This window comes from Zingiber officinale, chromosome 10B (assembly GCF_018446385.1).
Source record: "Zingiber officinale cultivar Zhangliang chromosome 10B, Zo_v1.1, whole genome shotgun sequence".
Classification (NCBI taxonomy): Eukaryota; Viridiplantae; Streptophyta; class Magnoliopsida; order Zingiberales; family Zingiberaceae; genus Zingiber; species Zingiber officinale.
In genome coordinates, this window is record NC_056005.1 from 72,955,380 (window position 1) to 73,027,468 (window position 72,089).

General features: G+C 38.3%; 1 protein-coding gene across 1 annotated transcript; it reads right to left on the minus strand.

Moving 5' to 3' along the window:
- Positions 1–32,825: 32,825 nt before the first annotated feature.
- Positions 32,826–42,267, minus strand: LOC122030007 (uncharacterized protein At5g49945-like). Its single transcript, XM_042589162.1, has 3 exons — positions 41,205–42,267; positions 33,744–33,947; positions 32,826–33,664 (listed from the first exon to the last, which is right to left on the minus strand). The coding sequence occupies exons 1-3, from the start codon at positions 42,171–42,173 to the stop codon at positions 33,440–33,442; spliced, it is 1,398 nt and encodes a 465-aa protein (XP_042445096.1). The 5' UTR covers positions 42,174–42,267; the 3' UTR covers positions 32,826–33,439.
- Between the last annotated feature and the right edge of the window lie 29,822 nt (positions 42,268–72,089).

The window sequence follows — 72,089 nt, forward strand, 5'->3', positions numbered from 1 at the left end:
TATGACCTGATCCTAAACAACGAAAACATTTGATGTCACGATTTCTTTGAGGTTGGGAAGATGAGTTACCCCTATCTTTGTTGCTAGGTTGTGTCTTGGCGACATTCGTGTCTCCCTTTGATTTTGAAACTGCTTTCTCAGTTGGTTTTGATGATCCCCACTTCTGCTTCCAAGGGGATGAACTCGCAGTCTCATACTTGGAAGATGATCGCACTCCTTTCTTGAGTTGTCTTTCAACTTTCATTGCCATGTGTACCACATCGTCAAGCTCCATGTAGTGATGCAGCTCAACAATATTGGCAATCTCACGGTTCAGGCCACAAATGAACCGAGCCATGGTCACCTCTTGGTCCTCCTCAATGTTAGCCCGAATCAAGGCTATCTCCATCTCCTTGTGGTAGTCTTCCATAGTCATGGACCCCTGCTTCAGACTTTGCAATTTCAAATGTAAGTCCCGATAATAGTGAGATGGAACAAACCTTCTTCTCATAACGGCTTTCATATCCTCCCAATTGTCGATGGGAAGCTCACGGTTTCGACGTCTACTCAAGGTCAGCTGATCCCACCATATAATGGCATAGTCGGTAAAAGCCACCGCAGCAAGCTTCACTTTCTTCTCCTCCGAGTAATTGTGACAATCGAACACCAGCTCAACTTGCCTCTCGCATTCAATATAAACATCAGGGTCATTTTTACCTTGAAATGGAGGAATGGACAGCTTGATGTGTCCCATGTTACAATCTACGGCTTCCCTTTCTTGGTGTTGCCTTTGAACATGCCTTGGCCTTTCGGGTCTGATAGCCCTAGCCCTCCTCCAAGTAGCATTGGAGACCACTTCATTGCTCGCCCCATCATCATAGTCATCATCTGGGACATTTGGAGCAAAATGTGGTCGCTGGTCGGGTCTCCGATGCCTAGGTAATGGCTCTTGCTGAAGTTGTTCGAGCCGATCCTCATGCCTATCCAACCGATCTCGAATCTCATTGAACACAACATTCATGCGCTCAAATTGTTGCTGCATAGCCCGCATGATTGTAGTCTGATCAGCCCCTCCTCCATCACTTGGATCAACCCTGCCACCGAGCTCTCGAGACATAGAGAGTTGCAACTGAAATATTATGAACAAAGGAGGATCCTCACTCACTCCCTCACGTATTTGCACTCAGTTGGATGTCACAAAAACACTCATGTTTCGCTCAGAAAATTGAGTTCTCTCTGCTCACTTGTTTTCCTCCAAAAAGTTCTAGAGAAACTAAGCAAGTCAAAACAAGCAAACACTTATTCAACCCAACAAACTTAGAATACCGATTCTAGGCTCAGTTGGATCGAGGTTACGATATCAATCAAGGAATGATGGAAAGAAGATATGAAGCAAACAGAAATGATGATATGATAGAGAAAATCAAATCAAAGCAGTACAATGGAGATGGTAAACGGAGTTGAAAAGAAACGTGCAAATAGAAACAGAATCACGTCACGAGTTGCAATCAAAACAAATCAAACGATCTTTGTTCTTTCTTTTCTTTTCTGCTCTTTTCTTTCTTTTTTTTTTTGTCTTTCTTTTCTGTTCTTTTTTTTTCTTTTTTTTTTCTTTTCTTTTTTGCAACAATACTAGAAAGTAGATGAAGATAACAAGATTGTGATGATAAAAACAAAATAAACACTAGGAAAGATAGATAAACCTGATTTGGAACTTGGCTCTGATATCAAAGATGATGCGAACCTCGACGAACAGTGTCGCGAGACCTAGCAACAATAAGATTGGAACTCAGTTCCGGGATCGTCCAAAGGAGGTTTCGGAGGGATGGAATATTGACCCATTGATTATAGAGAATCAAGAACCAATATTATGAGAACAATGGAGAATATCGACCCAATGATTATAACAAAACCAAGAACCAATATTATAAAAGTGCTGAGAATTACAAGTGCTCACCCGTAATCCCTGCAGAGTTACTGAAGAACAACAAGGAGGAAAACTCTCTCAAAATATAATGTTTCCTACCCTCTTTGATATCTACTCAAGACATTATATAGAACTGAAAATGGTAGTTTCCAAGGCATGGAAAGAGAAGATAATGAATGCAAGTAATGCAAGTCTTCATGCACACTCCCTTTCCAACAAATGGTAGTTTTCAATGCATGGAAAGAGAAGATGATGAATGCAAGTCTTTATGCACACTCCCTCTAGCTGTCCTCCAACTTGGGAATTCGTCCAAAATGTAGGTGGCATTAAATGACACACCAATTCCAACCAGAATGGTGAGTTTTCCCACCATTCTAGTATGGTATTTGGCTAGGAACATGTTGCATCATGATATTCCATTCTTCCGCAGCTAGTTGGCCCATCTTAGGGTCAACTTGTATGAAGTTGATCATTCGGCAAGACATCGACTGTAACTCCATAGCCTGCCCTTCCAAGATACGAGATGTCAATGCTTGTACAGCATGTTAAACTTGCTTGACCTCTGTTTTCATTATCAGCTTAACTGGCACGTGCAAGTTTTCTTCATGCTCATCATGGTTCGGGATGTACATCTCGACTTGCAGTCCTGTCTCATTGGCTTGGAGATGATCCGGAGTTACAGCCTCACAACCCCAAATCCTCATAAAAGACACCTGGGCATCTCTCCTAGTCCATATCTTATATGGTGTCTTTATCACAGCCTTGGATGGAACACGGTTAAGTATGAAGGCTGCTGTGTCTAGAGCATAGCCCCAAAGAGATGTAGAAAGATCTGTATAACTCATCATAGATCACATCATATCTAATAGGGTACGATTCCTCCTTTCGGATACATCATTCCACTGTGGTGTTCTAGGAGGAGTGAGTTGGGATAGAATCCCACACTCTGCTAGATAGTCACGAAACTCATGGTTAAGGTATTCACCACCTCGATCTGATCGAAGTATCTTAATACTCTTACCAAGCTGGTTTTGTACCTCATTCTTGAATGCTTTGAACTTTTTAAAGGATTCTGACTTATGTGTCATCAAATACACATAACCATATCTACTGAATTTATCAATAAAGGTAATAAAGTACCTATAACCACCTCTAGCAGCGATATTGAAAGAGCCACAAACATCACTATGTATAAGTCCTAGCAAGTCAGTCGCTCTCTCACTGTGTCCACTAAAGGGAGTCTTGGTCATCTTGCCTAATAGGCATGACTCGCATGTCTCATATGATTCAAAATCAAATGAGCCCAGTAAACCATCTTTATGGAGCTGGGATAAGCGTTTGTCATTTATATGACCTAAGCGACAATGTCAGAGATAGGTTTGGTTTATTTCATTTGATTTGAACCTTTTGATATTTATTTATAGATGGGGTTCTCTAAGTCTAGAATATAGAGTTCATTCATCAGAGGTGCACTATAATAGAACATATCGTTTAAATAGACGGAACAACATTTGTTCTTTATGATAAACGAAATGCCTTTCTTTTCCAAACAAGAAACTGAAATTATGTTTTTAGTAAGAGCAGACACATAACAACATTCATCTAATTCTAGTACAAGCCCAGAGGGTAGAGGTCGAAAGTAAGTCCCTACAACAACAACAGCAACCGGTGCACCATTGCTTACTCGTAGGTCCACCTCGCCCTTCGTCAATGCCCTGCTATTTCTCAATGCCTGCACATTAGTACAAATGTGAGAAGCACATCCGGTATCTAATACCCATGATGAAGAAATAGAGAGATTAACTTCTATAACATATATACCTGAAGTAGAAGTCTCACTTCTCTTCTTCTTAAGATCTTCCAGGTAAACTTTCCAGTTCCTCTTCCAATGCTCGGTCTGACCGCAGTGGAAGCAGGTAGCATCCTTGGCGACCCCTCCTTTGGGTTTCAGTGCCTTGCCTTTGCCCTTGGCTTGGGACTTGCCTTTGCCTTTAGGCTTACCCTTGCCCTTATGTTTTTATACCATCAAAATGAAGTTGGGCTTAACCTTCTTAAGGTTGAGCTTAGCAGTTCTCAACATGCTAAGCAGCTCGGGTAATGGTTTATCAATTTCGTTCATTTTGTAGTTCATGACGAATTAACTATCTCTCTAGCAAGGATTGCAAGACCAAGTCAGTGGCCAGCTCTTGGCCAAGTGGGAATCCCAACCTCTGTAGGTTTTCTATGTACCCAATCATCTTGAGCACATAGGATCCTACGGGAGTCCCATCTTGCATCTTGCACTAAAACAGTGCCTTGGAGATCTCGAATCTCTCATGCCTCGCTTATCCTTGATATAGTTGATGAAGATGTTCAACCATATCATAAGCACCCATCAACTCGTGTTTCTTCTGAAGCTCAGAGTTCATGGTTACTGTTACGCTCCGCAAGTGTACGGAAATGTCGCAAGTAATATAAAAGATTATCGTATCCACAGGGACTGGAATAAGCACTAGAAATGTCTCAATGTGAATTAGCTAAACAACTATCCAATCATTTCAAATGCAAAGTAAGGGTAAACAAATCTAATATTAAAGATCAACATACAAGAGTTTAGTATTTTGGGTTATGATAAAGGGAGATTCTAGGAGTTTCGGTTTCTTTGTAAGATTTCTTGAGTGTAAATGGTTCACCAATTCTTTTCCCTCAATTGTCAAACACTTGTAGAAAGTTGTCGGTTCTCTCTTGCAATACATAACCGGCTAAGGACTGAGAAATGTATCTAAATATGATCAATTAGATGTGAACCTACGTTGTCCTTACACAGAAGCGCACCTATTACTATGCCTTCCTCGGATATCAACATAGAAGCCCACAACTTATTAATCTATCAAGATACAAGGAACTAATCACAAAATCCATCCTACTCTCTTGAATATTCCTATTTCCTCTTCAAGATTATCTCTCAAACGTCCTTACACGGGCTTGCACCTGTCACGTGGATCCCTCGGATGATCGAGTGAGAGTTTATCTCTACCAAGTCCACAAGAAATCCAAACAATCAATCAAGAATGAGAATTAAGCACAAATCACCATTAATCATTCAAGATCTAATTGATACAAGCAAGACAATGTCATTGAAACAAGAAAATGGCAAATCCATAAGAAATTACATCAATCCATCATACAAATACTCCCTTAATCCTAGAATACAAGATCTACTCCATGAATCGAGGAAGAAAACCCGAAGAAATAAAGATTACAAGCATTTCTTAAATCCCCAATCCAAGAAACCAAGAAAAGGGGGAAAGAGAAAACTTATCTATGAAGAAAGCCTCGTCTTCGGATCCAATCCTCGCTCCCGAGTCGAAATCGTCAAGAACTCCCTTAGAATCGCCCAGAAATCCTCCCAAGAATGGGAGGAAACCAACAAATCTTGCCTTCTCCCAAAGGGGGAGAGATTCCCTTTAAATTCATGAAGGAAGGTTTAAATAGAGGAGGAAATCGGGCGCCACACGGCCCACGACACGGCCGTGTGAGATTCACACGACCATGTCCAGTTCCTTCTCTGCCAAAGCTGCACGGCCGTGTGACTCCACATGGCCAGGACCCTTCTGCTCTCTGGAAATGCTACACGGCCGTGTGGTGCACACGGCCGCCACCTGCTTGGTCTCTGGAAACCTCACATGGCCGTGTAGATGCACACGGCCATGTAAGGCATCTGCTCTGATTTCTTCAAATCAAGACACGGCCGTGTGAGATTCACACGGCCATGTCCTCTTCCCTTCCTGTTAAGACTACACGGCCATGTGTGGTACACGGCCTGATGCTCTCTCCCTTCAATTACCTCCAAGCTTGCCCGAGGACACATAATCTTCACCAATTTCAACTCCTGTGTACAGAAAATGCACAAAAAGTAGATCTCCGAACCAAAAGAGTAAATATGCTAAAAGGAAAGCTGGAAGTATAAAAATGCATAGATCAAGCATGCTCAAAGTATGTAAATGTGCGTAAAAACATGCATAAAAGAGTATATAATCTACGCACATCAGTTGCGAGCATGAGGCATGACACATCTAATGCGTCATCTTGATGCTTCTTATAAGCATCTCGGTCAACTCACGTGGCAGTGGCAGGAGGTGCCTCGGGAATGGGCTGCTCCAGGACGTACAATTTTCATTCTTATGTGAGAACGATTCTCATATTCATGTACCAGTCCAGGAAATTAGCTCCATTGAGCTTGTCCTTATCAAGGACAGAACGCAGAGAGAAGGTGTTCGTGTTTGTCGACATGGCAATCTACAACAGAAAAATACAGAAAATAAATATCATATTCTAGTAATCATTTAATTAGGCCTTTAATTAAATGATTCCCACTGAATTATAGAATTTTTGTAGAATCAAGCCATGGATGTGGTCAAACCACACTTACTAGATTCTAACCAATTAGCTATAATTCTTGCGGGACAAGATCCACATCATACTACGCCTTGAGTTAGCTTTGGCTAAATCGTCCAAGACTTAGTATGATTGGTAGATAACTAATTATCAATTACATCTCTATGCAACTCTTGTTTATAGGATCAAAAATCTCATTTACATTAAAACTTGAATTAGCTTTGGCTAAATCGCCTAAGATTTATTATAAATATGATTTTTATCCTATCGTCCAACCGTTGGAAAATGCCTATAGTTATACCCGATCCAATTGAGTTAACTAGTTATACTCAATCTAATTGAGTTTGTACTCACCCAAGCCTTGATAGGCGGGATCAAGATTGTCCCTCCGCACCTTACCAAGATAATATGTGTTGCTATGCTTTGGTAGATTCAACAACAACATGTGATCGAGGTAGTGATGGGTATCAAAACTTGGTAGGCATTTCGAGTTGAGTTGATATAGATCTAATCTAATCGTGGATTCGTATCTTATACGCATCATGGCACTAATTAATTACTCTACATTATCATGCATCACATACACAAGCAATTAATTAAATTTTAATTAGGTCATGACCCTACTATGATCTTCTCAAGCCAATGAAAAGATCGGACGGTCAACCTAGGGTCAACAGCTTCTTCAAGCTCCTCCCTTTGACCGCCATGTGTTGCTCGCACCCTCCTCGTCGTTCCTTCTCGAGTGGACCTTCCACCGCTCCAATTTATACATTACAAATATGAAACTCGAGTTACATTCAAGTCTAAAACTATTTTACAACAGGAATATAAAAATGAGGGAGGTACGACACGCAGGTCGTATAATATATACAACACGCACATCACACAAAATGGCGTGCAGACCATATTGTGAATTACAACACAAAATTGTCAATCATATTGGGACTTTTGGGCCATGACCATCACAAAATTATACATAATTTTAAATTATGTATTATATATAAATTTCTGTAATTTTACTACTGTTTTTACAATTTTATGAGTTAAAATTTCCCAGTGGTCCCGTTTAGCGTTTTTCGGGCGTGATCACGGGACAATGCCCCTTGCGGGGTTAGGGGCAGCGCCCCTTCTCCCGAATAAGTCTCACGAGTGTCCTACTACGATCTAATAGCACCTTAAGCCGCTGTTCCAAAACAATTTGGGCGAGAACTTGCCGTTTTGAAAAAAATTTCTCGGTAGTCGAAGCCTACAAGTGTCCAAACACTTGTTGCTTCGCCTCTACGAGAAAAATACCCATAAAATACAAAAAATAGCAAATTTACAGAAACTTACAGATCTAATATTTTTCATAAAAATAAAAAATGAAACAAGTACATGCTTCGCACGTGGATCTGATACCACTGTTGGGACTTTCGGGCCGCAAAAATCACTTTTTGCGTTGCGGAAACACCGAAGTCTTGCCACGGATACGTGCGAAGACATATAAAATTTTTCATGTACATGTTTCCTATCCTAGATCTACACTAGATCTACAAGAAAGTGAGTATACCTTTGAAGCGAAGCCCTTCGCAAATCCCGCTCGTCCAAGGTCCATTGGATCTCAAGTGTGTTCAAGTGTACACACCTCTAGAAGTATCCACACGAACAAGAGATGGAGAAGAAACCTTAGAGTGTGCTAGCACCCCAAGGACTCTCAGCAATGGACGAAGAGAGGGAGAGAAGAAGAGAGGAGGAAGAAGATGACTTGAATGAGTTTTACTCTTGTAACTCACACCAATAAGTGGCCGGCCACAATAGAGAGGTTATAAACCTCCATGGGATACTAAGAGTCATGGATCTTGATCTCCCTCACGAGGTGGCATTTGGTCAATTCAATCTTGACCAAATGATGCGGCCTTGATGATGTGTAACACCATCATTGGCTGGCCCTATGCCAAGTCATAATGACATGGCATTTGGTCAAGTCAAAGTCAAGTCAAACTTGACTCTTCATCTTCCCTCTTAAGTCAAGTCAAACTTGACTTAAATTCTCCCATGGGTGATCAAATCCAACCTTTGATTCAAGTCAATTTAATTTAGTGAATCTATATCCATTAAATTAAATTGATTCAATGAGTTATGATCTAAATTAGACTCATTCAATACATGAATAAATTGAGTCCAACTCAATTAGTTTAATTTGGATTACTCTTAATCTAATTTGGTTCATCATATGAACCTAATCCTCTTGGTTCATCATATGAACCCATTCTCCATCTAATTTCCCTTTGTATGTGACCCTATAGGTTCTTGTAACTTTGGCAATGCTCCTAAATCCATTTAGAAGCATAAGTAATGAGCGGTATCTAGTAATACATCATTACTACCCAAGTTACAAGAATGTTGAGATCAAACATCACCTTGTGACTACTAATTGTGACCCTTCACAATATATGATAATGTCTTTCTATCCCTAACATCTAGATTGATTAAATTGAGGTATAGACTGTGTCATCCTCTAATCAATCTATATCTTGAACTCCAAGTAGACTCACTCTAAATAAATGAGCTCAATATCTCATATTGACTCACTTGGGCATGACCATGCACTTAGTGGTCTCAATCTATCAAGAATGATGATGTCACTCCCGTCATATAGGAGGGATAGATCCCATCTACATCACTCACATCCCTCCATATAATTTGTTACATACCCAGTAATCGCCTTTATAGTCCACCCAGTTACGGGTGACATTTGACGAAGCCAAAGTATGCAACTCCTTATGTAGTGAACCATGGAGACTTCAGGTCCAAGCACTAATAGTCATACTAATAGTCACGTGAGAAAGTATATGACACTCATATAACGATCCATGATACTTTCTCATGGCGGGTCATTCAGTATACATTCTCCAATGCATACCCATGTGTCAACTTGATATCTATATATCCATGACTTGTGAGATCAAGTCATCGAGTTGACCTACATGCTAGTCTCGTCGCATTAACATTGTCCCTGAATGTTAATACTTGACTAGGAATGATTAAGAGTAGTGTTCTCTATATCATCCCACTATCGATTCAACCAATCGATTGATATATATAAGAACCTTCTATTCAAGGACGCTATTATACTTAGTTATTTGGCACCAATACAAGTAAGTATAATAATCATAAAACAAATGCCTTTATAAACATATAGGAATATGATACATCAAGTCCATACAACAATCATCATATGATTAGCTCTAGGGCTCTAACTAACATATTGGAGGTCTCATGTTGATTATATCTATGTTATATGTGCATGCGTGTCAGATGTGGCTATCGAAAGTATCAGGTCGATTAAACCTATATTGGGTGCAGTGCATGCATGGGTTTGGTGTGTACTTTTGGAGGTATCAGGTTAATTGAACCTATGTTGTCATGTAACCACTTGTCTAGGGTGTATGATGATAGTTGTTATTATACCTTATGTGTTGATTAATAAACACCTGTTTGATCTATCTATACCTTTATATTTATGTGATAGATGGATCATGTACTAGAGGTACATATGTCGATTGGGTTGTTGCATTGATGATGACTATATCTGTATCATGATTATTTACATCATGTTCATCATTTCACTGCATGATGATGACCATTGTCTCCTTTGTGGTGTGAGAGAGTCATCAGTCATTTAACGCTGCCAGCTCGACTACTCAAAGGTAGTGGTAGTTGGAGTTGGGTGTAACTTATCCTATCGTGACACCCGACCACTCAAGGGTAGTGATATCTAGCATTGTGAGCAGTCAAGGACCTCATTGCTATGTATTGAGGTAGCTACTTAGTGAATTGTCTACCTCGATCATTCGAAGTAGTGGTAGTTGGAGGGTAGTATAGTTGTGCCTCTCGACAACACAAGATGGTGTCTTGAGGGGTGGGTAGGAGTAACCATGTTGCATGCATGTGTATATTGTATATGATGAGCGATGCATCTTTTGGAGATATATCTGTATTTGCTCTTGATTGTTGCATTTGTTTGAGATATGATTGTTGCATATGGTTATCATGTTTCATACATGTTCATTTATCATACATGTATATACTATCAATTATATTGCTCAGGTGGTACGAGAAGATCTATTGTTGATCCCTAGTGATTTACTAATCAATATATCATATTATATTAAAAATGGGTATGTGCATTCATTATATCAGTTATGCTATGTGCATTGATTATGTCATTTATGATCATGTTTTTAATTTCCTACTGAGACTATATACTTTGATCTTCATATTTTATATTGACCATGCATTATCATTTATACATGTTTGATCTCCATATTTTATATATATGTGTGTGTGTGTGTGTGTGTGTGTGTAGATCTTATGATCATTTATACATGTTTTGAGGCACATTCACTTACTTTATTCATGTATATTCTATGCATGTTCGCCTCTCTTTACATATATTCAGCAAAAGTACTCTTTTTTTCGGAGATCTGCTCTTTGTTTTGTTTTGTGTTGATAGGGACAACTTTCGGAGCAAAAACAGCAATTGTTGACGCAACAAAACGAGGCAGAGAACACGGTCGTGCAACCTCGCACGGTCGTGTGACCAAACAGAGGAAGAACATGACACGGTCGTGCAACTCTTTCACGGTCGTGCGGCCAAACAGAGGAGGATCCATGTATGGCTATGCAAGCTTGCATGGTCATGCCCCCCACGACCAAAGCCAAGCAAGGAACGGTCGTGCAACCTTGTACGACCGTGTCCCAGGAGCCGAGCCCAAAGTTCACATGGTCGTGCCAATTGGCACGACCATGCAGCGCGGCCAGAGTAGAAGAAAGATATAACCGTGCGGATCTCGCACAACCATTCCACTCAACCCGAAGGGAGGAAGCAATGGGTTGTGTGGATCTCGCACGGCCGTGGCACGGGCCGTGCGGCGCCCATACCCTAACCTATAAAAGGGTCAAGAACCCTATTCTTGGGGGCATCTTTGGTTCGGGACTTCGTCCCTCTTATTGGGAAAGAGTTCTCCCCTTCCGGGAAACCCTAGAGCTTCATCTACTACCATCCCTTGACATTCCATCCATCTCCAGAGCAAGGATGCATCCCCACGACATCGGAAACCTCGGCAAGCATCTCTTCTTCCCCTTCTACTCACATCAAGGGTTGTAAGTATGCTTTATTAATGTTTTTGGGGTTGTTCTTCCCTCACAATGGAGTAGATCTCCTTTTCGATTGATGTAGGGCGTAGTTTTGGATAGGGTTTGATGTAAGACTCATGTTTATGCCTTTCCTTATTGGATGATTTTGCTTACTATATATCTCTACCCTCTGGGCTTGTACTAGAATTAGATGAATGTTGTTATGTGCCTGCCTTGACAAAGAACATAATTTCAGTTTCTTGTTTGGACAAGAAAGGTTTTTCATTTATAATAAAGAACAAATGTTGTTCAGTTTATTTAAATGATATGTTCCATTGTAGTACACCTCTGATGAACGGAGTCTATATTCTAGACCTTGAGAACCCTATCTATAACATAAGTACCAAGAGTTTCAAGTTTAATGACATGAACCAAACCTATCTCTGGCACTGTCGCTTAGGTCATATAAATGACAAACGCTTATCCTAGCTCCATAAAGATGGTTTGCTGGACTCATTTGATTTTGAATCACCCATAACTTCTCTGCCCTTTTTGTTCTCCTACACTCGGTCCTCAGTACAAGCGGTACGAGGATGTCCTCTTCTTGACATCTAGTTATGTAGAAAGAAACTAAGCAGAATTCTTAACTTTATTAGCACTTCTAAACATCTCCCTATTCTGTACATATAATCTAATACTTCTAAGGATTTCTCTTTACTGTAAAGAATAAAGAAAGCATACTAAAAAAAAAAATTAAATACCTTCTTACTTGAAGACGACAAGGTTGGTGCTTATGTGTGATGCTAGAGAATAGGAAATACTCTGATACCAACTGTAACACCCCACCCTCCTCACTACTAGTCTGTGAGGACGGGGCGCTACTGGACTACTAACTTATCTTAACTAACATTGCACACATATTGATAGTAATTCCTAAAACTCTTGGAGAACTCAAAACTTACAATTAACTAGCAGCGGAAGACTAAATGACTCATCTAATACATTCTACTCAACTCTTTGTTAATAAATTCTTATGCTAAATCCCAAAGCTTTTATAGTCCAGGCATCACACATCCATTCGCACCTCCTTGTCGCCTTCCTTTGCTATAGCTTTTCCTTTGCTCTATCTACAGTAAGAAGAAAATGCAACTATAAGCAAAATTGCTTAGTAAGGGCTATCTAACACACAAAACTCGAATATGCATGTAACTGGAAGAAATCTAAAACTGAATGCTCAGAAAGAAACACTACTCATGCTCATCTAATAGCAAAAGAAACAAGGCATACTGGAATGCTAAACATGTAAAGCAAATCTAAACAAACACGCTAGCATAAAAGAAAACTAAACTTGCTGGATTTTAAACTTATGTGAAGCTTGTTTTACTTGTTTAAAAACTTATACTTTAATACTTCAAAATAATAATCAACTTTCTTCTTGGGCCTGACAACTGTACTTGCTATGCGTGTATCCCTAACTAGACCCGAGATAGTTGGTCCCGAATCTAGTAGGGTTTACTAGGTTATCTATATAGATATCTTCATCAAGATAACCATTAAGGAAATCCGTTTTTACATCCATTTGATGTAATTCCATGTCATATTGTGCTACTATAGCTAGGATGACACGTACTGACACAAACTTCACAACTGGGGAGAATGTCTCTTCAAAGTCAATACCCTCCATTTGGGTATATCCTTTTGCAACTAATCGAGCTTTATATCGATTAATCGATCCATCTGCTTTCCTCTTTACTTTGAGAATCCACTTATTCTCAATAGCCCTTCGGCTTGGAGGAAGATCGACTAAATCCCAAACTTGATTCTTTCTCATTGACTCCATTTCTTCATCCATTGCAATTTTCCATTCTTTTCTAACAAAGCTTCGTCAATTGTTCGAGGTTCCTCATCATCAACTGGGAGAACCATCAATGCCTCATTCTCAATATCAAACCTTCTCCGAGGAATAATCTGACGACTACTTCTTCGAAGGTTAGACTGTTGAGAAACTGACTCATTCAGTGGCAAATTACTCCAACTCGGTTGACTAGATTCAGGCATCTCCTGATTTGTTGATAAAGGAATATTATCCTCCTCCTCTATCTCATATAGAGGAATTGTCTTATCAACTTCACCTCGTGTTCGGAACTCAGTTTCTAGAAAAGTAGCATCTCTTGACTCTATTTCAGAGATAGTTCCATCTTTTCGCTCACCAATAAAAACATAACCCTTAGAAGTCTCAGAGTACCTTATAAAGATACACTTCTTACCTCTAGGTCCTAATTTTTCATATTCGTGAGTCTTATCATGAACTTAGGCAGCTGACCCCCATGGTCTCAGATTACTCAAATCCGGCTTTCTGCCTGTCCAACGTTCATGTGGTGTAGATGGAACTGACTTTGAAGGCACTTTGTTAAGTATATAGGTCACAACTAATAATGCATCTCCCCAATAGGAGATTGGCAAATTAGTCTACGCCATCATAGACCTAACCATTTCAAGAAGAATTCTATTTCTTCTTTTAGTAATCCCATTTTGCTGTGGAGTTCCAGGGACAGTTAGCTGTCTAATAATCCCTTTCTCATTACACATTGTCTTGAGCTGATCAGACAAATATTCTCCTCCAAGGTCAGTGCGCAAGGTTTTAACCTTACGTTCCAATTGATTCTCAACTTCATTCAAGTAACGAATAAAGCAATCCAATGCTTCAGATTTGTGAGAAATCAAATACACATGACCAAAACGTATGAAGTCATCGATAAATGTAATGAAATAAGAACTCCCATTTCTAGCCTTCATATTCATCGGACCACAAATATCCGAATGAATTAATTGCAATGGTGATTCAGCCCTAATAGCCTTACCAAATGGTTTCCTAGTCGTCTTTCCAGCAAGACAATGCTCACATATAGACAAGTTAATCTTAGCATGAGTGCCTAAAAGGCCCTCCTTAGCTAATCTATTCATTCGTTCTTGTCCTATATGTCCCAATCTAACATGCCAAATTTCATCTTTAACATCAGCATTACTAGTAAGAGCAATGTTTGAAAAACAACCATCATTATTATTTGGTTCTACATCAAGAATCATAAAACCATTTGTTACAAAACCATACCCAATTAACATAGAGTTAATTCGATGTTCCACACAACGGCTATAAAAATTTACATTGTAACCTAAATCAAGAAGACAAATAATGGAAACCAGATTCTGTCGAATCTCAGGAGCGTACAGGACATCATGTAGAAACAAGGTGCCTCCACCACGTAGGTTGAGCTTACAAGTGCCAATTCCTTTTATTTCAATTCTTGCATTGTTTCCTACATATATCCATTTATTGCCAGCTGGTACCCGACGATACTCCACATATGTAGCTCGATCACGAGCTACGTGGTTCGTTGCTCCTGAATCTACAATCCACAAAGGATACGAATCAGCTAACAACACTATACTTGCAACATATTGCTCGTGGAAAGAAGATAAAGATGGATCTACCTTTTTAGGCTCAGTACAATCCCGACCAAAATGGCCCTTCTTGCCACAGTTGAAGCAAGTCAACCTGCTCTTAGGTTTTTGTCCATGTTTCTTTCCTTTCTTCTTGATTTGGTTTTTCGCAGCAACAACATTAGCCTCCTTTCCTTTCCCCTTTCCTTTCTTAAACCACTTGTTCTTATTCTTGGAACCAGAACCTTCAGCTACAAAAGCTTGACTCGAAATCCTTGCGGATTCAATCCTCTCTGCCTCAAGTTCCACATGACGTGAGACATCAGTGAAAGTCTTGATACTCTCACTATGGGTCAGGTTCTGTTTCATCGTTTCCCAAGAATCAGGAAGGGAACGGATAACTGCCTGAACCTGTTGTTCATCGGTCAACGTATAACCAGCAGTCTTAAGCTCTCGAATCATGTTACCCATCTCCCTGAGATGTTGGGCCATGGTAACATTCGAGCGCTTCTTACAACTATCAAACTTGATAATTAGCTAACGGAGCTTACTCAGACTGACTCCACTGTACTTCTCTCTAAGGGCTACCTAGACTGCATGAGCCGATGGTAATGACTCATATTCAAACATCAGGTCATCCACCATTGAACTAATCAATATGTCCTTTGCAATGGAGTCCTTCCTTTTCCATGCCTTATAGGCATCAAGGTCACGTCTGTGTTGTGCTGAAGAACCATCAACCGGTTCCTCCATAATTTGGTTTACAACCTCCAGTGTAAAATACCGGAAATATGCGAATATTAATAAGGGAATTTTTCGGAATTTTTAGAAATTTTTCGGGAATTTTTCGGAGCTCGTATGGACGAGTTTACGAGGATAAACGGGGTTCCGGGAAAAACCTGTTTAGACTACCCTGTTTTAATGAGAAAATGTTTATTTCCTTTAAATCCTTTTCTTTTTCTTTTTATTTCTTTTCTTTTATTCCTTCTCGCGTGCCCTAAACTCCTTGCGCCGACGCCGTTTCTCCCCAAAAACCCGCACGAGCGGTTCCTTCCTCATACCTATTTTCTTCGACGCCACTTCATCCCTACCCCTTACCTTCTTGCGACCCCGGACCACCTTGCTACGCCGCCCCGCCGACCTCGTCGGCACTTAAGCGCTGGCCACCGCGAGCCCTAGCCATCTTCTCGGTCCCGCGTCTTCTCCACCCGACGGCGTCACCACCTGCAGTGCCGCTGGCAGAACCCTTCTTCCGATCATTGAGTAGAACCGCTCCTCAGCCCTAGCGCCAGCCAGCCGAGCCTTTGTTGTCCTCGACGCTGATCGCCACAGAGAGACCACCGGCGGCAACTTTTCTTTTTGCTCTAGCTCAGGTATCCTTTCTTTCTACCGTGCCCTAGTTGTGGATTTTGGGCATTTGAGTTCTGTGTGGTGTTGATTTGGGAGCTTTTGTGCCGAAGGTAGAAGATTAGCTAGATTACCGCCACCACGACATTGTGGGCTGGAGTTTTTTTTTCCTTCGCCAGATCGTTCATCATCTCCGCCCAGTGGAAAGAAAGAGGTAGGATGACTAGATGTTTATGGAATTAGGATGTTTTGTGGATTCTGGATTTACTTTCCTTGATGTTGGTCAGCGAAGTATCCAATAAGGAGGTTGGACTCTGTGGAGAGTTTTGTTTCTGGCAGCTATTTCACTTGGCAGCCATCTTATTATCAACAGCAGCACTCCCTACTGTGAATCAACAAACAGGGCTGTGATTTGAGGTAAGGTGTATAATTTGTTCTGGTTTTAGGAGCATACTTGGGAGAAATCAAGTTTATTTAAGTTCAGACCTAAAGCAAGTTGATTATGTGATGTCGATTAAGGTTCTTGATTTAATAGGAATTTGATTTAGTTACTGAATACATATAGTAATTAGTTAAATCTGGATATGTTTGATACCACAGGATTTTGACGCGAGACGAGTATCTCGGAGTCAGATTTGGACCATTTTAATCGGAGGCGGGTACTTTTGACTTATTGTCTTTGATATGCTTAGTAATTAAATTAACAAGATGCATTAATTGTGTTTTTTACTTGTTTCGGTTAATCACTGCCTAATACTTGCTACCTGTTGATTGATTGTTTGTTTACATCTTGTATGGATATGTACCTGATTCCACACGCTCATGGGTAGTGATATAACCATATTTTACCATGTCAGGACCTAGGTTTGATACCTTATAGGATCAGATACCTTGATATGATTCATTCGGTTTGGTGCACATTATGATATATCCAGAGATTGGTTTAGTATATTACCATGTTTAGTGACATGCACCATTCGCATGATTGCATGCTGAGTGATTGATTGCTCCTTTATTGTCGAGCACTTTGCCAGTTTCATCACTGTTCGGTGCTCCGTTGTGACGCTCATGGGTAGCGGGACACAGCGTGGTAGCACGTCAGTTTGGCTCTTCCGGTGCTCCGTTGGTCCGCTCATGGGTAGTGTGACGCAGCGTGTAGCACGTTAGAGATCCCTCCCCGTCACAGCGTACCGGGAGTTGAGAGCCCCCATTTATGATTTGGGGTAGGAGTACGTTTGTACTCCGACAGCATCCCGTCCACTCGATCACTCATCAGGAGTAGTGTTGCAGAGTGCACGGTTGTCACAGCCCTACCCACTCGGTCCCACTGTTGATGTGAGTCGGCTGACTGGCGTCAGGGGTGACCATGACATTGGCATCATATGCATGATGCATTTATTGTTTGTGTTTGTGTTTGTTGCACTTATATGCTGCACATTGCTTGGATACCTTGATTGACATGCATACAGGTCTTCTATACCTTTCGGACTGTTTGTCCTTTTACCGGGTCCTGGTTAGTACAGATTCTCTCCTATCTTCTTCAGTTTGTAGTTACCTTTATCTTTATCAGGAGACTGTACGCATGATTAGTGCTAGGTGTTATTTCTTTACTTTGCATATCAACTGTACCTGCTGAGTGTTGGACTCACCCCGCCTCCATTGTTGTTATTTTCAGGTTGATGCTGTCCGGAGGGGGTTCCAGTCGCTAGTCCTCACTGCACGTAGTGCTGGTCCTGCAGACCTCCAGGATATGTTGGGTTTTCTTTGGTTTCTTTCTGTTCTAGTCTGTTTGAACTCGTTATGTTCTGGATTTATTTGCTTATGGACATGATATAGATTTTATTATATCGATGGATTTGGATTTGGTTTTTATTCTACTACATGCCTGCCTGGTTGGCAGAAGAGGTGAGTTCGTCGGTTTGAGCTTTACGAGTGTAGTTGAGTCAGAGTATTATTACTGCGTGGTTGTGTCAGCCAGAGGCTGAATATATATATAAACTGCGTGGTGATTGATTTTTATTATTGTTATGATTCCAGCCGCCTGTGGCTGAGTATTTAGTGCTTGTAGAAAATTTTTGATTGTCCGCCGTACAGAGGAGATGCTGCCGAAATTTTCTCGGACAGGGACTCTTCTGGGGGCGTGACAATTTAGTGGTATCAGAGCACAGTTATACGATCTTTTGTTTTCGTATTTTGGATGTTTGGGATAACCTGATACCAATTTATTTACTTGGTATCAGAGCGCCAAGTTTGGCGATACTTGTTGGATTTTTTTTTTATTGTGGATTTTCGAGATTTATCTGATACCAATTTATTGGTATCAGAGCGGGTTATGATACCTGCTGTTGGTGTTCTGGAGATTTATCGGATACCTGTTGTTGGTATTCTGGATTATTTTTGGGTTAGCCAAGTTTGCGAGTCAAACTGGGCATTTTCGGATTTTCGTTATGGTTATGTTTCGGATTTCCGTTTCGGATTTATATGGATTTCCGCCGATGTTTCTCGTTCGAAATTTTGAGGTCAGAAGTTGGGGACTGGACAGCGATGGAACATCTCCAGACGGCATATAGGTATGATGTTTAATTTTATAGTTTATGACAGGTATTAGCATTCTTTATTTAGTACCTGTCTGGTTGCTGTAGCACATATTACTTGTGATGGGTTAGCCATTGAGGATGGTTGACCTTAATAGAGATAAAGGATTATAGTCTCTGGTGATTTTTCATATCATACCATCAGTAGTTTTAGCTTCTGTTACTATTATTAGGAGATGGAGGCACATACTAGCCTCTGCTATTGTTAGCTGGGTAGTGGATGATACCTACATATTCCTGTTGACTTAGCCAGGAGAGTTTTATACTCATATCTTTTGGATATTAGGGTACCAGGTACGATGGAAATTGGTCATTGGGGGTTACCATGTTTTGATCATTGTTGAGAATGGTTTGAGGTTGAGGGATATTGTGATATAAGATATTATGATATGTTGATTTCTAATGATTTATGAGAGTAAATGTTATGTGGTTGTCTGATGATCAATTACTAGATATTTGTTTTGATGATCTATTAGTGGATAACTATTTTGATGATTTATATTTGGGTTGTCATTAATGGTGACATAGTGAGTGTCATTTATGATATCCACAGGTTTGATGATTATGGTTGGTGATCAGATTATAAATTGGGTGCTGGAGAGTTTTACGGTTGAATGTGCCTATGAGATTTTAATAAACCTGGTTGGTTATGGATAGTTAACAGGATGATATAAAAAAAAAAATGATATATGCTTCCTCTGATATGGGACTATGTGGATAAATAATGATTGATGTTTTGAATGCTAACTTGCCCTCATGGGGAGTAGAGATTTATTCATCTGATATAGTGTGGGCTGATGTTTTTGAGGATGAAGATGAGAGTGTCTTGATGTTCTTAAATTCTGACTTTTTCTTTTGGGTCGTACACATTTATACATATGATATTATGTGGTTGAATATACCTGAGTTGCTTGTGGAGGATTAAGGTATTCTTGATTAGTTAGTAGATGAATGATTTAGTTTTGTTGGTTGATCAGTAGAGGAGTGCCATACTCTATTTTTAGAGGTTCGAACCTTTAGGTTATTTATGCTTAGTTATGTATCTAGAGCACCTTTGGGTACATGTTTTGTACTGACGTGGGAAGGACTGATTTAGTCATAAATCATTTTCAGCTTGGATAGGTTATAAAGGATCGATGTACCCTATTCCATGAAGACTTTGACCGTGGACTATATATATCTGGTGGGATAACTTAGAGGGTGCATTGGGATATGTGACCCCGCTGGTGTAAGGAAGTGTAGAGCTAATTGCTTAACACTTATGGGATACAATCGTTACTAGTGTATACTGGGAGAGTACATTTGGATTTATAATGATAAAATTTTTCCCATTAGATATAGTCTTGGTAGTGTATGACATTGACTGACAATGTTATACCATGGTGTGTATATCTTTCTTGTCCGATACTAGTTCCTTTGAACCTAGAGCAGGATTGTTACTGGATGATTAGGCTGCTCTATTTTGGGTTGCTTTTGATTAATGTATTCATGCTTGATCATATGCATGAATTTTGTTTAGATTTACCGTTAGCCCATGAGAGTTGGTAGAATAAGGTTGGTCTCTTTGATTGAGCTGGTGTGCTGATTTTGCATGTCTATGTTACATGTATATTATGATTGTTATGTGTTGTAGGAGTCATGTGGTAGACTGCCCATTGGCAAGTAGTATATGTATCCATGTTCTGATATGATTTGAAGGTTCCTTGTGGATCATAGATATGTAGTTCGGTGTATGTATCTGGATTTATTATTGAAGATATCTCGTCAAATTAAATCCGAGTTGTAGTATAAGTACATTGGTGGTGTTTTGATGGAGGCATTTTGTCGATTTAATCTGAGTTATGATATGTACATATGTGTTTGGTGTGGTATCTGAGGTATCTTTTTGATTACGATATGTTATGTGAGTGCTGTTTGAGGTGTATTGTTGATTTTACCTATGTTGATTTTGCACACATGTTCGGTATGTATTGTTGGATGTATCATACTGAATATACCTGAGTTGTGAGTATGTTTGGTGTATAATAATTGGAGGATTATGTCGATTATACATATGTTGTGTGTGCATGTGTACCAGATGTATGGTGGGTAGCATCATGATGATTCTACCTATGTTGAATGTAGAATGCTGAGTGTCTACATTATGTTATTGGTTGTATAACCCTGTCAACTAATTCTCCTATTAGTGGGTGACCAACCCACTAGGATGATAATAGAGTTGACTATGGATTTGATTTAGTTACTAGGTTGTTATAGCCTAGGCTAACCACAGTGAATTGTGGTAGAGAGATCTTGTACAGCCTCTAGCTGGATAGTTAGGTGCCTTGGGGTACTTATGTATTATTTTGTGGTGGAGCGTTGCTCCCACATATCACGGATTGCTGGTAGCGGAGCATTGCTCCTATATTTATTGCAGATACATATTTCAGATTATTTGTGGTGGAGTGTTGCTCCCACATATTGAGGATTTCTTGTGGTAGAGCGTTGCTCCCACATATGTGGTGTTTCCTGTGATGGAGCGTTGCTCTCACACTGGAGGATTTATTCTTTGGTGATTTATGTTTTTGATGATAAGATATTTCGATTTATTATCGGAGATCTTATGGATAGGAATGTCTATGATACGGACATTATGTGTCTTGGTTTTTGGCCATATAGACTTACAGTGCCTTAGATGTGTTTAATGACTTGATGGTTTTGGTATTCCCAGGATGTTTGGATCGGTTTCCGTTGTCTTTGGGGACGATGTTGGGATCTATTTCGGATCCACGGTGAGTCACGCACATCATCTTTGCATGGTTCTAGAGATGTTTCAATGGGAATGTCTAGGTGCGAAGATCAGTAGTGCTTATTTTGGTTGTTTTCTGTGAGATGTTTGAGACCCGGTCACCAGTAGGAGTATATCGTGGTTCCACAGGAGATCGAGGTGGTTATCGTTAGGAGTAGACGGAGTCTATAGAAGAGGCTTGTAACTTCCTTTGTTTAGCTTGATATTTCCGGAGATACGTTGAGGGTTTCTCACGGATTGCCATGCTACTTAGCCGCCTGACCATGAAAGGCGTGAAGTTTACTTGGACTGAGGATTTCAAGACTGGCTTGTAGGAGCTGAAGCGGAGACTAGTGTCGGCTTCGATTTTTGGTTTTTACCTTCTGGAGAGGACGGATTTGTCCTCTACACCGACGCGTCTCTACAAGGTATGAGTGTTGTTCTGAAGCAGCACGGTAGAGTATTCTTTTATGCTTATCGATAGTTGAAGGAGCATGAGAAGAAATACCCAGTTCATGATCTGAAGTTGGCCGCTATTATTTTTGCCCTAAGAATTTGGCAGCATTACCTGCATGATATTACATTGAGATTCTCACTGACCATCAGAGTCTCAAATAGTTGTTCACTCAGAAGGAACTTAATCTTCGACAGAGGAGATGGATGGAGTTCCTGAAGGATTATGATTGTACCATTAGCTATCACCTGGGAAAAGCTAATGTGGTTGCCGATGGACTTAGCTAGAGATCCAGAGGGACTTTAGCTTGCCACCGAGTTGTGGTCACAGACTTGATTCAGGGTTTATCCGAGTTAGACCTTGAGGAGCAGGGACAGACCGAGCAGGGAATTCTTGTTACCATAGTTGCCCAATTGTCAATCAGGATGAGAATCCGTGAGGCCCAGTTGTTGGGACCTCATAGAGCTCAGCATGAGGCAGAGTTGATCCGTATTATCAGACGGAGGATGTTAGAGGCATAGGACTGGCAGAAGAGAGTTATGCTGACCGATGTCGGAGACTCTTAGAGTTCTCCATTTGCGACCATGTATTTCTGCGAGTTTCACCCACGAAAGGGGTGAAGAGATTGGCCTCAGAGGTAAGCTAGCTCCGTGATACATTGGACCTTTCGAGATCTCGGAAAGGATTGGAGCAGTAGCTTATCGGTTGGCACTATTGTCGTCCTTGGCAGGCGTTCACGATGTATTCCACTTATCCATGCTGAGGAGATACGTACCTGATCCGACGCATGTGCTGACAGATATCCCAGTTTCCCCTTCAGCCTGATGCTACTTATGAGGAGGTTCCGGTATGGATTCTCGACCGGAAAAAGCGTCAGTTGCGGAACAAGACTATCCGGCTGGTTAAAGTCGGATGGCAGCATCATTCGGACGAGGAGGCTACTTGGGAGCTCGAGGATACTATCCGAGCTCGATATCCCCATCTTTTTACGTGAGGTATGTGATTCAGTTTACCGTTCAGCATTTATACTTTCTATATTGTTATTAGTACTTGCTGATGGTAGATAACGAAATTTGGGGACCAAATTTTTATTAGTGGGGGAGAATGTAAAATACCGGAAATATGCGAATATTAATAAGGGAATTTTCCAGAATTTTTAGAAATTTTTCGGGAATTTTTCGGAGCTCGTATGGACGAGTTTATGAGGATAAACGGGGTTCCGGGAAAAACCTGTTTAGACTACCCTGTTTTAATGAGAAAATGTTTATTTCCTTTAAATCCTTTTCTTTTTCTTTTTATTTCTTTTCTTTTATTCCTTCTCGCGTGCCCTAAACTCCTTGCGCCGACGCCATTTCTCCCCAAAAACCCGCACGAGCGGTTCCTTCCTCATACCTATTTTCTTCGACGCCACTTCATCCCTACCCCTTACCTTCTTGCGACGCCGGACCACCTTGCTACGCCGCCCCGCCGACCTCGTCGGCACTTAAGCGCTGGCCACTGCGAGCCCTAGCCATCTTCTCGGTCCCGCGTCTTCTCCACCCGACGGCGTCACCACCTGCAGTGCCGCTGGCAGAACCCTTCTTCCGATCATTGAGTAGAACCGCTCCTCAGCCCTAGCGCCAGCCAGCCGAGCCTTTGCTGTCCTCGACGCTGATCGCCACAGAGAGACCACCGGCGGCAACTTTTCTTTTTGCTCTAGCTCAGGTATCCTTTCTTTCTACCGTGCCCTAGTTGTGGATTTTGGGCATTTGAGTTCTGTGTGGTGTTGATTTGGGAGCTTTTGTGCCGAAGGTAGAAGATTAGCTAGATTACCGCCACCACGACATTGTGGGCTGGAGTTTTTTTTTTTCCTTCGCCAGATCGTTCATCATCTCCGACCAGTGGAAAGAAAGAGGTAGGATGAATAGATGTTTATGGAATTAGGATGTTTTGTGGATTCTGGATTTACTTTCCTTGATGTTGGTCAGCGAAGTATCCAATAAGGAGGTTGGACTCTGTGGAGAGTTTTGTTTCTGGCAGCTATTTCACCTGGCAGCCATCTTATTATCAACAGCAGCACTCCCTACTATGAATCAACAAACAGGGCTGTGATTTGAGGTAAGGTGTATAATTTGTTCTGGTTTTAGGAGCATACTTGGGAGAAATCAAGTTTATTTAAGTTCAGACCTAAAGCAAGTTGATTATGTGATGTCGATTAAGGTTCTTGATTTAATAGGAATTTGATTTAGTTACTGAATACATATAGTAATTAGTTAAATCTGGATATGTTTGATACCACAGGATTTTGACGCGAGACGAGTATCTCGGAGTCAGATTTGGACCATTTTAATCGGAGGCGGGTACTTTTGACTTATTGTCTTTGATATGCTTAGTAATTAAATTAACAAGATGCATTAATTGTGTTTCTTACTTGTTTCGGTTAATCACTGCCCAATACATGCTACCTGTTGATTGATTGTTTGTTTACATCTTGTATGGATATGTACCTGATTCCACATGCTCATGGGTAGTGATATAACCATATTTTACCATGTCAGGACCTAGGTTTGATACCTTATAGGATCAGATACCTTGATATGATTCATTCGGTTTGGTGCACATTATGATATATCCAGAGATTGGTTTAGTATATTACCATGTTTAGTGACATGCACCATTCGCATGATTGCATGCTGAGTGATTGATTGCTCCTTTATTGTCGAGCACTTTGCCAGTTTCATCACTGTTCGGTGCTCCGTTGTGACGCTCATGGGTAGCGGGACACAGCGTGGTAGCACGTCAGTTTGGCTCTTCCGGTGCTCCGTTGGTCCGCTCATGGGTAGTGTGACGCAGCGTGTAACACGTTAGAGATCCCTCCCCGTCACAGCGTACCGGGAGTTGAGAGCATTGCGCTCCCCCATTTATGATTTGGGGTAGGAGTACGTTTGTACTCCGACAGCATCCCGTCCACTCGATCACTCATCAGGAGTAGTGTTGCAGAGTGCACGGTTGTCACAGCCCTACCCACTCGGTCAGATGGCTGACTGGCGTCAGGGGTGACCATGACATTGGCATCATATGCATGATGCATTTATTGTTTGTGTTTGTGTTTGTTGCACTTATATGCTGCACATTGCTTGGATACCTTGATTGACATGCATACAGGTCTTCTATACCTTTCGGACTGTTTGTCCTTTTACCGGGTCCTGGTTAGTACAGATTCTCTCCTATCTTCTTCAGTTTGTAGTTACCTTTATCTTTATCAGGAGACTGTACGCATGATTAGTGCTAGGTGTTATTTCTTTACTTTGCATATCAACTGTACCTGTTGAGTGTTGGACTCACCCCGCCTCCATTGTTGTTATTTTCAGGTTGATGCTGTCCGGAGGGGGTTCCAGTCGCTAGTCCTCACTGCACGTAGTGCTGGTCCTGCAGACCTCCAGGATATGTTGGGTTTTCTTTGGTTTCTTTCTGTTCTAGTCTGTTTGAACTCGTTATGTTCTGGATTTATTTGCTTATGGACATGATATAGATTTTATTATATCGATGGATTTGGATTTGGTTTTTATTCTACTACATGCCTGCCTGGTTGGCAGAAGAGGTGAGTTCGTCGGTTTGAGCTTTACGAGTGTAGTTGAGTAGGGTGGTTTTTGAGTCAGAGTATTATTACTGCGTGGTTGTGTCAGCTAGAGGCTGAATATATATATAAACTGCGTGGTGATTGATTTTTATTATTGTTATGATTCCAGCCGCCTGTGGCTGAGTATTTAGTGCTTGTAGAAAATTTTTGATTGTCCGCCGTACAGAGGAGATGCTGCCGAAATTTTCTCGGACAGGGACTCTTCTGGGGGCGTGACATCCAGAACTTCTTGTTCCTCAAGGACATATTGTATCTTGAGGTGCCAGATTTTGTAGTTATCCCCATATAATTTCTCACCCTTATTGAGTTCAGCTATGATGTTTTTCGTTGCCATGATCTACATAAATAAATAAATTATTTATTATTTCAGTGTAATTCATATATATGCAATTAATCATTGACTCAGTGTAAATTAGAATTAGTTTACAAAATTAAGTAATAACATTGTTTCCACTCATCATTTGTATGTTCTAATCTAATCAACACTGATCAATCATATTACACACATCCCATCTAATGAACGAATCATATTTATATGAACTAATCATATCATGAAATGAACTAATCATTTCCAAGTTAGTTAACATATAACATAACTTTTATTATATAATTCTGTTCGTACAAAACAACAGAAATTATTACATGACTCAAAACTAAATGAGCTAACACTATTCGTACATAACGACAGTAAACAGAACACTAATAGACTAGATAAGCTAGCACTACTCCTACTAGGATAAATGCTAGAGCAGTGGGTAATTGCATCCCCGATTCTATGATGGGTGGATTAGCCTCAGATGCATCCGTTAGATCCATTTCTGGATCTTCTACACATTCTTGAGGATCCTCCTCTGATTCTTCTGGATCCATCTCTAGATCCTCCTCGGGATCCATCTCTGGATCCTCCTCTGAATCTTCAGGATCTATTTCTGGATCCTCTTCAAATTCTCCGAGGTTCATTTCCGGATCATCTTCAGATTCTTCAGGATTTGGATCCTCTTCAGAATCCATTTCTGGATCCTCCTTAGATTCTTCGAGGTCCATATTTTTGGGATTTGGATTCTCTTCAGATTCATCAGGACCCCATTCCAAATGAAGTAATTGTCTACACATCTCTGAGTATGAGATGTGCCCTTCAGACTCATCCCAAAGTTGGAATGCTATCTGCCTTAGATGTTCTGATAGTGAATAAACCAGATACCATCTTCTTTCTATTTCCTGAACTGGATACCCTTCTTGCTCGAGATTCCAGGCCAACCAATAAGCCTACCGACTCCGTGATCCAGGTCATATTCCAGCTTCTTGATCTCCTCCCATAGCTCATGTTGTCGTTCATAGCGACCAGTCATCGTGTATATCGTTCTTTGTATCTGGAATTGAAAAACATGATGTCAGTACAAAACCGACTGACCAGTACAAAACCGGTCAAATTCAATTCCCACATATAGAACAAAATATACAGTATACATAAGCATTGGATTGGTCGATCATGAATCCGAATCTTAAGCTTAATCTATTGTCCTCATTAAAACTAATCTAATTGGACCTATGTTCTGTTATTGTTTAAGCCCATTTGAGTCAATCTCAGACTTATTGATCAAACTTAGGTCTGTTTGATTCATCCAATGCCCATTGGATTAAGTCTGACCCATTAGAACAAATCTTGATCAAATCTGATACACCAGAACTAATTCGGTCAAATTTGATCAACCCAACTTCTGTAATCAAGATCACCCTAATTAATTCAATAATAAACCAAGCTGATTAAACCAACAAATAATTTAAACCAGCTTTAGGTATCATTGAATCAAATTGGTCTGCTTAAATCAACTAATAATTTAAACCAGACCTGGGTTTGATCGGCTAAGTTGGTCTGGTTCCATTTTCAATAAATTGAACCATAAATTAATTAAATATTTTTATTTATTAATTAATAATACATTTCTATATGCATTTAATTAATAAATAAATGTATTTAATTAACATCACTTGTTTTTTATGTGAAGGAAAAAAAATCATGCATGCCATTCTTCTTTACACTATTTATTTTTTTTATATTTAATCGATTCAAATTTGTAATTGAATCGATTCCAAATAAAAAAAACATGCATGCGACACTGTGCTTCGTCAAATTTGAGCACTGTTCATTTCTTTTTTTTTTTCAATCGATTGAAGAATCGATTATGTGAGCAAAAAATTTTTTTCAATCGATTCAATTCCTTTTCAATCAATTCAATTATTTGAATCGATTCAATTCATTTTCAATCAATTCAATTATTTGAATCGATTAAAACAACAAAATATGCATTGTTCGTTTTTTTTTAATTCCTCTTCAATCGATTCATGAATCGATCAAGCAATCTGTGCGATTTTTGAATCGATTCAATTGCACTGTTCATCTTCTTCTTCGCGACAGAAGAAGGAAAAAAAACGCGAACTTTTTCGTGTCGATTTCCATGCTTTCAAAAACATGCACGCTCTGATACCATTGTTGGAATTTGAGAGCATAAAATCGAAACTATACAAAGATAAAACAAAGCGATGCGGTAATTATAAACTCACAGTGATTTCCCGAAGTGTTGTTGAAGACGTCGACGGTCGACGAAGAAGTTGCCGCTGTCGGAAGCACGATCACGAAGCAACCGGAAAACGCTTCAAAGTTCACGAGCCAAATCCCAGCCGAATGCTCTCACACGATCTCTCTCTTTACGATCACCTCGGTGCTCCCTGATCACCTTCGCCAGAAGCTCTCTCTCTTGATCTGCACTTGGACGCCTCTTATAAGAAGGCTAAGGAAGACGAAGGGGAAAGGACGCCCCTTCGTCTCCTTGGCGTTTGCAGCAAAAGGAGAGTAACGAAGGGAAACCCTTCGTCTCCAGTAACACCCAAACGCCCAACACAATCGACCAGTAAAATATAATCAATCATCTTGTCGATTAACTTTGACATTGAAACACCTATTTCTTAGCTAATTAAGTCATTCATCGCCTAACTTTAGACTTTATCTTTACCCAATATCTGATCGTCCTCCACCTACTGAGACATATCATTGGCATTGTATCTAATTCATCTTGACTTACTAGAATTTTACCTACAAACACTTATTGGGTTTCATGTTCCTACTTGCAACTACGAAACTTGACTTGGCCAACTTTGATTTTTTTTTTTTTTTTAATTTCTACTAATTTTATTAGTCGCCTACAATGTTAATGTCCAAATAACTTGCACTTACACTAACACATAAAATATTAATCCAATATGACAGTGTAAATCTTTACCAACTACATCAAAACTCTACTTCAATTGGTTAGTGTCTGCTTGCATCAACCTAAAATTTCCAAAATTAAAAAAGAAAGGCATGTACCGATTCTATAAGGTAAACTAATAGACTACTTGTGAATTTAGAGCAATTTTGATCCATATAATAGTTATGTCCAAAACTGCTACATGAATTTAAAACACGTAAAGGAATGCAAATTTTTCATTTTTATTAAAAAAAAATCTATAAATCAACTAATGATTTTAAAAAAATTGTGTTAGTTTATTTCGTTTTATATATTTTTATAATTTTGATTTAATTTTTATAGCTTATGTAATAATTTTAGGTAAAAATACTATATAAATTTGCTTAGAGTGCATTTGGAGTGGTTAGATAGATAACTCTGTCTACGCTAGGTGAAATTATAACGTGTTTAGAATATAGATTATGTTGGCCTTGGGATGGATTGGCGGGGCCGCTGGAGGCGAGCATATTCACCTTTTACCATCGTGTTTAGGATATAGATGATATAAAAAACACCATATTGGTGGGTGCCTTTTATTGGCAATTTACAGAACTGCATACTTAATTTTTATTAATACTACAATCCCACACCACACTTTCATATTTATTAAACCTGTTTTAAAAATATCTCTTCCTCTATTTAAGGGTATCAAAAATAAATTTGATTCGACGGCCTGACTTGAGTCAACTTGAAAAAAAAATCAGATTAGGGTCGGATTCGAATTAGAGGGTTTTGGGTTAAAAACTTTTAGGTTAGATTCAGATTGATTCGAATTTAGGGTTAGTGGATTTTTTTATTAAATCAAATTTTATTGTAAAAATTAAGATTTATATATATATATATATATATATATATTAATATCAATGTTAGTATGATAATGATGGAATATTAAGATAAAAGTAAAGAATTTTAGGAAAATAATTTTAAAAAATCATTTTAAATAGGATTTTCTGGGTTATATGGACTGGGTATGGTTCAGGTTGGTTAGATTTGGGTTTGGGCAAAAGAGTTCCAAAAATATATCGATCCTAGTTAGTTTGGGTTGAATCTGACGAGCTTTAAGTCTATTAATAAATTTTGATCAAAATTTATTAATGGTTATATAAGGTCTAGATTCAGAAATTTTAACCTTAATGGTTTCCCTAGTATCGGCTCTACGGTTATGGAAGGAGGTAAATGTAGGTACACAGGTCATAGGCGAATAGTAGGATAAATCTCATATCATCAATTTCTAAGAATCGACTTTTAACTATTACATTAAAAATATCATACGTCCATCATCTACGCTACACCCTGAGGCCAAATTCACAAATCTTAAAAATACATAAGTGTTGGATATTTTTAAATATGATAAATCAAAGTAGCTTAACCTTTTATTGTTTAGTAAATATGATAACTCAAAGTGACTTTGTAATAAAATTATATAAGGTTGGATTTTTTTTTAAAAAAAAAAACAAATCACAGTAAACTAAATAGGGTGTAGAATAAAGGTTCAAGAGCAAGTTTATATTCAGGAGTCTCAACAATATTAGTCTTGATTTAGATCTAAACTGATAAATTTAAAGTCATTAGTAAGTTTAGGTAAAAACTCACTAATGATTAGGCACATTCAAATTAATCTAAAATAAAATTAATGTACTCCTAAAATCCTAAAAACCTCTTGAGTCTCACCATGCCATCAAATCTTAATTCCAAAGTCTAAATAACATATTGTGACTTTTTAAAATTTTAATCAATGTTTTAGAAATCGGACCGGCCATTGAACCGGTGCGATGATCGGATCGAGGTTTTTAAGGTTTGATCGGTCGAACTGGTGGTTCAACCGTTATATATATATATATATAATTAAAAATCATGCTTCAATCCTGATTAAATCTGCGATTTTGACCCATTTCAAACAGTTTTGACCAATTTTGATCGATTTTAAGCGGGTTTGACCAATTTTTTGTTTTTTCGGCTTTAATGGTGGATCGGACCGGATCAAGAGCCGGTTCGCGATTCAACCGGTCAGACCGGCCGGTCCGGTCCGATTTTCTCAACACTAATTTTAACAACATTATGTAATTTTAACACAAACTCACTATTGGACTTAGAATAACAATACGAATGTGCTCCTAATACTCTCTTGACTCTAATCATGTCTAAAATTTTAGATTTTGGACATTATACGACCATTAGTAAATTTTGATCAAAATTCACTATGACCTTAGGAACATTAGAATCAACAAAAATCTAGATTAACACACTTCTAGGAGCCTCTTGAATCTCATCATGCCTTGAAATCTTAATTCCATAGCCTAGATAGCATGTTGTGAATTTTTAAAATTTAAACAATTTTATGTAATTTTGACACAAATTCACTATTTGACTTAGACATATTATATTCACTCAACAATAACAAGAATATATCTCTAGGACTCCTCTGACTTTGGTCATGCCTAAAATTTTATATTTTGGACTATACAATTATCATTAAATTTTGATTAAAACTCATTGATGATCGTATAAATTTTAGATTTAAAATTTTTAAGAATGATAAGCTCAAGAGTCTCCTAGGAGTGGAGTAGTCCCAGTTTGGATTGATTCTAATATGGTTAATATAATCAATGAGTTTTGACCCAAAAACTAATGGTTATATATTGCCCATATTAATTTCAACATAGTGAGAGTCAAGATAATCATATGAACATATTAGTGTTTTGTTGAGTGAATATTATGCATGTCCAATAATGAATTTATATAAAATTTACTCAAAGATGTATAAATTTTAAAAACTCACAACAACGGTGTAAAACTAAAACTTAAGAGGCTCGTAAAAGTGCATTAGTCTTTATTGGATTAATTCAGATATGGTTAATCATCAATAAATTTTGGTCAAAACATACCAATGACCTTAAACTTATTAGATTCTATCTAAATCAAAACTAATATATTGTTAGGGTTTTTGAATGTAATCATGTCCTCAAATGTTTATTTCACACCCAATTAAGTTGCTGTAAGTTTTTTTTTTAAAAAAAAAACTCAATCTTATATATAATTTTATTATAAAGTCACTAATAAACATAGATTTATCATATTTACTAAACAACATTATTAATGTATTCCTAAGACTTGTAAATTTGAACTTGCTCAAAATTTTTGAATCTTAATTCCGTACAACCATTAATGAGTTGTTCAAAATTTATTAATAGACTTGGGTTGAGTGAGCAAAAGTTAAATTAAATTGAACAAACCAATTAAATTGATCAAATTTAAAAATCCAATTCGATTTATTCAGAAATTCAATTATTTTAAAAAAAAATTATTTAATTCGGTTAAGATTTGATTTTGAAATTTCTTATTCGGTTAAACTGAGTAGATCAGATTTTTTAACCGAATCAAATTTTTAAACCATAAATTTTAGATCGAGCCGAATTTTTATTAAAACAAATCAAATTTTTATTAAATCAAACTAATTTTTTAGAAAAAAAATTGATTTATTCAGTTTGTTCAATTTTATCAAAAATTTGATTCGATTTATTCAATTTTTTATCGAAAATTGATTCGGTAAAAAAAATCAATTCGATTCAATTAATTTAGTTCAATTCGATTTAATTTTAATCGAATACCCATCCCCTACACTTAGGCTTGTCCAAAACTCACTGACAAAAGTCAAATTCAACTCAAACCAGAATCATCTATTCTTGAACACTTTCAAATGTGACTATTCGCTCCAATCTCAATTTCACGCTATATTTAGCCCATTGTGAGGTTTTAATATTTTTTTTAACTTTTTCAAGGGAGAGAAATAGTACTTTCAAAATCCTATAAAACGTGATTCATTTTTCAAAATTTTAAATATGCATCGATGACTCAATGGATCAGAACATGTACAAAAGAGAGATATTTTAATAAAGAAATTTGTGATTTGAGTATTAATAAAAGTCAAATACACGATTCAGTATATATATCCGAATGGACAAAGCCATCCAAGTAATTGTGCATAAGAAATGAGTAGGATTTATTACATGAAACCCAAATGGACAATATTTAGACATTCAGGCTTAATGAAACTATATGAAAACCTGTTTTCTAAGGAAAAAAGATCACTAAATCCTAATTCTGCTATAATGCATGCAGATGCTCGACTGTTAAACAGAACACTAGAAAGTGCTTTACCCTCCCGCTTTTGACCATACAAAAGAGCTCAACTTTGGAAGATCGAACTGCAGAGAGTATAGCATTCGAGGGCTTCATCCTCATAGAACAACATTGCTGATGTGCCTCTAAATCTACATTTTCGTAAACAATGGTATTGATATAACCAACAAAATCAAAAACGTTTTGACAATAACAAGGCGGCAGCCTGCACAAATGAGTTCATAATATTTGCTAAAATCCTACGTCGCAAGCAGCAGCACCTCCACCAGGACCTAGAAAGATGGCATAATCGTGGCATCCATAACGCAGCGAAGCAAATAGGAATTTTTTACCATGAAAGGATCGTAGAAAGTGGCAGAGTGAACAAGAAGGCAGCCTAAGATGTCTAAGACTTAGCGTCGAAGCATCTTAACTTTCGGTCCCGACTTCAGTTGCCGAGCTTGTTCTCTCTCCTCTTTCTTACGAATTGCCACAGAATTAAGTCTAGACTCAACCTCTTCCATCAATTTTTTCTTTTCAGCCTTCTTCTTTTGCAAGGCTTCCTGTCTTATATTCTGTAGTTCCTTGTGTGCCTCTTGGGCCGCCTTTATTCTGGCTGCTTCTGTCTTTGAGCGTGCCTGAAATACGTGTACAAACATACATCAGGGAATTTAGAAAGTTATAAATTGCACACAGTGAACAAGCAAGGTAACTTACATGAGGACTTAGTTTGTATCGCCCGATCAGATCGATATAGTATGGCACAAGAGCAACCAGTCGTATCATGTCAGACATGTTCACAGCATCTGGTAGCACAAATTTGAAGATAAGATTCTTCTTGCGGGATCCTGGATTTTGATCAGAGAAATGTAGTGAGACAAACCACTTTCCAAATTTCTCAAACACATTATGGCCGAAAACCTGTAAAGCAAGGACAATAAATCAGCTTCTCAGAACACAACACATTAGTTCAACTGATTTTAGATTTTTTTTTTTTTTTGGAAAGGTCATTCAAGAAATTAACTTTGACATGTTCCAAAGACAGTACAGTTCTTTACAACATGCTGTGGATATCCTGAACATTAAGATAGCAATCAGCAGATACATGTACAGACCATTGTGCATGATAAATGCAAACTTAGCCACTCATTAAAGAATAATTAAAACTGATTAAAGATGCAAAGTTACATCTTTTCATAGCCAAATAATCACTAGCTGTCCATCCTCAAGGTCATGATAGCCGTGCAAAATAAGAAAAAAAAAATTATATTGTTATTTTTGAGGCATTAGGTGTGACACTAGTATCTGTTTAAGTATGGAGAGACGTCTGTGTATACTTTAAAACCATAAACAAGATATCCATCAAATCAGTTATAACTTTCATTAATATGTCCTTTTGTGGCAATTTATACTCTAAAGATTAACATCCAAGAAAGTTGATTTACTTATCTGCTACTTGTCATCACAATGACAATAGGATTTCTATTAGATTGATAGAAGAGAAAGAAACATAATTATATTATTATAAAAAATATAGTGATGCACAAAGTAGACTAAAAAAGCAAAATTTAGATGTATAGTCCAAGCAATCTTATAATTACTTTTCCAAGAGCATTAACTTCACCATTCCTTATCGGAAAGATTAATTTTAATGCATGTTTTCTTACTTACTAATTCATGTAAATATTAGTCAATTTTAAAATGAAAATATTAGTTCAATTTTTAAGTTAAGAGGATATGCAAATTATAGAAAAATATTGGAGATTCCACCCTTTGTATATTACGTTTGTCATAGTTGTTTTCTTTGATTTTAGTTCTAATGGATTTATCCTAAGACAGTTGTATAAAAAATTCAATAATTTCAAGGATCAATTTCCTAAGAATTAAAAAGAGAAACATAATAGATCAATTCCTCCTCATTGGAAGGGAGGACCAAGCAAAGATAGAAACATCTTCCAAAACAAAGAGTTATATAATTGTTCCTTATGCTAAAATACTCTAACCTAATGGAGATGTTAACAACTCGTGTTCAATCATGTCCTCTTTAGTGATAGAGAATAATGCAAATTAAAATTTAGATTTTAAAAGTTATCTGATATGTCCTCTTGTTTAGAAGGTTAAAGGTAATTTTAAAATTTGTAAGATGTAAATTAATTTTGGTTCAAGTTTAATTTAATTTAGATTTCGTTCCTAATATGTAATTTGCTTCATTTCCTTTTTTAATTGAACTTCTTTAGAAATAGGATTATTTCTCTAGAAAATTTTTAAGATAACACATAAATATAACACAACCTTTAATGTTTTTCTCATATCTTCATTTTTCTTTAATCTAGCATTAATATTTCATGCTAAAAAATAGAATACATCCAAATTTCATCCCATTGTCATAAATAGATAATGTGGCATACACCTAGCAATGTGCCAACTCAGATAAGTAGCAGATCAAGCATATCCACCATACATTTTGAATAGATCCTACTCGTTAAATCCCTTAACCCAATTTAGACTCAAACCCATTTATTAGACACGTCACCTTTAATCTTGCAAGCCTACACTCCCTCCTTCCTACAACTTCCTCACCACCTTTCACCACTCTAGCTATCCCCACCATTCAGTTCCTCACCGCCGTTACATCGTTCACGATCTTATTTGGCCACTATATTCGCCACCTAGGCTAGGACCTTCCCTTCCTATTGCTTTAAATTAGCATTAAGGAAAACCACAACCACACCACCTGGATGAAATAAATTACCAACAATATCTCAAATAATGGAGCTACTTTTCGTGCATGAGTCCCTCCACCAATTTCATCGCTATAAGAGCCTTCTGAGAGATCAAAGGCAAGTACATTATCCAATCTAAGTGGATAATTTAGAAGGTGATTCCAGTGGGCATGCTTGCGTCAAATGACGATGATTGATATAACACCATTCAATAATGAAAGAATAACAAAAGCACTCTTTTAATGACAAGGAAGCAAATTTGGTGGTGCTTACCACGTTTAGAAGTGAGTACTTTACGGGGGAGGACGAGATAAGGGAGATCAAGGGTGGAGTGGAGTTCAATGGGTTCAAATTCATATGGATGATTAGGTTCCCCATGAAAGCGGTGGAGTCAGAGGTGAAACTAATGGTGATGGTTACGGAAGGGAGGGGATTGGTGGTGGAATAGTGGGCCACACAAAGCATTCTGGTAAAGCATGGTGGCTGAAGCTTGGTGGTGGAGGCAATAAGGTGGGTGTGCCAATGATGTCATTGTTGAGGCAATTGGAGCAACTAAACGTGAAGTTGATTGAGGAGGTTAAGGTTGATATTCAATTAACGAGTTCAACAAGTGGGATCCATTAGAATTGGTGGCAAAAGGTCATACACTAACCCCAAGCGTCCCACACGACCGGTCCCATGGGTCCCATTAGAATGATATGCTGTGCAATTTATCTAAGAAAAAATTTGCTTTGCATTCACATATTTTGTCTAAAAGTTATTTGTATCACGACCCTTGAGCCATACATAGGGAGAGTCATACATAGAGATGAGGATGATTATTTTTCTTAATACAACCAAAGACACAAGGATAAGAAAGATGAAAGAATCATATCACCATACACATCAAAACAAACATCCCTAGCTAATGTTTAGTGGTAGGTTAAATCCAAGCACATTCCTCGAATGCGTACCCATGATTGAAGATTATAATGATTTGCAAAAAAGTTCATTGGAGCTACTAATTCAGATTAATTTCATTACAAAATGGAATTAAATGAGAGAAAGATTAACCCAAAAAATTCAAGTCAATATACTCTTGAAACCAATTGTATACTGAGTGGAATATTTTTTAAAAAAAAAATCCCCAAGTGCAATGGAGTGCTTAAGTAAATTTGATGAACTCCACATGCGCGGTGAGGCGAGAAAACACCCTAAACGAGTCCTTATTCACTTCAACGACAAATTTAGATAAAAAATCCAAAGAAAACTAATTTTCCCTTAATTCATTAAAAGAAGTCCACCACAAAGCCATAGAGCTTGGCCAATTTAACAAAGCCTCCACATTTTTGACAGTCCCTCCCTCTGAATCACACTGTTCTATAGGGACATCCTAAACATAAACCTTCATTAACTCAATTTGTAGCTAGAGAAGGATAGTGACACCTAACCTAACTCGAACCAAAACATGCAATATTATAACTGTCATTGTGGATCATGTAACATCAAAATGCCTACACATAGAGTCCTACCTATAAAACCCTAGTATGACTGTGAACATAAAGTTGCATACTCCCTGATCTAAAGTGATGGAGACATTGATCCCACAAACGAAATCTTAGAAGTTAGAAGAGGTGAAGGAGAAACTACACAACTAAAAATATAATTTTCTAAATTCCAACTCACACCAAATCCTCACCTAGATCATTACAAGGTAGCATGGGTAGATCAAACTTTCCTCTCAGTCACGCAAAGACATCTAGTCCCTATAAAACTTGGTGTGACATCCTCGCCATGAACATCACATATATCATCCTCAATAGGTTATGGCTCTCATTATGATAGAGAAAACACCTATGCTTTTAAACACAATAGACAAAATGTTACCTGCTAACCTAACCTACTTGAACCAAGATTCAAGTCCACCTAAGCTTCAAGGTAGTCTCTTTACCTTTTTAGACAGTCTCAATGTGAAAAAGAAGAGAAAGATTCAGAAGTGATAATATCCCTAGTAGCCTAGGGCCTTAGGGTTAGCCTCATACATCACTAGAACAACATCCCTTATGAATTTAGATGAGCATCAATATATAACTCTTAAAGAGTTATATTTAAAAGTCTCTTTACCTAAGCATCAAGGTAGTCTCTTTACCTTTTCAGACAGTCTCAATTTGAAAAAGAAGTGAAAGATTCAGAAGTGATAATATCCCTAGTAGCCTAGGGCCTTAAGGTTAGCCTCATACATCACTAGAACAACATCCCTTATGAATTTAGATGAGCATCAAAATATATCTCTTCAAGAGTTACTTAAGGAATTACCATCTTTGTGCATGATTTAGCATGCAATAAAGCTCATTCCCCTGTCACAATTGCCAAACCTCCCCCCACTACCATATAAACTAGGGAGCACACTTGGACTAAATAAGCAAAGCAAAGGACTTCTAGGGAAAAGCTTTATTATTGAAAGCATGAGTTCTTATGTTGGTGAGAATGTACGTTCATAGTTATACCCAGAGGTGCAAACAAGCCAAATTGAGTCGAATAATATGAAAATATTGATATTTGAGTTCGAGTTCGAAAAATATATATGATATTCGAATTTAAAGCTTGAAAATACCAATAATTTTGGCTCGAGTTTGATTTGAACTAGGATTCGAGCTCGAGTTCGGTTCGAATTATTCGAACCTTAATTCGAGTAGAATCGAACTAAAGTTTAAAATGCCTTAAATTCAAGTTCAATTCAAATTATTCAAACTGTAGTTTAAGCATATTGAAATTAAAATTGTATAAAAATAATCAAAATTCGATTCAAATTTGGCTCATGAGTGACTCATGAATAATCAAACAAAATATTATAAGTTCAAGTTTGACTCGAATTCGATAATTTCAAATACGAATCAAATATGTTTTGAGCAAGCTCGAAAAGCTCGCGAATATGTTCAATTCATTTGCACCCCTAGTTATACCATCAACAAAATTATTTTTTGTCAACATTCTCAACTTGATAGTTAGTGTTAAATGGTTTTACCAGATTAACCTATGCAATGAAATTAGGGTAGGGATGAGCGGAAAATTGGTTTTAAAACACAAGATGAATTTTAGTTAGTTATGCTCTTTAGACTTTTAAAGCCCCCAAGCACATTCATGAGGGTCATAGGACAATTTTTTAAAGTCTACATTGATAAATCCTAATATATAGCAAAAATCATGGCACTCACTTAGAACCCATCCACCTAGTCCTTGACCCTTCAGATCGAGAAGTTATTTTCAGCTTTAAAAAGTGCTCTTTGCAACCCCAAGTTCTCAAGATTCTTGAGTGTGCAGAGGTCATTTAAAAAAAAAGGTAACAAAGGATTGGCCTCAACTCGACACCCTTTAAGAGGCTCGAAACTTTTATGGCTTTATGAACTTCTACAGTTGTTTTATTAGAAACTTTAGTAGGCATTGTGGCTCCTATCATAAATTTTCTTGAAAAAGGGAGTTTCACATGACTAAGTTTTCGCCTCTAACTTTCAAGAAATCAAATGATGACTAAATCTCTATCCCTAAACATCCTACTCTTTCCAAACCATTTGAGGTAACCAATGAAGCATCCGAGTATAAATTAGAGGTGCTTTAAGCCAAGAAGGGCACCCCTTGCTTTCTTTAGCCAAAATCTCAATAAGACTCACAAGTTTTACTCCATATATAATGAGTTTTACACTATTATCCAAGTTCTATGGCAAAGGTGATACTACCTCTTTTGTTGAGTTGAGTTGCTCCTCATGCTACATCAATATGAGGTGGTTGCATAAAAGAGAAAAATGGGAGGTGGCACAAAGAGGAAAGAAAAAGATGAAGCATTGAGGTGGGAGTAAAGAAGAAGAATGGGAGGATGAGGTGGTGGTAGGGAGTGAGAAAAAAGAAGAGGAGAGGAATGGGGGGTTTGGGGAGGACAAGAGGAAGTTGTTTAGAAACCATGAAAGAAGAAGATAAGGGGGAGAGAAGAATAGAGAAGGTTATATAAGCAAAAAGGAGATGGATGTGCGAGAAAATAAGACTAAATAAAAATGGAACTTTTAATTGTAGGATGTTTGTTTCAACTTGTTAGACTGATATCTACCATATCAACTACTATGTGTATCAGTAATTGTTGGACTAGTACAAAATTTTTTTTAAGCATTTGGTTCTCACTAATTAAATGCGAAGATATATTTTAAAAATCTTAGAAAGTATAATCAACAAATAATCTTGTTCATGAACAATATTGATGGATTATCTATGAGAGTTTTTTTTCCCAAGTTTAAGCTAAGCTAAACTCCGCCCATGACGAACTAGTTATGACCGGTCGGTCTAATCCCAAGCCTGAATAAAGGAGAGTTGCATTAGATTGTCAGCTAGCGTTAAATTATAACAAATGTTTAATGAATAGATCTATTAAATTATTGTACTAATGCTAGGTTGTTCCCTAGAAGGACTGTAATGCCTCGGGCGGTTCTCGCTGTCCCAGCGGCAGTAGCCGCCGTTGGCGGCAATCGCCGCCCTTAGCAACATCCGTCGCCTCCAGCAGCCAGCGCTGCCTTCGGCAGCCACTGCCTTCGGCAGCCACTGCCTTCGGCAGCCACTGCCCTAGCCGCCTTCCGCATCGACGGCTGTACATTTGTTGTCTCCACTGCTTTTGGCGTAGATCCGTCCCTTCGTGGTGATATGGACATCCATTGGGTTTTATTCTGCATCTTTATTATGATTATGAGCTATCTGTGCTATCCCGTCTGCGTGCCGCGTATCGGCCTATGAGCCATTATGTCTCGGCTTACATGCCGCCTTGTGGATACATGGCACACCGGACTCCACGCCGCTGCTCCTACATCCAGCTCCGTTACTGATTCATATCCATCCTTCCGGCGGGACCGTGACGACTCGATCAGCATTCGATCAACTCCTCCATCCATCCGAGGGCGCCCCCCGGGCCAGGGTACGTTCTCATACTCGGTATCTGTTCATTTTATTGCTATATTATTATGCGGTTACTTATATATCTGTGGGATTCGCCTCGAGCACCGAGGTACCAGAGGCCGGGGCGACCCGGTCACTGGATGCAGGTATAGTTGACCGGAGGAGGACTTCTGACGATCTGGTCAACGTAGAGGACAGCTCACCACCAGGTCAAGAGGATACGGTCAACCCTCCAGACACGTCATACCGGCAGGTTCGTCTTCTCAGCTTCCAGACAGGATCAATAAACATATAAATCAAGAGCGTTTAACTTTCATCATCCATTGAAATGGCTAGTGTCTACTGCCTTGATGGTTTTTGCATACTTTTACAAGACATTTTTCATACCAAAATAGAATTTTTACAGTGATTCCAAATTTCCTTAAAACAAGAGTTTTCAAATGTGTCTTTAATGAAGTTAGCATATAATCTTCTGGAGTTTATAAGATTTTTTCCCTATTGAAAAACTAGCATAGCATTACTACCAGAAAGAAGGCCAAGTTACCTGCTCAAGCACAACATCAGTGACCATATCTCCTGCGACCTCCTTTGATTCCGCTACCACCATCAGTTCATCAGCAACCCAATGCCTTCCAGCTGGAGGTGCAACAATTGCGCTTGCAAATTTCTTCAGGTCCCTCTCCCCTTTATGCATTGCGTTGGCAGTCTTCTTCCTCGCGAGAGCAAACACCACGTGGTCCATGGAGTCCTCATTCATAACCACCTCGAACGTGATTGTGTCTCTCTTGGGGAACACCAGATAGAGAGCACGGGACAGCAAGTCGTGCCTGCTCAGCAACTCCATTTTGGCGAGAATCCCCTGGCAATAGCGCCGGCCGCCGGCATAGAACTTAAACACGTCGTGGCCCTCTCTGAGAAGAAGGGGAGCGTAGTTACCGTCGCCAACGCCGAGGAGGTTGAAGTTCTTCTCCAAGATGGAATCCTTGGAAGCGAAGTTGGTGGCCCAAGAGAAGGCAATGGCTTCGTTCAGGCGTCTCCCATGGAGGTAATTAAGGGAGAAAGAGATCAGAAAAACGACGAGTACGACCTCGAGGACGTAAGATCGGAGGAAGGTCAAGAACCGAAGGGAAGAGGAAGAGGAAGAGGAGGGTTCAAGGGCGGACGGGGAGGAGGTGGGGTGCGTTTCATTTTGGGAGAATGCGCCTGGTTCCTGGGGGTGAGCGGCAGAGGGGATTCCCTCAAACTCGTCCTCGTCCCAGATCACGGAGGGGGAGGGGAGAGGTGGATCGGAGGGAGGGCTATGGTGGTCGTCCGGTGAATAGGAGCTGGAAAGGGAGGTAGTAGTGAGAGGAGCGGGAGTGGCGGGGACAACGGTGTCTTCGGCGACGTCGAGATTAGGATCGTCGGGATCGAAGCCCTCGAGGTAGACGGAGGAGTGGGAGTGGGTAAGAAGGATAGAAAAGAGGAGGAGGAGGGCGTCGCCGACGGCAAACTTCCGCCGGATCCGGGCCATTGGGACGCTTCGATTTTGATCTGCCGGAGATGGATCAGAACTGTCGAGTCAAATTCCAGATCACCCTCCGAAAACAGCACGTATATTTCGGGTTTGTCCACAAAGTAAAGTAGTCGGCTATTTTAATGCAATTGATCGGAAAAATAAGAATGATTTAAATATTTAAATAAATTGATACTCATTAGTCTTTTATAAATAAATTGACATTATTGTCTGTGTACATATATAGATATTTGATATGCTGAACGACACTTTGTGCATGATCGTGAGTGAAATCTGATGTGGACTATCTGATGTGGTCAAAATTTAATTTTTTAATCTCTCTCTCATTTGCATGCAATAACTTTTCTCTCTCATCTGTATGCAACAACTTTTCTCTCTCATCGGCATGTAACAACTATAAAATTTTTTTATCTCTTTCTCATCTGCATGCAACAACTTTTCTCTTTTTTTTTAAATTAAAATGATATTTTATCTTTTCTCTCCTATTATTACATGCAAAAAATTATTGTGGTAGTGATGATACAACTTGTAGCAGTTTCTATGCAGTAGCTGCTACAACTTGTAGCAGTTATTATGTAGTAGCTGCTACAACGGTGCAGTAGCTGCTACAATGATGTAGTAACTGTTACAACGGTGCAGAAGATGCTACAAAGGTGCAGAAGCTGCTACAATGGTGGAGTAGCTGCTACAACGGTGTAGAAGCTGCTACAACGGTGGAGTAGCTGCTACAACTTGTAGCAGATACTATGCAGTAGCTATTACAATGGTGCAGTAACTGCTACAATGGTGCAGTAGCTGCTACAACGGTGTAGAAGCTGCTATAAAGGTGCAGAAGCTGCTACAATGGTGCAGTAGCTGCTACAACGATGTAGAAGCCACTACAACGATGCAGTAGCTACTACAACGATGCAGTAGCTGCTACAATAGTGCAAAAACTGCTACAATGGTGGAATAGCTGCTACAATGCAAAAGCTGCTACAACGGTGCAGAAGCTGCTACAACGGTGTAGTAGCTGCTACAACGATATAGTAGCTGCTACAACATAGTAGTTACACAATAACACTGCTACACATTATAGCAGCTACTATATAGAAGCTGCTACAACATGTAGCAGCTATTGTGTAGTAGCTGCTACAACGTTGTAGCAGCTACATCACCTTTAAAAATTAGGAACACAGTGATTGTTGCATGCAATCAGATTATGAGAGAGAGATTAAAAAATTTTATAGTTGCATGTAGATGAGAGAGAGATTAAAAAAATTAGGTTTTGGCCGCGTCAAATATCCCACGTCGGATTTCGCTCACGGTCGCGTATATATATATATATATATATATATATATATATATATATATATATATATATATATATATATATAATAGTTAATTTCATAATTTTATAAAAAAATAGACGGATATTAATTATCATAAAATTTTATTTCATATAAAAAATTAAATTAGTTTTTTTTAATAATTTAAATGTCCAAACCGGGGTAATTTTATAAATAGATCACAAATCCTCTCTCATGGATGATTTTTTTTTATTTTAGTTGACACTAGATATTCACACCTTTGGCCCGACTAATCTTAGAATAATCAATTCGATACCATGAAGATTTTCCATAAGGATAAATCGAGAAGTACTTATGGAGGTTCATTTTAAAGGCAAGTGTTCTTGCCCGCTATCCATTAGAGGAAAAAAAATCTCTTAAAATACATTACAACTAAGTCTAAAATTCTAAATATCTGGTCTCTCATTGGAGGGTCTGACTATGACATCATTGCCCAATGACTTTTTGTACTTCAATTTTAACAATAAAAGTTGATACAGTGAAGAGGGAAGATCCCTTAAGTGAGACCAAGAGTCAACAAGCCAGTACAAGGGTCAATTAAAGTCCAAGGTAGGTTAAAAGCTGAGTAGTTGGCCTAATAGGATCTCCTTCCGATCAACTACACTGATCACATAGGCTCTCTATGGGCCCCACTCTTTAGCTTTGTCGGACTTACATGGGGCTCTACTCCCCGTTCTCTCCTGATCGACTACTGTCGATCAGACAGACTCTCTACGAGCTATACTCCCTAGCTATATAGGACCTGCATGGGGCTCTGCTCCTCATTCTCTCCCGATCAACTATCACCGACAAACATGCTCTCTATGGGCCCCACTCCCCGACTCTATCAGACCTGCACGAGGCTCTGCTCCCCATTCTCTCTCGATCAGCTATCGCCGATCAGACAGGCTCTCTATAGGCCACACTCCCCGGCTCTACCAGACCCGCACGGAGCTCTACTCCCCGTTCTTTCCCAATCGACTTCCATCGATTTGACATGTGCTCTATGGGCCCCACTCTACCAGATCTACATGAGGCTCTACTCCTTGTTTTCTCCCAATCGGCTATCAGCGATAGAACATGCACTCTACAAGCTCCACTCCCCATCTCCGTCGGACCCACATGAGGCTCTGCTTCCTGTTCTTTCTCATTCATTTACTACCAATCAGACAGGTTCTCTATGGGTCCCACTCCCCGGTGATGCCGAACCTACACAAGGCTCTATTGAACCTGCATGGGGCTCTGCTCTCCGTATCTCCTTATCAACTACCACCGATCAGATAGGCTCTCCCTGGCTTTGTCGGACTTGCACGGAGCTCTACTCCTCATCCTCTTTCGATCAGCTACTGTTGATCGAAAATGCTCTCTACTGACCCCACTCCTTAGCTCTGTCGGACCCACATAGGGCTTTGCTCCCTGTTCTCTCCCGATTGGTCAGCACTGATCGGGCAAGCTCTCTACAGATCAGATAGGTTCTCTACGAGCTGTAACGCCCGCCCTCCCTACTACCCTAAGGGACGGGGCTACGATACTCTACGTATAAATTTTTCTTTTTAAAACAGCGGAAGACTTAAAATAATTTTCATAGTTTTAATAAAACTTTTCTTTTAAATTTCTTTTGAACTATACTATCACATGGCATCAAAAATCATGACATCAAATCCAGTGGAACCATAATGTCAAGCCACACATGTTTAGGTATCACAAGTCATAAAATACCAATGCATAGTTCTTTAAAGAAACTTTAAGCAGGTTCTTATTTATTTGGTTGCCTAGCCACCGCCACACACATCTTCGTTGCCCCTCCTGCTGCTCCTCTAACTCATCCAACTTTTTCCTTTATCTGTGGTACAAGGAAAGTAAGCTATGAGCACTCATGGCTCAGTAAGTTCCTTTCCTACTCACTAAAACCAACAATCAGCACATAATCAAGAATGCATCAACAAGTCATAATCTAAACTAATCATGGCATAACATAGCATTCTATTCAAGCATATCATGCATCATAATATAATCTCAACTAGTCATAGCATATCAAGCATCACCATGGCCGAAACATATACATAGTGCATTGCATAAAACATAGCTAGACATGGCATAACAACAAGTATCATGGTATATCAAAGCATGGCCGAAACATGTATATCAAAGCATCATACTATGGCCGAAACATGTACATCAAGGCATCATCATATCCTTGGCCGAAATCTATATATCAAGCATCAACAACTCAATGGCCGAAACATGTCTATAAGGTATAGCATGAACATAACGTAATCATACCTTATCATGGCATATCATAATCAAGAGCATAACATGAAACATAGCATAATCATAAGGTGTATGCAATATGATTTTGGAAAACATGTATCCGCAAAACATGTGTATGTCTCATGATCCTTTAAACCATTTTCTTTTACATATATACTTGAAAATAATATCAACATATTTAGGGCCCCGGCTTGTACCATACATACATAACATAGATGCGCGCGTCCTAAGTATATCCAAGGTAGCAAGTCTTGAATCATACTAGGAACTAGGTCAAGATCACAAAGCATGGCCTAGGGGCGTATTTAAAGAGTCCATCCCTTATTAGCCCAGATCACAAAGCAAGGCTTAGCCTAGATCACACAGCAAGGCTTAGGGGTGTACTAAGGAGCCCATCCCTTATTAGCCCAGATCACAAAGCAAGGCTTGGCCTAGATCACAAAGCAAGGCCTAGGGACTGATTAGGAGTCCACCCTTGGTACAAGCCACTCACATATAAAGTAAAATACATGTCATACATATCATGTATCATAAAAGCATGCATCACTTAGGCACACATCATATCATAAAAGTATGCATCACTTAGGCATACATCATGTCATAAAAGTATGCATCACTTAGGCATACATCATATCATAAAGGTATGCATCACTTAGGCATACATCATGTCATAAAGGTATGCATCACTTAGGCATACATCATATCATAAAGGTATGCATCACTTAGGCATACATCATGTCATATCAATATGCATCACTTAGGCATAGATCATAAAAACATGCATGTCTTAAGCATAAAGCATATCATCAAGCATGCATGATTTAACCACATATCATATCATGAAAGCATGCATATTTTAAGCACTAAACATAGCATCAAGCATGCATAATTTAACCACATATCATAACATAAGCATGCATAATTTAAGCACAAAGCATATCATATCATAAGTCATAAATCACAAGCATACATATTAAGCATAAGGGTGTATCTTGTGATTATCCTATCATAGGAAACATGGTATCATATTTATCTTGGTTTTAAGCTTCCTAAACCCTTGTGGCCGAAACCCTTTAAAGCTCAATTTAGGTTAAACACAACATCCAAGCATGTGGCACCTAAATTATCATCATAGCATTTTCATAGGAAGCATTATAAACATGATTAACTTAGTTTCTAAGTTCCTCAAGTCCCTAATTTCATATGGCCGAAACCTTGAGGTGTGCAACAAGGTTCCATATGACATAAAAGCATGGACAACTTTAAATCATATTTATAACATTTTTACCAAGGAACAAGGTAAACACATTTGACACATTTGAATTAGTTCCTAAGTTCTTTAAGCCCTTAACATATATCATGGCCGAAATTTAACAAGTTCTCATTAGGGCTACAAACAAGCATACAAGCATGTGAACTTGGACTAACATTATGTATAAATTCATACAAGGCATCATCCAATAGTTATGGCCGAAACAAACCCTAGCATCATTTTAGGTCATAAAACAACATATAGCATTTGAACCTTGGCTTTCTACTTATCATATTTCATGTAGAGTGACATGAGCATATTTAATTTAGGTCCTAGGGTTTCTAGGGCATCTAAACCTTCATGGCCGAGACTTACAATGGTCCATTTAGGTTATGGAAAAATCATACAAGCATGTGACACAATCAATAGGTTATCATATTTTCATAAGAAGCATTTTAACACCTTTGGTTTAAATTCTAGGGCCTCTAGGTCATTTAAATCCTTTTTGGCAGAAACTCATCAGTGTTTAAACTTGCTTCAAGTAACATAAAAACATATGAAGTCATACAAGTTTCATAGCATGTGTAACGACAAACATAATGAGCATACATATGAATTGTGTCTTAGGCTTTCTAGGTTTCTTTTTCTCTTTTTCTTTTATTTTTTTCTCATGGCTGAAACCTACCATTCTTTAGCTAGGTTTTTAAGTGGCCTAAAGCATGAAAAACCTAAGTAAATTTCATGGTAAAATTTACTAAGAAACATATATATATATTTGGTTCATGAACAAACTTGGACTCTTGTGATCATACATGTCATATGTCATATAACCAATTTTTCTACACCCTAATCAAGCATGAGGGCATTAGACAAATTTCATATCTAAACATCACAGAGGTATTGAGCATATTAAAGTTTTGTTTAAGCTTTTCTAAGCTATTCATCTCATCATGGCCGAAAACCCTAAGAAAGAGTTCATGAAGTTCTAGCAATATTCAAACATACAACTCTTTTAAGATATTTGTATTCTATCACATGAGCATGTTTATTTAAATTTAAGGGTCTTCCTAACCCTAAACCCTTTCTTGGCCGAAACATATGAGTGAGTTTTCTTTTAGTTCAAATATCTTCTAAGCAAGAAAACTAATACATGATCCTTAATATTTCATAGGAAGAACCTTGTACTAGTTGGGTAAAACAATAAATTTCCCTAGCCTCTTACAAATATTTTTGGCCGAAATTCTAGGGTTAAGTACTTCTCTGATCAAGCATCATATAGGTATAAAAACATGAAGAAGAACCCTTTTCCATGGCATAGAAAATCTGTCATGTAGTGAAGACTAGTTAAACATCACTAGATTTTTGAAAGCTCTTCTTAGCCGAATTTTCTCAAACTTGTTTCTAGGTTTTAAAATCTTCATAAAATCCGAAAAACACATAAAAGCCTTGTACCACAGGTGAGGGGAAGCTTACATCCTTTTTCGCTTGTGGATCTAAGGTATGGTGAAGAAGAAGTAGCCTCTTCTTCTAGTTCCTTTCCCTTGATTCCTTTGCTAAATCCTCCTTGTATCTTAGGTTTTCTTAGGAGAAAGCCTTGGCTTGGGGCCGAAAATGGAGGAGAGGGGAACTGAGGTTTCGGTGAGGGAGAGGAGAGAATGAGAAAAATGAGAGAAAATAGAATTTTCCCTTTACATATTCTCTTTTATGTTAAGGGGGAAGAGGTAGCAAACTTAGTTTTTGCTTTCCTTCTCCCTTAGCCCTTTTTTTTTCTATTTTATTTTTTTTTATTTATTTATCCCCATCATTCATGGTGAAATAAGGGGGAATGAATCCCCTTAATGGTCTCTTTTATTTTCGGCAAGAGAAGAGAGAAAGAGGGAGAGGAAGGGAGGAAGGCAAATTGCCTTTCTCTTGTTCTTTACTTGTTTTCTTTTGGCTATCTTTTATTCTCACCTTTATCATGAGTTTCCCTCCTTTGCTATCAATATCTTCTCTCTATCCCAACTGGTTATTTCCCATTAACTCTATGAAATATAATATAAGAGGTTCAAGGTTCAATCCTTGACCATTACTTCTTTTTATTTCATTTTATTTCTTTTTTTACTTCAACTCACTTCTTATTATTTTTCTAAGGCAAAATTCATCATTCTCATATTTATTCTTAAAAGCTTAGTGGGTGTTACACGAGCCCCACTCCCTGGCTCTGCCAAACCTGCACTCTGTTAGACCCGCACAGGGCTCTGCTCCCCGTTCTCTTCTGATTGGCTATCGCCGATCGGACAAGGATCAAAGGGCTAACACTATGTTTCCTAGACCACATGTAGAGTTCCACTTCCTCTTGGTATATTGTCACATACCATTTAAACCTCATAAGAAAGTGGGCCCCTCTATGCAGGACTCATCCCCTAACTAGCAGCCCAATGAGCCTCCCAGCCTAGGAGCTCATTTTGCCATTAATATAACACATGCGTTTGTTAGAAAATTAGAAGATTATATTTATGTATAAATACACAATACACCCTCCCCATACCCATGATGTAACTACTAGATATGGTGTAAGAATGGCGATGGGACAGGTTGTCTAACAACAAGATGATGTCTCATTAAATACGGGGATTGTGAGAGATATTATAAAGTTGGATCCTTCTTCACTAGTACAGGTATACACGTGCATACACACTCACACCTTCTCATACATTCTTCCATTTGCACTATTTTTCTCCTTCCATTTTCTAAATTGATCATTGGAGTAGTTGTGTCAAGGACTCTCCTAGCCCACTTGTTTACGATTTTCCCTTCTCCCTTTTGCTGTTGGTATTTATAGGCAATTCTCAAAGTTCTTCAGTCAAAGTCTTACTCCAAGTCAAATTTCACTTCAGTTCACCGGTGATCAATAGCTCACCGCTTTCAGACGGGATCAAATTTAGCACCATCTATGTAAACCTCTCTACTTGATCTAGAACATGAAGATGGATGGCATAGGTAAATTTACAACTATTACCTTATCACAATAAAATTTAGATCTACTGGTTATGGCCAAAGCATAAGCTTTGGCGTAAAGGCAACAGTCGACAGTCCCACCCCTCTCAAAGGCACCAACTACATCGTCAGAAGGGCCACAAGCTACCAATAGAAGACCCAAGCTAAGGCAGTAGATGGATTCCCAGAGTCTTGCTCCAAACGCCCGTAGAGGACTTGGCCAAAGCCGAACGGTCCTAGGCATCTTTTGCTATAAATTTGCATCCCTACAATCCTAAGCGGGGAAAGGCCCTTGCCATAAATAATTCTCCCAAGTAGCTAAATGTACCATTCAGTTAGGAGATTTTGGAAGATAAGCTACCTAAGTATTTCCGATCGCTATCAGTCAGAGAATATGGAGGTTCTATCTATCTTGAACACCATCTATGGTGATTCAAGAATGTCACTCTACTGCATTAGTACACAAATGGAGTCAAGTGATGAGCATTTTTAACCAGCCTATCTAGCTCGGCACAGAGATGGTTCGACCAACTTCCGGGAGGTTCTATCACATGCATCAAAGATTTTAAGAGGACCTTCTTCCATCATTTTCCTAAGAGCCGAAGGCGCCACAAAATAAACTTGAGTCTCTTCACCCTTAAGTAAGGAGCAAAGGAATTTTTGAAGGTTTACATAAAGCGCTTCAACCAGGAGGTCATGAATGCTCCCTTCGTCACCTCTGAAATACCAATGAGTGTCTTTTCTCATAGACTCGTTGATGGAGTTTTTTTCTATTCCTTGGTAAGGAAGCTTCCCAAGACTTTGGTAGTCTGTTGGGGTGAATCGTCAAATATATCAATATAAAAGAAGCTCAAGCCACCTTCTCTCTAAGCTTCTTAGAGAGAAAACAGTGAAGAGCTTATCTCTTGTTCTCCAGTCGCCGGAGCTCCACTTCTAGGAGAAAGTCACGGTGGGGAAGGGGGCTCCCCCCTCCCCTTCCCCCACTAGCTATGGCCAGACACCCTTATCGACAATAGAGGAGGGTCATAGGGGTTGTAGGAGCACAGTCCAGGTTATGGTCAGCTAGTTTTTTTTGCAACCAAATGAGAAGATGAAACTTCTGAGAATTGAGTTCTGTCGATTGTGCAAAGCTCTCAAGCCAACCGAGTAATCAATATGTGGCTCAATCATAAAGAACGGCTAAAGGAGGAGAGGTGAAGGCAAGGGAAAACTCCCGTTTTATCTCCTAGATTAGATCAACTTCGGTAGGAAGCTTGGGGTGTACAGAAGAAAGTGAGCAGAAGGGTGATGTCTCCTTACAGAGTCAAGGGCAGTTTGTGCCCCAATTAGAGTCAAGTTTCTGCAAACAAGAGGTGCATAAATCATATAGGGCATCCTCTGGCATTGTCTTGGTGTGTGCCGGATGAAAGGGCCAACCACAAGTGTATCGAGCGGCAGAGGCTAAGCTTGACGGCTAGAAGGAAGGTAGCGACTTCGTTGCTTTGTTGGTTTGGTCGGCGTCAACCATCTGGTGGATGCAAAATCTTGTAAAGCACTTATTGTCATGCTTATGGTGTGTGTCGAATGAAAGGATCAACCACAAGTATATTGAGCAGTAGAGATTAAGTTTGACGGTCGACAATTAGGCATGTCATTTTGCTGCTTTATATTTTCTGCCAGAAGGGAGAAGTTTGGTGGATGCTGGAACTCTAGCATATGGCAGGGTTAAGGGGATGCACCAGCAATGGAAGGGAAGGGAAAGATCATGGATGAGGAGAAAGGGCTAATTGAGCAATTACAGAAGCGAGAGTTTTCAAAAATTGAATGGGAAGTTTAAATTTTAAAATTCAAAATTCAAATTCAAAATTTTAATTCTCCCCCTTATTTCGGTGGTCTTGGGTGTTGGATCGAGAAGCGCTAGAGGGGGGGGGGGGGGTGAATAGCGCTCGCGACTATTTCGTTCGATTATCGGAATCGTAAAACGTTCGTCGAGTAATTAACGCAACGGAATAAAAGAAACAAACACACAAGAACACGGTTGTTTATTTCGTTCGGAGCCTAGATCGACTCCTACTCGAATGTCCGCGATCCTTGATCGCTTTCCGTGGGCAACAACTATAAGTTCGTGTAATTATTACAAACTAATTACAAATGTAACTGTAATTAAAGTTATACCGACAACAGTGGTAGAAAAATCTGAGCTCCGGGTCGTCGGAATGTTGCAGCAGCACTTCGGAAGCAATACTTGAGCAGAACACAACACGAGGAAGCTTTTTCTTTCGTTGTCTTTTGCTACTGCTCGAACCCCTCTTATAAAGGGTGTTCAAGGCGCCTTAAACCCCTCCAAGGCGCCTCCAGGCTGGCCGCGTCACCCGCGTGGATCAGAACTGACCTGGTCGAACTTTATCTTGTTCAAGGCGCCTTCAACCTCGCGATCATCAACTTGTTCAAGGCGCCTTCAGCCTCTCCAAGGCGCCTTGAAGCTTGCTTCGCAGCCAGCTCAGGTTTCGCACCCAAGGCGCCTCTAAGCTCCATGGAGGCGCCTCGGACACTGTTCATCCGAGGTTAATCTTTGCACTTTGGTCCCTGCAAGATACATTAATCTCAAATATACCCTGCAACACAAAGTTAGCACATAAAGCATAATAGATGTGATAATGACAATCTTCAGACTGTCCGAGTCTGACTTCAAATTTCCTACCGGAAACCCTAGGTCGACCCGACGCCTACTGTTCCCTCTGTGGGGAACGCGTCCTCACCTACTCCACTCAGGAGATTTACCTGATGCCAGTGCGATCCTCCAGATCGACTGGACTTTTGCTCGGCGCTTGATGCTCCCGGACTTTCTGCTGGACTTCCGCTTCCCGGCTGGTCTAGTCTTTCATCTGGTTTGCGACACCAGGACTTTCCACCTAGGGTTACCACCCCCTAGGAGTTTTGCCTGAAGCACTCAACCCACCAAGACTTTCCGCATAGGGTTACCACCCCCTATGACCTAGGGTTACAACCCCCTAGGGTTTTCACCTGCCTAACGCAGTTAGGACTTTCCTGAAACACTAAGTCAAGCATGTTAGATCAACAAACACCTTAACTTTGAATCTTTTGTCATTATCAAAACTCAGGTTCGATCGTCGGATGCTTCCCGCACCAACAATCTCCCCCTTTTTGATTATGACAACCCAAATTCAAAGTTAAGTAAAACAAATGCATAAATATATTAAAAGGTTTTAAGTGAGCAAGCTTAAGTATATAAATTCAAATAAAAGCATAACTTAAGCTAACACTTAAACTTTTGTGAAGCTCCCCCTTAATACAGGGCTTCCTTTTTGAATTTTTATTTTTATTTTTTTTACTTTTGAATTTCCTACTCTCCCCCTTTGCCATTAATAAAAAAATAAGCCAGTTGAAAATAATTTTTAATTTTCCTTTTTGAAAAATAAATTAGGCTATGAAAAAAAAACGGGATAAGTGCTAAGTTGAAAAATAAATTTTCACCTAGAATCTTGAAAGCACTGAGTTAACATTTTGTAAAACTATCTGAAAGGTAACTTAGGAAAATATCTTAGCAAGAATTTTTAAAGTTAGGTTTCAAGGTTGGCTAAGTTTGAAAAAGTTTGAAAGTTGCTCTATGAATCACTTAGCTAAGCCTTTTGCAAGCATTGAATTTTGAAAGTATACCTTAAGTGGAAAAAGGGTCTTATCTTAATTTTGAATAAAACAGGAGTAAGAACTTGTTAAATTTTAGGATGAAGAGGGAGTAACTATTTAATTTAGGTTATTTATTTTAAATTTAGTTGGTCCTTAAGTCCAAGCATGAGTCAGGTTAAATAGATGTGAAATTATCTAAATTATTTTGATCAGGCATCAGAGCCCTAAAGTACAAGCATGCTTAAACTTAATATTTCCTTCACCAACTGTCTAAAATTTTTCATCTCACCCATTCTAGGTTTTCAGGCATGTTTAACTTATGAGTGAGTGTTAGTTAAAGTTAACTTTGTCAATAAAACTATTGAAAATATAAGTTTTAATTTCAAATTAGTAAATATTAAACTTTGAGACTATAGTAAAAATTAATTGGAGTTGCAATCAAAATTTGATAATATGACTTGAGAATTAAAGATTTTTAAACCCTTTGAAATTAATTAGTAATATTCTGAAATTAATTGAAATAATTGAAGTTAACATTTGCCCTAAAGATTTTTAAATAATTTCTTAAAAGAATTTTCAAATAATTTTGAAATTAAGTTTTAAAAGATTTTTAAAAGATTTTTGAAAGACTTTTTCAAATAATTTTTGAAAAAAAAGTTTTAAAAGATTTTCAAAAGGATTTTTAAAAGATTTTTGAAAGAATTTTTAAAAGGATTTTGAAATAATTTTTAAAATGATTTTGAAAAGGTTTTTACATGAATTTTTAAGACGATATTGAAATAATTTTTAAAAGGATTTTTAAAAGTATTTTTTTAAAAGATTTTTAAAAGAATTTTGAAATAATTTTAAAATAATTTTGAAAAGGTTTTTAAATGAAATTTTTTTTAAAGGATTTTGAAATAATTTTTAAAAGGTTTTTTAAAAGATTTTTAAAAATATTTTTAAAAGATTTTTAAAAGACTTTTTAAAATAATTTTGAAATAATTTTTAAAATAATTTTGAAAAGGTCTTTAAATGAATTTTTTTTTAAAAGGATTTTGAAATAATTTTTAAAAGGATTTTAAAAGGTTTTTAAAAGTATTTTTAAAAGATTTTTAAAAGAATTTTTAAAAGAATTTTGAAATAATTTTTAAAAGAATTTTGAAATAATTTTTAAAATAATTTTGAAAAGGTTTTTAAATGATTTTTTTTAAAAGGATTTTGAAATAATTTTTAAAAGGTTTTTAAAAATATTTTTAAAAGTATTTTTAAAAGTTTTTTAAAAGAATTTTGAAATAATTTTGAAAAGGTTTTTAAATGAATTTTTTAAAAGGATTTTGAAATAAATTTTAAAAGGTTTTTAAAAAGCTTTTTAAAAATATTTTTAAAAGAATTTTTAAAATAATTTTGAAATAATTTTTAAAATAATTTTGAAAAGGTTTTTAAATGAATTTTTTAAAAGGATATTGAAATAATTTTTTAAATGGATTTTAAAAGGTTTTTAAAAGTATTTTTAAATGATTTTTAAAAGAATTTTAAAATAATTTTTAAAATAATTTTGAAAAGGTTTTTAAATGAATTTTTTAAAAGGATATTGAAATAATTTTTTAAAAGGATTTTAAAAGGTTTTTAAAAGATTTTTAAATGAATTTTTAATAGAATTTTGAAATAATTTTTAAAATAATTTTGAAAAGGTTTTTAAATGAATTTTTTTTAAATATTTTTCAAATAATTTTGAAATTATGTTTTAAAAGATTTTTAAAATAATTTTAAAAATAAGTTTTAAAAGATTTTTAAAAGATTTTTGAAAGAATTTTTAAAAGGATTTTAAAATAATTTTTTAAATGATTTTGAAAAGGTTTTTAAATGTTTTTTTTAAAAGGATTTTGAAATAATTTTTAAAAGGTTTTTTAAAAGATTTTAAAAAATATTTTTAAAAGATTTTTAAAAAAATTTTGAAATAATTTTTAAAATAATTTTTTTGGAAACATAATATTAATTACGAATTTAATTTTGAATTTTAATTTTAAATTCCTTTGTCATCTCACCCGATCTAAATTTTCAATCAGGGAATCTTATAATTTTTGTGAGATGAATTGAGGTTTAATTTTAGGGTTATGTTTAACTTTGTTTTTGATTCAGGTTTAGCTTTAGGTTCAACAAGTAAGCATTCTTTGGATAAACTTCTGGACTATGGTGAGTCACAAGGAGCTCATTAAAGTAACCATGCCTTCAAGGTTTTCCAAATAGTTCTACCCATTGAACTTAATACTAAACCTTGGTCTAACTAGTTAGAATTCATTTAAGGGTAGCTTCGGTCAGTTCCACTTGGCCAAATGCACCAGGTCGAAGCCATATCTTCCTAGACATGCGATGCCCAAGCTTCCCTAACGTACTATCATCCAAAAACTTCACCAGTACCGTGGGTCAAGTTAAACCTAGCTCATTTTATCTAACCTTAATTACCCTGCCGGGTAGTCTACTCTTGTTTACCCATTTCGGGTAGATTAAGTTCGGTTACCCAGTCGGGTAGTTTAGTTGCGGGTGCCAGCTATTCTGGATCCTCCTTCTATTTTTAATTTTTTATTTGATTTAAATTGAATTTTGAATTTTAATTTAATTTTGAATTTTTAATGAATTTTGAATTTTTTAATTTAATTTTGAAATTTTAATTTAATTTGAATTTTTAATTATGTTCGTTTTATTAATATCGTTTTTCTTTTTGCTCCCTTGGATCATAGCCTCGATAAGGTCTATCAAGGTAATAGACTTGATCCTTGGGGACCCAATATTGACCAAGTCCAACTTGATTGACCAAGTTGGACTTAGGTACCCATGCTTGGACTACCTTTCTATTATTTCTATTTACTAATGATAAATACGATTTGTATTTTCTTTTAGTTTTAAATCCAAGTCTGGATTTGTTGTAAACGGCTCGCTGTTTTCCAAGAATCAGATCCAGATTCTTGGAACCCAAAGTAAACTGTTCCAACATGTTCTTGAGTTCTTTAACTTGAGTTTTCAAATTGGAATTTTCTTTCTCAAGTTGTTGGACTTGGGTTGAATTTCCAATTTGAACTGACTCAGTTAAAGGACTTGAGTTAGTCACTTCCTTAAGGGCTGTTACCTCCTTTTGGAGTGACTTGACTCGGACGTTGGATTTAGCCAACTTCTTTAGTAAGTAAGGAACTAAATTTTCTAAATTATCTAAGCTAATACTAGAAATTAAAGAACTTACAGTGGGTTTAGAACCTTCGGAAACGGATACGGATTCGTGGCTTCGCTCGGACTCGGTTCTAGATTCGCTTTCGGTATCTGTCTCGTATTCAGACTCAGTTTCCGCCACAGATGCTAGTACTGGTAGTGCGAGGAAGCTTGTCAGTTCTTCTTCGTCAGTCTCATATTCGTCTGAAGATTCAGACCATGTTGCCTTCATCATCTGTTTCTTTCTAGCTTCCTCTGTCTTGCTTGTACCTGCAACCAACGTAATACCTTCCTCGACCGAAGTAGTATCATATTGTTCATCTAATTCAAATAAATCGTCTATTAAATTATGCCTACTTACTTGGGTACCTTCGTGTAATAGAATCAGATTCTCCCACAGCTCCTTGGCGCTTGAGAATGGGCCGACACGATTCAGCTCCTTATTCGTTAAGCCGCACTAAAGTGTATACGTTGCTTTTACGTTTGCTTCTACCTTTTTGATAAGGTTCGCGTCCCAGTTCTCGTATGGCAGTGGCATGCCGGCGCCGTCAGTTGGTATTTCGAGCCCGGTCTTGGTGATTATCCAGACATCAAACTCGGTTTGTAGGTACGACTCCATTCGGCCTTTCCAATAGCCGAAGTCCTCTCCGGTGAAGAGCGGGGGACAGACAGTGCTATAACCCTCTTGTTGGGCCATTTTAGATTAACTACGAAGAAAATAAATGACAAGAAAATTCCAGGACTTGGTCCTGGATTAGTAGTGCGGGAAGTATTTAAAAATAGAACACGAACTCGGGTGGTGTTGCACCAATCTCGAGCAAAAGCCGATTCGAGAAAAGAATTAAAATATAGCTATAAAGCTAAATTCTAATTGACTCCGAAAATCTGAAACTACCACGAAAAATTATTTTGAATGGTGGTTGCACCAATTCAAAACGAAACCGCTCTGATACCAATTGTTGGATCGAGAAGCGCTAGAGGGGGGGATGAATAGCGCTCACGGCTATTTCGTTCGATTATCGGAATCGTAAAACGTTTGTCGAGTAATTAACACAGCGGAATAAAAGAAACAAACACACAAGAACACGGTTGTTTACTTCGTTCGGAGCCTAGATCGACTCCTACTCGAAGGCTCGTGATCCTGGGCAACAACTATAAGTTCGTGTAATTATTACAAACTAATTACAAATGTAACTGTAATTAAAGTTATACCGACAACAGTGGTAGAAAAATCTGAGCTCCGGGTCGTCGGAATGTTGCAGCAGCACTTCGGAAGCAATACTTGAGCAGAACACGGCACGAGGAAGCTTTTTCTTTCGTTGTCTTTTGCTGCTGCTCGAACCCCTCTTATAAAGGGTGTTCAAGGCGCCTTAAACCCCTCCAAGGCGCCTCCAGGCTGGCCGCGTCACCCGCGTGGATCAGAACTGACCTGGTCGAACTTTATCTTGTTCAAGGCACCTTCAACCTCTCCAGGGCGCGATCATCAACTTGTTCAACGCGCCTTCAGCCTCTCCAAGGCGCCTTGAAGCTTGCTTCGCAGCCAGCTTAGGTTTCGCACCCGAGGCGCCTCTAAGCTCCATGGAGGCGCCTCAGACACTATTCATCCGAGGTTAATCTTTGCACTTTGGTCCCTGCAAGATACATTAATCTCAAATATACCCTGCAGCACAAAGTTAGCACATAAAGCATAATAAATGTGATAATGACAGTCTCCGGACTGTCCGAGTCTGACTTCAAATTTCCTATCGGAAACCCTAGGTCGACCCGACGCCTACTGTTCCCTCTGCGGGGAACGCATTCTCACCTACTCCACTCAGGAGATTTACCTGATGCCAGTGTGATCCTCCAGATCGACTGGACTTTTGCTCGGCGCTTGATGCTCCCGGACTTTCTGCTGGACTTCCGCTTCCCGGCTGGTCCTGTCTTTCACTTGGTTCGCGACACCAAGACTTTCCACCTAGGGTTACCATCCCCTAGGAGTTTTGCCTAAAGCACTCAACCCACCAAGACTTTCCGCATAGGGTTACCACTCACTATGACGTAGGGTTACCACCCCCTAGGATTTTCACCTGCCTAACCGTAGTCAGGACTTTCCTGAAACACTCAATCAAGCATGTTAGATCAACACACACCTTAACTTTGAATCCTTTGCCATTATCAAAACTCAGGTTCGATCATCGGATGTTTCTCGCACCAACATTGGGAGGAAAACCAATTGGGTTGAGGTGGACTTGGGCTTAGGGCTCACATGCTAAAGGAAAGGCCACAATCCAGTTTCAAGGCTACTGGAAGTGCTCTTCTTCTCTAGCCATCTTTATTTCCTTCCACCTGTGCGATGGAGCTATGCTGAGGGAGAAACAAATGCTAGTTTCGATCTCTATCTCTGAAGACGAAGTTGTTGTCTTTGATGTACTCTTGCAGTAACACCTTGGTGTGAGGTGGCCGGAATGAGAAGGGAGCTAGAGTGAAAGAGGAGGCATTGCTTAATGAGATGGACGGGGTGCTGATCATGAAGGTTGTTGATAAGCTTAAAGTATATAAGGTTTTCATATTGTTTTCAGACTATATTTGACCTACTTTTATATACATGATTTGTGATATGTTGACTCTATGCTTTATTTTCATGCTTTATTACTTCAAAATACTACTCTTATGTATTTTTGTTGATAGGAACGTGAATTAGAGGAATGACATCAAGTTTAGAGACTCTACGACCAGACATGGGTGCATGTGCCCAGTAGCACGGGTCGTGCCTGGCTCGGGCGGTTAGCCACAAGTGCCTATGCCCAGTGGCACGGGCCATGCCAAGCTTAGTCAACTTGCCACGGCTACTTGTGCCCAGCGACATGGGTCATGCCCCGTCAGATCCAGAGCCCAGGCACCCAACATGGGCACCCGTGCCTAGTGGCACTGCCCATATCAAATGTTCATTTCCAGCGCATATACAAGGAGATCGCCCCATTAGATAAGGGATCTTGGACCAGAGGACTTCATCCTTGTCCATAAGAGAGCATTTCCCCCTCTAGGGGAAACCCTAGAGCCACCATTAAAATAGCCACTTTGACAATCCATCATCTCCGGAGCAAGGAATCCTTCTGATGACACCGAGAATCTTCTATCTAAGAATTTCTTCATTTTTATTCTCTATTCCAAAATGCTTTTATTAGTATCTTTGATTTGTAATTCCTTTGCAATGAATTAGTTTTTTTGATTCTATGATATAGGGAGTAGTCCTTTTTATATATGAACATCTTTTCATTTAATCTATATAATTGCATGTTTCTTGTTTGATGAAATATATGTTTATAGTCCTGATCTACCATATTAATATGATCATGAGATTCATATCCCACGAAGGTTTGGGGATGAATCGAAAGGAGAACTCGTCCCTCTGACCTATAGAAAACTGAGACACGGTGAGTTGGATACGAAAGTACAACCTAGTATGCCATGATGAACCCTAGACTATTATAGAGTTTAATGTATCAAACATAATTAGTTATCACACAGTAGGAAAAGTGGTTAATTAGAGGTCGAGAGATCTTGTGGCATGGTCCCCCAAGGTTTCAATAATTAATTATGATCCTTCCGAAAGTAGATGATGATTAAGGTTGGTACGTCGTTGTAGTACCAAAAGTTCACATAAAATACTATAGAATATTCTACCTACATAAATACTTATAGAGGATAAAAAACCAAACATACAATTATTTAGAAGAAATCGAAGTCCTAGAATTGACTTTACTACTGAACTTCTGTAATCTCTCTGCCCACTTACTTTGATCTCTCTGCCTCTCCCTCAATTCTCTCATGCTCAACTCTTTTAACTCTCTCAACACTCATTCTCTTAAGTTTTCTTGTAACTACACACACCCGTGATCATCTAGATAATCTATTTTTTCATTCTGACTAGTACTTAATTCATAGTCCTTGTGCATTCAATCTTTTATTATTTGACGACACTTCCATACACTTATAAATTTACACACATTAAGCTTTTGGCACTATTATCGAGGACTGTGCAATTGATATTAGTTAGATAGCAATTTGGTTAATATAGATTTATTTTCTTTCTCTCTTTTTGCATTGTTTTTCTTTTAATAACATTCTTTTCTTTAAAAAAAAAAAGAGATTCTATTCCAAATTTGTTGGGTGTCTTGATTGTTTTATATCTTCTATATTCATGCGTTATGCCATGATTACCCCTCGTATCTAGTGATTTTGTTGCTATTGTTTCAGGTGAGACCAGGAAATTTATTTTTATTCAAACATGGGTCTATATTTTCAACAATTTAGAGGCTTCAATGAAACTTATAATTCCAGAACTGATCAAGTAGAGTATGCTTGTAAAGTTTGTGACATCTCATCTCATCCGATTTATTTACACCACATCTTTTAACAAGTTAATATTATGTTTATGGAACCCCAGTATTCTCCGCCTCCACAACTACCACAAAAGTCTAATTTAGAGAAGATGATGGAGAAATTTATAGCAGTTGAATTTGAAGTGAATGAGAAATTTCATTAGCAACAAGTTATGCATAAAATAATTTCGTAGATGGATGGATCATTCGGGGTTTGAGTATGAAAATACACAACAATATGTTCTTGATCCATCTCAGTGATACAATCAAGTATGGATGGGTCATCAACATTTTGATTATAGAAGAGTACAATGTGTTGAACAATTTTTTCAAGCACATCAAAGTCCATCAGAATTTTAGAATGATTTAACGATAAATAAATCACTTCAAGTTCAATATGTTAAACTTACTAACTTGGGAGAATTCTAAGACTTGGAAACTCCTACTTCTAGTCATATGAAGACCACATTGCAAGTATTAGAGAGAAAGAGGATGTGATTGCTTGTAAATTTCTCGATGTACTTAAAGATGAAGATATTTTTAATGTTGATTGCAATGATAATATTCAATATCGGATTTCTAATGCAGTTGTTGATTCTCCTGTGGATGCTATTGATGTTAGTATACTCTTCACTGCTTATGAAGATGCCGATGTTGTGGATAGAAGTGTAAAGACTTGTACTAAGGAAGCAACGTCCTAAGAATCACTTATCTTGATCATGCAACCACTTGATAATATGGAAGTTGCTACCATGTCATATTTGGAAGATGATATTATTGTGTAACTTTCAGAGTGAGAAGTGATGGATAGCTGTAGACCCTGAGGCTAGACACTCCCATTAATGCTGAAGCCTCCATTTCTACTGAACAAAGCCCCAACATCCATTGAAATAATTGAGCTCCTGGATTGGATGCTCCATTTAAATTGTTTGCAACCTTCAGGATAACCACTTGAGGAGACAACAAAGAAGAGAGTGATACATCATGACAGTTATTACATGAGGATAGCTCTTTTCATAATTTAGGCAATTGACAAGAAAGTTCGGAAGTATCTCACTTTGATAAGATTGAGATTTAGATGAACCTAATAAGGGGTCGAGCTTATGACCGTAAGTAAGCACTTCTTGGGAGGCAACCCAAGTTTCTTTCTTGTTTTCGTTTATGTTTTTATCTTGTTTCGTAGTTTTAACTTTTTATTTTACTTAATTTTAGAGCAAGGAGCATGATTTTGGAGAGCAGTTCTTGTTATTTTCTTTGATGAGACACAAAGAGAGAGAAAATAGAGTTTAAGGATAAAATCTGGAGCTTGCCACGGGTCCCCATGCCATTGGGCACGGGTCATGCCTAATTTCTAGAAGCTAACACGGTCACCCATGCCATTGGGCACGAGCATGCCAAGTTTCTAAAGCTCGCCATGGGCACCCATGCTAGTCAACATGGGATATGGTAGGCACTAGTGGAATTCATAACACCCAACACAAGTTGTGCCCATCAGCACGGGCCATGTCGGGTGCTAAAAAAGAGAGAACTTGATCTTTTTCATGCTAAATTTCGTCAAGAGCAAGCACGAACCATACTTCCCTTGATCTACATTCTTTTATTTTGCCTAACCCTAACCCCTACTTAATTTTTCTTATCCAATTTCCTCTTTTAAGAATTCTAAGTTGAGGAGGAAGGTGAATATTGGATAGACGGGTGTTTTTAGCACATGAATAACATAAATATTTGGTATACATCACTTGGTAACCTCTCTAAACATCCCTCTATAATACATTTTGCAATTATTAAAGACATTAAAAAATTTAAGTCTGGGGGGATTTGTACATACTTTGGGTTGTTAGTTAATTCTGTCATTTTCTCTTTGTATAATAAATTTTTCTTCTAGCCTGCATCATAGCATGTTTAGTTCTTATTGATGTTTTGGATCCGAATAGAAGCATCTATGCATAATTTGTCCATTAAACAATATTTTGATGTGTTTAGTATTAGTACTATCATGTAGATGCATTCTCATTATTTTAATGATTCATGTTTTGCTATCTAGTAGTAAAATTTTATATAAGCGATATTGAGTTAATTTTTATTTCACCATATGCCTACTTGATAGTTTAACCATTACACTTCACTTCTGATTTATTTCTAAAAGGTTGATTTAGTACAACATAGTTATGATTCATTTTATTTGACTATTACTATGGTGAACATAGGTGACCTTTTCCCAATATTTTAGTTAATGGATCATGCATAGTTTGTATCAGCCTATTTGGAAAAAATCAAAGTCCCATGTAAATTGACTGGCAATGATGGGATATAAAATAGTTATCGTGAGTAGAAATGATAAGATGCCCCTTTGAGACCGAGTTTGGTTACTAGGAAAATATTTATTCATTTCTCTCAATACCAAGCAAACCTTTAAGACTTTATACTGAGAAAAAAGGGACAAATCTCGCATATGGTAGGTTAGTACCTAACACTGGAAACTTTGGAAATACAATTGAATAATGACTTGACTTAGAGAGAAACTTGAAACCTTAGGAACAAACTATGCACTGTACACTTAAACTAGCTTGTTAGGCTTGGTGAAACTAATTGTATACCTTCTCTTAAAGATGATACTACTTGATAGAATTAGATGAATTTATTGGAATTTGTGAGATATGAATTTACATGCATTCTTGATATTGATATTTACTTGAGAACAAGCAAAGGTTTGGTCTGGGGGGATTTGATAAGCGTGAAGTATATAAGATTTTCATATTATTTACATGTTATATTTGGCATATTTTTGCATGCATTATTTCAGATATCTTGACTCTATCCTTCATTTTCATGCTTTATTACTCTTAGATACTATTTTCGTGTATTTCTATTCATAGAGACGCGAATCAAAGCGAAATTAAAAGAAGGAGATCAAGTTTAGAGACTCCATGATCGGACATGGGTGCTCGTGCCTAGTGGCACAGGCCATGCCCAGCTCGGCCGGCTAGCCACGGGTGCCCTTGCCAGTGCACGAGCAATGCCCGATTCGATCGACTTGCCACGACTACCCGTGCCTAATGGCACAGGCTGTGCCTCATCAGATCTAGAGCCCTCGTGCCTGACATGGGCGCTCGTGCCTAGCCCGTGTCGAGCATCCATTTCTAGAGTCTATATAAGGAGATTTGCCCCAATGGATAAGGAATCTTGGACCAGAGGGCTTCATCCTCCTCCTTAGGAGAGAGTTTTTTGCTTCTAGGGGAAACCCTAGAGACACCATTTGAAGAGTCACTTCGACGATCCATCACCTCCGGAGCAAGGAATCCTTCCAAAGATATCAGAAATCTTCTCCCTAAGCATTTCTTCATCTCTATTCACTATTTTGGATTGTATTAATATTTCTATTAGTGTCTTTAGTTTGTAATTCTTTTACAATGGAGTAGTTCTCTTGATTCTAGGATGCAGAGAGTAGTCCCTTTGATATGTGAACATCTTTTCATTTAATCTATATGTTTACATATTTCTTATTTGATGAAATGTGTGTTTATGGCTGTTGGTTGCTACTCGGAAAACCTAATGGTTCCACTGTACAAAAATTTTGTACAAAGGTCTGAACCTTTTCCTAGCTACCATGTGTTCTTTTAAATTAAACTTGGATCGCCTGCGGAACTTAACACGTTTGATCCAAAGTTTAATCTATTTGTTCTTTTAGGTTAAGACTTGGATCTCCTGCAGAACTTAACATGTTCGATCCAAATCACCTAGGTTATTAATTTCATTAAATATTAGTTTCCAAAATTGGCTTCCAGGATTGCATGGCGAGGCGCATGACCTTCTTGGATATGGGAACAACCACCACCGCCTAGACAAAGCCTTTTAAGGAAAGTTAATATTTAATTTCCTTAAATAACTTTAGGTCAACCGAAAAGAACAATCAAATCACAAGGAAAAGGAAAACAAAAAAACACAACATCGAAAACAAATTTGAAATACTAGAATCGCATGCCTCTTGTATTTGGTATTTTTACATGAAGATAAAACTAGTATGTTGCGGAAATTAAATACTAGTATACCTTTTCTTTTGCAAGTAAAAACCTATAGGTCTTCTACCGTATTCCTCTTCTAACCTCGGACGTTGTGTGGGCAACGATCTTCCGAGATGAGAAACCACCAAAGCACCTTCTTCTCCTCCTTGCAAGGTTCGGCCACAACAAGAGCTTCTCCAAGGATGAAGAGAAAACACCACCAATACTCCAAGAGATACAAGCTTTCTCTCCTTCTTCTCCAAGCTAGAATCCGGCCACCACTTGATCTCCAAGAAGATGTGAGGTTTGGCCACAAGGATGGAGAGAAGAGAAAGGATGAGGCCGGCCACACCAAAGAAGAAAAGAGGGAGAAGAATAATAAAAGTTATGTGTCATGAAGGCATCCCAACCCTCTCTTTTATAATTCTTAGCTTTGGTAAATAAAGAAATTTAATTACAATAAAATTTCCTTAATTTTCCTTGACATGAATTAATTAAGAAAAATTAAACAAAATTTCCTAAACCTTCATGTCTTGGCCGACCACATCAATAAGAGCAAACAAGACAATTTCAATCAACAATTAAAATTCCTTATTTGTCTTTGGAAATTTTAAAAAAAATAAAATTTCCCTTTAAAATCCCTTTATGGTTGATAAAAAGAAATTTCTATAATTTTAATTTTTCTACATGTGAATAATTTATAAAGAAGAAAAATAAAATATCTTTCCAATCTACAAATAAGGAAAGAGATCTAATCTCTTTCTTTAATCTTTTGTAGATCCTTTTTAAAGAGATATTTTAATTTTAAATCTCTGCAATAAATTATATCTTTCACATAAGAAAATTTTAAAATTAAAATTCTTTTTAATTTAATGGGGGCCGGCCACCTAAGCTTGGGTTCAAGCTAGGGTCGGCCACTCATGAACCAAGGCTTGGCCGGCCCTAGCTTGATCCACAAGCTAGCTTAGCCGGCCCCTATATCATGGGTATGAAGGTGGGTATAGTACTCTATAAATAAGAGGCTACGATAAGGACCGAGAGGAGAAATTGGTTTTGGTCTCCCGATAAAATTAAGCATCCCGTATTCGCCCCGAACACACAACTTAATTTTTTCAATAATAATTCATTCCACTAAAGAACTATTATTGAACTACCGCACAAATCCCAAATTACATTTTGGGCTCCTTCTTATTATGAGTGTGTTAGTCTCTCTGTGTTTAAGATGTCGAATGCCCACTAATTAAGTGAGTTACTGACAACTCATTTAATTAATATCTTAGTCCAAGAATAGTACCACTCAACCTTATCATCATGTCAATCTAAGTCCACCTGCAGGGTTTAACATGACAATCCTTATGAGCTCATCTTGGGGACATTATCAACCTAGATCACTAGGACACAATTTCCTTTTATAATCAACAACACACACTATAAGTGATATCATTTCCCAATTTATCGAGCTTATTGATTTATCGAACTAAATCTCACCCATTGATAAATTAAAGAAATAAATATCAAATATATGTGCTTGTTATTATATTAGGATTAAGAGCACACACTTCTACAATAACTGAGGTCTTTGTTCCTTTATAAAGTCAGTATAAAAGAAACGACCTCTAATGGTCCTACTCAATACACTCTAAGTGTACTAGTGTAATTATATAGTTAAGATAAACTAATTTCTAATTATACTACGACCTTCCAATGATTTGTTCCTTTCCATTTTGGTCGTGAGCTACTGTTTATAATTTATAAGGTACTGATAACATCATCTTCTGTATGTGACACCACATACTATGTTATCTACAATATAAATTAATTGAACAACTACAAACAAATATAGATAATTTGACCAAATGTGATTCTTTATTCAAAATAAATGTTTACAGAAGCATTGGCTTTCAGTATACACTCCAACAATCTCCCACTTCTACTAATGACTAAGCTGCCATATCTTCTGCCATACATTTGATTCCCATTCCCTCCACATGCCGATCGAAAGCTTTTGCTGGAAGGGCCTTAGTGAAAGGATCTGCCAGGTTATCTGCTGATGCAATCTTAGTGATGACAACTTCTCCTCGCTTCACGATATCTCGTATCAGGTGGTACTTGCGCTCTATATGTTTACTTGCCTTATGAGCTCGTGGTTCCTTTGAGTTTGCAACTGCACCGCTATTATCACAATAAATTGTGATGATTTTGGGCAAACCAGGAATCACATCTAAGTCCATTAGAAAGTTCCTGAGCCATACTGCTTCTTTAGCTGCCTCAGAGGCTGCTACATACTCAGCTTCCATGGTTGAGTCTGAAATGTATTTCTGCTTAACACTCCTCCATGCAATGGCTCCACCTCCTAAAGCAAACACATAGCCTGATGTAGACTTACTGTTATCCCTATCTGATTGGAAATCTGAATCCGTGTAACCCATAGGGAGCAAATCGTCTGCTTGATAAACTAGCATATAATCTCTAGTCTTTCTCAGGTACTTTAATATATACTTTACCGCAGTCCAATGTCCTTGTCCAGGGTTACTCTGATATCTGCTAACCATGCCCACGGCAAAACAGATATCAGGTCTCGTACATAGCATTGCATACATTAGGCTTTCTACAGCCGAAGCATAAGGAACTGCTTTCATGTCCTCTATCTCCTTTGATGTCTTCGGAGACATCTCTTTAGATAGAGCTACTCCATGCCTAAAAGGTAAGAAACCTTTCTTGGAATCCTGCATGCTAAAACGAGCAAGGATTGTATCTATATATGAAGCTTGGGACAGACACAACATTCTTTTCTTGCGATCCCTTATAACTTTGATCCCAAGAATGTGTGCACAATCTCCTAAGTCCTTCATATCAAATTGTTTGGACAACCATACCCTTACGTCCGATAATACCTTGACATTGTTTCCAATTAACAAAATATCATCTACGTATAGTACAAGAAATACCACCACGTTTCTGTTACACTTTTTATATACACAAGACTCATCCGGACACTAAATAAATCCATATGACTGGATTACTTCATTAAACCGGATGTTCCAAGACCTTGAAGCTTGCTTCAGTTCATAAATAGACCGATTGAGCTTGCACACTAGATTCTCTTTGCCTTTTTCAATGAACCCTTCTGGTTGCTTCATATGGATGTTCTCTTCAAGACTTCCATTAAGGAAAGCTGTCTTGACATCCATTTGGCAAATCTCATAATCCATATGAGCAGCAATGGATAAGAGTATCCGGATAGACTTAAGCATGGCTACCGGTGAAAAGGTCTCCTCATAATCGATTCCCTCTTTCTGAGTGTACCCTTTCGCAACAAGCCTAGCTTTGAAGGTTTCTACCTTCCCATCTGTCCCTCTTTTTCTTTTGTAAATCCACTTGCATCCAATGGCTTTTACACCATCGGGTGGTTCTACAAGCTCCCAGGCCTTATTAGAGTACATAGACTCTATTTCAGAATTCATTGCTTTTTGCCAAGATACTGCATCTATATCTTAGAGTGCTTCATCATATGTACGGGGATCAGGTTCATGTTTACCCGGGATCAAGTCTGAAGACTCTCTCAAAAACATGAATCTTTCAGGTTCCCTTACCACTCTCCCACTACGACGTGGCACCGTCTGTGGTTGTGTATCATGTGTGACACATGTTGCAGTCTCTTGTGGTACTTCATCTTGTACTGTTGATACTAAAGTAGACGTGTCCTCTCTAAGTTCTTCTAAAACAACTTTGCTATTGGGCTTGTGATCCATTATATAGTCTTCTTCTAAAAACTGGGCATTGGTGCTAACAATGACCTTCTGATCTTTAGGACTATAAAATAGACCACCTTTCGTTCCTCTGGGATAACCCACAAACACGCGAACTTCTGTACGAGATTCTAACTTATCAGCATCTGGTTTCAGCACATGTGCTGGACTACCCCAAATCTGAATATGTCTTAGATTGAGTTTTCGCCCATTCCATAATTCTGTGGGAGTAGAAGAAACTGATTTAGAAGGTACTAAGTTCAGAATGTACACTGTTGTTTCCAGGGCGTATCCCCAAAATGAATTTGGTAATTCTGAATAACTCATCATCGATCTAACCATCTCCATAAGAGTCCTATTCCTTCGTTCTACCACACCATTCTGTTGGGGTGTACTAGGTGCGGACAGTTGGGATTGAATCCCGGCCTCTGATAAGTAATTCCTAAACTCTCCTAAGAGGTATTCGCCACCACGATCAGACCGTAGTGTCTTGATATTTTTACCTAGTCATTTTTCTACATCAGCCTTGTATTCTTTGAACTTATTAAAGCACTCGGACTTGCGGCGCATTAGGTAAATGTATCCTTATCTTGAATAATAATCTATAAAAGAGACAAAATATTCAAAACCACCTCTTGCCTGGACAGACATAGGACCACACAAATCAGAATGAACCAATTCTAACACTTCTTTGACTCTATACCCCTTGGCCTTGAACGACCTCTTGGTCATTTCACCTTCCAAGCAAGATTCACAAGTTGGAAAATTTTCCAACTCTAATGAACCCAAGAGTCCATCGGCTATAAGCCTCTGAATCCTACTTAAGTTAATATGACCAAGCCTTAGATGCCAAAGATATGCTTGGTTCATTTTCGAAGGTTCTTTTCTCTTATTTGAGTTAGAAGATGTGTTATTAATTTCCATATTATGTTTTGTGGGAGAAATTGGATTTAAAGTATACAAATTGCCAACTAATGCACCAGAACAGATAATCACTTTATTTCTCATAATAACTACATCGTTACTAAAGGAAATTGAATATCCATCCATAAACAGTTTAGAAACTAAAATTAAATTCTTTCTAAAACTGGGTACATAAAGACAATTTCTTAAAACCAAATTTCTATTTCTATTAAAAGATAAGTAGACGTCTCCCACTGCAACAGTAACTACCTTAGTAGCATTGCCCATGTAGACTGTAATCTCTCCTTCAGTTAGTCGTCGGGTTTCCTGGAACCCCTACAAGGAATTGCAAACATGATCAGTGGCTCCTGTATCTACACACCAGGTGTTGGTAGATAACACCGCTAAACATGTTTCAACAACTAGAGCATGAGATATATCTTTGTTGTTTTGATTCCTACGAGGACAGTCCGCCTTCCAATGCCCTGACTGCTTGCAGATGAAGCACTTGCCCTTCGGCTTCTTCATTCCAGCTTTAGGTCCTGTACTCTGAGATTTATTCACTTTCTTTGCTGAGCTAACTTGTTTATTCTTCTTCTTCTTTCCTTTTGGTTGCTGAGCTTGCTTGTTTGCAGCCTCGGAGCTTGCCCCACTTGCTGAGCTTCTCGGAGCTGGAATCTTCGATTCGATGATGCAATCAAATAGTTTGGTTTCATCAAGAATGAAGATGAACCTTGCGTCTACAAGAAGGTTGTTGGAAGCACAGTTGTCTTCCTTATATTATATGTGGATGACATACTACTCATTGGGAAAGACATCCCTTTGCTGCATTCTGTCAAGACTTTACTAGGGACTTGTTTCTCAAAATAGGACTTAGGTGAAGCGTCCTGCATTCTAGGCATAAAGATCTATAGAGATAGATCTAAAAGATTGCTTGGCCTAAGTTAGAGTGCATACATTGACAAGGTATTACTTTGGTTTTCCATGCAGAACTCCAAGAAGGGATTTCTGCCGATGTCACATGGTATGAGTCTTTCGAAGACTCAAAGTCTCTCTTCTAGAGAGGAGAGAGACTGCATGGATCAGATCCCTTATGCTTCAACCATAGGATCTATTATGTACGCCATGCTATGTACTCGTCCTGATGTCTCGTATGCTTTGAGCATGACAAGTAGATACCAGTCAGATCCAGGTGAAAGTCACTGGATAGCGGTCAAGAATATTCTTAAGTACTTGAGAAGGACTAAAGAATATTTCTTGATATATGGAGGCGATGACGAGCTAGCTGTAAAGGGTTACAGTGACGCTAGCTTCCAAACTGATCAGGATGATTATCGATCGCAGTCAGGGTTTGTGTTTTGCATAAATGGTGGTGCTGTGAGCTGGAAGAGTTTGAAGCAGGACACAGTAGCTGATTCTACAACAGAGGCTGAGTATATTGCTGCATCAGAAGCAGCAAAGGAGGCAGTTTGGATCCATAAGTTCATTACTGAGCGTGGGGTGGTTCCTAGCATAGCTGATCCCATAGAGCTCTATTGTGACAACAATGGAGCAATAACACAGGCCAAGGAACCTCACTCACACCAGCGGACCAAACACATACTACGGCGTTTCCATCTCATTCGAGAGATCATCAATAGAGGAGATGTGAAGATTTGCAGAGTACCCACTGAGGCTAACATCGCAGATCCCTTGACCAAGGCTTTGGCATAGAGAAAGCATGATGGTCACACTAGGTCATTGGGCCTTAGAGCCTATACTGATTGGCACTAGTGCTAGTGAGAGATTGTTAGTTAGAGCCCTAGAGCCAATCATTTGATGATTGTTGTATGGACTCGTTGTATCATATTCTTATATATATAAAGGCATTTGTTTATGGTTATTATGCTTACTTGTATTGGTGCCAAATAACTAAGTATAATAGTGTTCTTGAGTAGAAGGTTCTTACCTATATCAATCGGTTATTTGAATCGATAATGAGATGATATAGGGAACACTACTCTTAATCATTCCTAGTCAAGTATTAGCATTCAAGGACAATGTTAATGCGATGAGACTAGCATGTAGGTCAACTCGATGACTTGATCTCACAAGTCATGGATATGGATATATCAAGTTGACACATGGGTATGCATTGGAGAATGTATACTGAATGACCCGCTATGAGAAAGTATCATGGATTGTTATATGAGTGTCATATACTTTCTCATGTGGCTATTAGTATGACTATTAGTCCTTGGACCTGAAGTCACCATG

What these genes read in the sequence shown, in the direction of transcription:
- LOC122030007 (XM_042589162.1), bottom strand. Translation starts at nt 42,173, where the DNA reads ATGGCCCGGATCCGGCGGAAGTTTGCCGTCGGCGACGCCCTCCTCCTC. An exon ending in CTGATGTTGTGCTTGAGCAG is followed by an intron (nt 33,948 to 41,204) that starts GTAACTTGGCCT and finishes CTTGCTTTACAG; the next exon opens with GTTTTCGGCCATAATGTGTT. An exon ending in GATACAAACTAAGTCCTCAT is followed by an intron (nt 33,665 to 33,743) that starts GTAAGTTACCTT and finishes CACGTATTTCAG; the next exon opens with GCACGCTCAAAGACAGAAGC.